General features: G+C 50.5%; 2 protein-coding genes across 4 annotated transcripts; both read right to left on the bottom strand.

The window, feature by feature from the left end:
- Nucleotides 1–409: 409 nt before the first annotated feature.
- On the bottom strand, nucleotides 410–26,037 carry ATP6V1B1 (ATPase H+ transporting V1 subunit B1). The gene is made up of 14 exons (XM_004006053.6): nucleotides 25,853–26,037; nucleotides 18,970–19,025; nucleotides 7,498–7,596; nucleotides 7,200–7,293; nucleotides 6,555–6,632; nucleotides 5,868–6,007; nucleotides 5,213–5,314; nucleotides 4,647–4,744; nucleotides 3,492–3,615; nucleotides 3,182–3,332; nucleotides 2,857–2,939; nucleotides 1,585–1,689; nucleotides 1,258–1,387; nucleotides 410–885 (listed from the first exon to the last, which is right to left on the bottom strand). Exons 1-14 carry the CDS (start codon nucleotides 25,968–25,970, stop codon nucleotides 722–724), a joined length of 1,542 nt encoding a protein of 513 aa, XP_004006102.2. The 5' UTR covers nucleotides 25,971–26,037; the 3' UTR covers nucleotides 410–721.
- Nucleotides 26,038–27,981: 1,944 nt separating this feature from the next.
- Nucleotides 27,982–54,954, bottom strand: VAX2 (ventral anterior homeobox 2). Of its 3 annotated transcripts, XM_004006054.6 has the most exons (3): nucleotides 54,671–54,954; nucleotides 34,947–35,134; nucleotides 27,982–28,637 (listed from the first exon to the last, which is right to left on the bottom strand). In XM_004006054.6, the coding sequence occupies exons 1-3, from the start codon at nucleotides 54,906–54,908 to the stop codon at nucleotides 28,203–28,205; spliced, it is 861 nt and encodes a 286-aa protein (XP_004006103.4). In that variant the 5' UTR covers nucleotides 54,909–54,954; the 3' UTR covers nucleotides 27,982–28,202. The 3 variants fall into 3 exon arrangements, 1 of the variants encoding a protein (XP_004006103.4); XR_009600171.1 differs by lacking the exons at nucleotides 34,947–35,134; nucleotides 54,671–54,954 and adding an exon at nucleotides 30,939–31,019 and having other exon boundaries at nucleotides 28,523–28,637; XR_006059235.2 differs by lacking the exons at nucleotides 34,947–35,134; nucleotides 54,671–54,954 and adding an exon at nucleotides 30,858–31,019 and having other exon boundaries at nucleotides 28,526–28,637.
- Nucleotides 54,955–56,710: the final 1,756 nt, after the last annotated feature.

Genomic DNA, 56,710 nt, shown 5'->3' with positions numbered 1-56,710 from the left:
TTTAGGAAGAATTCATGACTTCACTGTAGATGGGACAGAGGCGGCAGGAAGGGAGGGCATTACAGAAGAGTGGGCAGTTTTCACAGGAGCATCAATATCCTGGTTTTTAGGATGCTCTTCACCCATTTCTCAACTGGGGGCACTTTTCTTCAGGCTATCTCCCCAGCAACTCCCCTAGAGCAAACCAAATTCCTTTCTGGCATGTCTTAAGCAGACATCTTTTGTGGCCTTAAGACTGTGCTTTCTATGGCCCATGACCTCATATTCCTAAGATACCTATCAAGATACTTTTTAAGGAAGATAAATATTTCCCTAAGAAGAATAATGTTGTTATTGGTTAAGACACTAATGTGTTCTTTCTTTTTAAGGTAGAGAGAATAGTTTAATGAACCTCACGAATCCATCACCCTCAGGTCCAACAATCATCAATGTTTTACCAATCTTGTTTTTACATGAGATAAATTCTTATGGGATGGGGGCTAATTTTAAAATACAGATGCTCCTATCAGAACAAGACAGAGAATACAGGCTTAACCACCTTCTGGTTCTCAATTCGGGGAATCCAGGGAGAGGACTGGAGCGTGGGAGCGGGCTCCTCTCTCCTCATAGCCCGTGGCGGGCTGAGGGAGGGCAGGGAGTTGGTTAAGCTGTGTGGACCACGAGGATGGGACGGACGAAGGCGGTCCCTGGACCCTGCCCCGCGGCCAGCTTGCGGGCGGGGCTACAGCGCGGTGTCGGCTTCGGGGTCCGGCGGCGCCCCCTCGCGGGAGTAGAATTCATCGATGATGTTCTGCGGAATGCGCTTCAGCATTTCCTTGGGAAAGATGCGCAGCAGCTTCCAGCCCAGGTCCAAAGACTCGAACACCGAGCGTTTCTCGTAGGGACCTAAGGACAGAGCAGGAGTGTCATGGGTGTGTGTGTGTGTGTGTGTGTGTGTGTGTGTGTGTGTGTGTGTGTGTGTGTGTGTCTCTGTGTGTGTGTGTGTGTGTGTGTGTGTGTGTGTGTGTGTCTGTGTGTGTGTGTCTGTGTGTGTGTGTCTGTGTGTGTCTGTGTGTGTGTGTGTGTGTGTCTGTGTCTGTGTGTGTCTGTGTGTGTGCGTGTGTCTGTCTGTGTGTCTGTGTGTGTGTCTGTGTCTGTGTGTGTGTGTCTGTGTCTGTGTGTGTCTGTGTGTGTGTCTGTGTGTGTGTCTGTGTGTGTGTGTCTGTGTGTGTGTGTGTGAGTAAGCCGGTTGCTGCCTGAGTGCCCCCAGCGCCTCACCCTGGTTGATGAAGTTCTTCTCAAACTTCTGCAGGAATTCCAGGTAGAGCAGATCCTCGGAAGTGAGCGCCTCCTCCCCCACCACTGCCTTCATGGCCTGCACGTCCTTGCCGATGGCGTAGCAGGCATACTGGTGAGGGGGGCGAGGGGATCAGCAGTCACGGCAGGCTTCCCGCAGGAGTCCCGTGTTCCCCCATCTGATTGTGCGTCCGGGAACCCCAAAAGGGGAGGGATCGTTTGCCAGAAGAAAAGCTCGCGATCCAGCTAAGGCTCCAGCCTCCGGCCTCTGAAACCAGCTCCCCACCAGCCCGTGGGCTCACTCCTTACCAGCTGGTTGGAGACATCTCCATGGTCCTTTCTGGTCATGCCCTCCCCAATGGCGGACTTCATCAGCCGCGACAGGGAAGGGAGGACATTGATGGGGGGGTAGATCTGCAGGGAGCCGAAATGGAGTGGCAGAAGCAGGGCCCGAACTTTCCCCTCCTTCCCACCTCAACTTGTCTTCCCTCCCTCTGTGGTTCTCCTGAGACTGGTCCTTATTCATCCCACGGAAAGATGGACTGGTCACACCCCTCCCCCTTTATCTCCCACAAATCCTGGGGCTTGGGTATCAGTTCAGTTCAGTTCAGTCACTCAGTCCTGTCCGACTCTTTGTGACCCCATGAATCACAGCACGCCAGGCCTCCCTGTCCATCACCAACTCCTGGAGTTCACTCAGATTCACGTCCATCGAGTCGGTGATGCCATCCAGCCATCTCATCCTCTGTCATCCCCTTCTCCTCCTGCCCCCAATCCCTCCCAGCATCAGAGTTTTTTCCAGTGAGTATACACATGTCTAAATGTGTGTGCCTAGAATGGAGGGGGAAGTTCATGAAAGTCTAGCTATTTCAAAACTTTTGATTATTATTGAGATGAAAATGAGCTGAAACTTAATAGTTCTTAGCTGCAAGGAAAGAAGCTGCCAAACAAAGAGGAAACAGTTATGGGGGTGACCTTTAACCTCAGATGGGACAGGCATATTATCCACCACCTACTTTTGTCAGTTACCTATTGTTTTTGTTCAGTAAAGCAAACTACTGGAAAGAAAAGAGTATTGGCATTTATTTTGTATCTATGATCCGCTAGATGCTTTCTATATCTATATATACTTTTATACTGTATACTTTTTTGTTGTTTTGGGTTTTTTTTGGGGGGGGGCTATACTAGGTGACATGTAACCAAGTATTGAAACTGTGCCCCCTAGCAATGGAAGCATGGAGTCCTAACCACTGGACCACCAGGAAATTCCCACCAATTTATTTTGTTCTCCACAATGCAACTGTGTGATACATATTATCATTCCCATTTTACAGATGTGGAAACTGAGGATTAGAGACATGAAATGATTTTCTAAAGATCCCACAGCCAAGGAGGCGGGACCCACCCAGACTTGTCTTCTGTCTGGGACCAAACTGTCTTCGTGGGGATTAGCTCCTGTTTGGGGTTAGCCTTGCCCGGCCCCTCCTCATTCACTAGAGGTGAAGTGCAGTGGGACGCAGCACACTGGTTATTAGTCACTGTCTTTGGAGATGGTGGAGAGAGTTGGAGAGGGGACGGTACCTGTCTGTTATGAAGCTGTCTGTCTACGTAGATCTGTCCCTCTGTGATGAAGCCCGTCAGGTCTGGGATTGGGTGGGTGATATCTGCAAGGAGAAGCAGTGGAGAAGCATAGATGGTGCTCAGGTCTCCACCCACCCAGGGCCATGTAGGTTCTGTTCCCTCACAGGAGTGGGTGACAGGTGGAGGCAAGGAAGGGACAGTGCCTACCCTGCTGGAGGAGTGGAGCTCCTGTGCATCCATGGAAAGAAGCATGGGTCCTGTCAGTGTCTGGGTGGGACGGGAGGGCAGGGGACTGCAAGGGGCAGTGGGCAGGGAGGTGGCTCACCGTCATTGGGCATGGTGAGGATGGGGATCTGAGTGATGGATCCACCCCGGCCCTCCACGCGGCCCGCCCGCTCGTAGATGGTAGCCAAGTCAGTGTACATGTACCCGGGGAAGCCTCGGCGCCCGGGCACCTCCTCTCTGGCAGCTGAGACCTGCAATACCCGTGGGCCTTGGGGTAAGAGGATGATACAAGGAAGGGGCATGGGGGGTTCAGTGACCATGAGGAATGGGGTGGGGGTAGGCCTGTGTGGGCCAGCTCTGGGCTCATGACTAGGGGGGCTGAGCCCGACCCCCCTTACCAGCCAACTCACCTCCCGCAAGGCCTCCGCATAGGAGCTCATGTCCGTCAGTATGACCAGCACGTGCTTCTCACACTGGTAGGCAAGGAACTCTGCTGTAGTCAGTGCCAGGCGCGGGGTGATAATCCGCTCGATCCTGCAGGTACGGCCAATGGTTAGAGCACCTGTGGGCCAGGCCTGTGTCCATTTAGCCCCCGTGCTGCGTGGAGAGTGAACTTGGAAGCTGGTACAGTGCACAGCGGCAGAGGACTGGGGAAGATGAGCCCTAGACCCTAGCTCCCAGGTCCAGGCCACGGTTCCTGGGAGACTGGGCCCTCAACCACATCCTGCTGTTCAAGGTGGGAACAGGGACAGAGGCTGGGACAGGCAGGCAGGGAGCTGGGTGCGAGGGCCAGGCGGGGCCCGGAGGGCAGATGGCGTGTCAGAGCTCAGCAGCTGGCGCTCTGCATATCCGCTCTGCATATCCCTCCCCGAGGGCACCTGGGCTTGGGTCAGCCAGAAGGCTCCCACTCTCTGTGTCCTCGGGGTTCCTTCCTTCCTGTTCCCGTCTCCGTTCCTGAGCACACGTGCGGGCCATACACTTGCCTGCCTTGCAGCACCTTCCCCGGTGAGCGCTCCGGGGCCCTTCCTCCCGCTCCAGACACCCAGACCCCGGGCCCTGTGCCCGTGGCACTTTTCTTTAGGGTACCATCTGGGCCTCCTGCACTCTGCTCCCTAGTTTCTGGAGTACCTTCAGCTCCCAGGACAGTTTTTGGTTATTGGTTAGGTTATTAGTATTAGGTTATTATTAGTATTAGGGTTTTTTTTTTCATCACCCAACCTACAGATTTAAATTCACATTTTCTCAACTTTTAAATGGCAGTTTTTCTAAGCAAATGTTTTAGGGAAATACCTCTTTAGTGGTGACCTTGTGGAAGCAAGTCTAAGATGAGGAGCCCTGACTTGGGGCAGTGGCTGTAGGGAGGGTGGATGGGCTGCAGGCGGCCAGCAGGCAGTGGTCTGGCTCTCGCTATCTCCTCCTGCACTGTCCCCACCTCTTCCCCAGCCTCACTTTCCCCATCTGCACAATGAGGGGTTGCTCTCCCAGCTCTGGCGAAGCCTGAGACCTGGGCTCCGGGTCTTGGAAGGGGGCAGGGCCTGCTGCCTACAGGTAGTATGGGTGCTCACGTGGGGTCATTGGCCAGGTTCAGGAAGAGGCAGACGTTGCCCATGGTGCCGTTCTGCTCGAAGTCAGACTTGAAGAACCTGGCTGTCTCCATGTTCACCTGGAAACACAGCAGGGAAGGCTGGAGGCAGGGCCAGGCCCCTCCCATCTCTTCCAGTAAAGCCTATTACTATAGGAAAGTATAGCTACTACCAGCTATCAGTCAGTAGGGTCTCATCAGAACCCCAGAGAGAGGTTCAGACGTCAGGCTGAGCTGCTCGGTGTCACCCTGCTCCTCACCTGACCCGCTAAACCTCTTGTTCCTCTGAGGGCCCCTGGGTTCCCCATCCCAAAACCATCTTTTCTCCCCTAATTTCCTCCTTTCCCAGCTCCCCCAGAATCCTCTTGGGGCTGCTGTGGGGGACACACTGCCCAGCCCTCATTCGCGCTCTTGCCTCTATCAACAGACAGGCCAAGTTCTCAGCGAGAAGGATAATGCCTCCCCCCTTAGACTGGGTATGCCCGGGGCCAAGGGGCCAAGGGCCCACCTGCCGCCTACAGAATTTGCCATCTGTCCACCCTCTCTTACCCCCATGGCTGCGAAGACGATGGCAAAGTTGTCATCATGATAGTCCAGCACGGCCTTGGACTTCTTCACCAGCCCAGCCTGGCGGCAGATCTGGGCGGCAATCTGGGGACAGAAGGAAGGACATCAGAAATGGAGCCTGAGCCGGCGCCTCCGGGTGCCACTGAGAAGTGTGGACAGGGCGATGCTTAGTCCATCCTCCTGCTGAGGCCTTAGGTGGGAGGGACCCAAGGTCACACATGGAAGGGCTACCCTGGGTCCTGCAGCCACTCCCAGGGGAGGGGCTGCCCCAGCCCAGGGTGCATCTCACGAAGAGCAGGGTGGAAAAACAGTTCCAAAGAACAACTACCTACCTCAACTTTGGGGCAACTAGGTCCTTCAGAACCCCCTGTCCCCCCACCTCATGCTGGGATGTCTCTGGGGCTGGTGGTGTATGCGGTTACCAGATCCAGGATGAGCATGTGTGTAGGCAGAAGGCAGGGACACTTAGACCTGTGCAGCCCTGAGGCCTGGAGCTGCCCCAAGACAGCTGCCGATGGCCCTAGCTCTGCTGGCCCCGCCTGCTCGGCACAGGAGGCGCCCTTGCTGGCCCACGAGCTCTGGCCTCTGCTCCTTCCCTTCCCCTTGGTGGTGCCTGCAGGCCCCACGCAGCCCTCACCTCATTGTGGGGGAGCCCAGCTGCTGAGAAGATGGGGATCTTCTGACCACGGGCAATGCTGTTCATGACGTCGATGGGCGAGATGCCTGTTTCGATCATCTCCTCGGGGTAGATGCGGTCGTGGGGGTTGATGGGCTGGCCTGGGAGACGGCAGTCACAGGCCCTGCAGGAGGGTTCAGGCCCTTCCCCGTGTACCGCCCCCAGCCCTGTCCCAGTAGCACTGCAGGACATGATTTTCTTCGATGATGGAGACGTGCTCTAACTGCGCTGCTCAGGATGCAGGCCTGGCCACCTGTAGCTACTGAGCACGTGCAGTGGGGTTGTGACATGAAATTTTATTTCATTTGAATTAGTTTGTATTTAAATAAAAACCACAGCCCATTGCTCTGTTGGATGGTACCAGCTAGGCACGTTAGAAGTGGCAGAGGGTCTTGGGCACGTGGGAATTTGCACAATGATGATGGCATTTTATAGGAATGGGACGTGAAGTGCCGCTGGCCCCGGACAGGGAGGCCTCTGCCGCTGTTGTGTCTCACCTGATCCGCCTGTTGGTCTGACCAGTCCTGGGGGTGAACCCTGGGCAATATCTGAGGCAGAACTTCCAAGTGTGAGGTGACACAGGCTGTGACTGGGGTGGGAAAGGTGGTTGGAAGCTGGGTCCTGAGAGCGGTCCACAGCCTCACTTACCGTTGATATCCAGGAAGTCCTCTGCCATCACCACTGGCCCCTTGTCAATGGGTTTGCCTGAGCCGTTGAAAACCCGACCTGGGGGTGGGTGAGGGGGCTTGGAGAATGCTCAGGACCAGCCCTGGGTCTCACACTGCTGCTCACCCTCCACACCACCACCAGCTCCCACCTGTCCCTCCTGTCCCAAATGCCCCATGTCCCCCTGCCCTCAGCCCTCTGTGACCCCCAGGGAGCTGGCTACGTGACTGTCTCCTTGGGGGCCTTCCCTCCTCTCCTGGAAACCTTTACAGGCCAGACCTTGGCCGGGACAATGGCTCTAATTAAGGGCGTGTTAGAGCTGGAGAGAGGAGAGAGCCAGGGATGGCAGATCCTGGGAGAGGACTGGGGGATGCACAGTTCACTCCAGCCTGATCCCAAACGTCCTCGTCCTCTAGTTTACTGAAGTTGCCTTCTTCATGTACTGAACACTCAGGCCCTGAGTGCTGGCTGGGGGTCAAAGAGAAGGCGCAACCTCTGACCTCACAGGGCTCCCAGGGGAGGCAGACAGGTAGGGAGGCAATGACAGCGCGGTCTGTTAAGCACTTGGTCAGGGACGCTGGACTAGACAGACAGAGGGGCGCTCCACCCCCCAACCCTACCCCTCACCCAGCATGTCCTCTGACACTGGGGTCCGTAGGATGTCCCCTGTGAATTCGCAGGTGGTCTTCTGGGCATCAATCCCAGAGGTCCCTTCAAACACCTACAGGATAAGAGGTTAGTTACTTTAATAGGGGGTTTGCTGGGGAGAATGGGGCCTCCCACTCTAGGCTCCCTTTGTGTCCAGCTCTGGGCAAGGTGCTTTCAGGGAAAACAGGCCATTTTCTGCTTTTGGAGTTTATGAGAGTGTGGACACTGTGGGTTTATTCATTTATTCAACCAGAAACATCTTAGTGACACCACTTACCTGCACAATTGCCTTGGTCCCAGACACCTCGAGCACTTGCCCACTCCGCTGAGTCCCGTTGGGGAGGGTGAAGTTGACAATCTCAGCATACTGGGCAAACTGGTAGGAGGGGAGAGCAGCCCAGAGTGACAGTGAGGCCAGACAGTGAGACAGAGACAGTGAGACACTCCTCCCTGTCTCCCCCCAAGCGTTCCCCAGTCTCAAGCACCTTTCTCCCATCTTGTGCCCAGACACTCTTGGAAATGAACTTGAGAGACTGGTTAAGTGGAAAGTTTGAATTCTGTTTGCAAGGCAGTATACTTGGGTGGGTAGGATCACTGACTTTAGAGTTGGAAGACCAGGGTTAGAATTGAAACTCTGAAACTTAGAAGCTGTGTGACCTTCTGGAAGTTACATGATGTCTCTGAGCCTTACTTTCCTCATCTTTAAAGTGGGAATAATACTAACCCCTCTTTCATAGGGCTGCTGTGAGAAGGAATATATACTATATAGTAAGTCATTATCTGGCACTGGGACCTTGTAACAGCTCAATAGTTATTATGGCTGTTTAGGTCTCCTGACCATTGTTTCTGCCCCTGTGGACTAATTATGAACGCACTGGCAAGGTGCTCTCCTTGGCTCCCACGTGTCCCCATCTACCAGTGGCAATCTTTCCCTAGTCTCGGGGCTGGGATCAACTCATGTGTAGTCCTCACAGTCTTCAGGAATAAAAAGAATCAGGCAATCACCTCTCTTTTGGTTAAGATCAAGTGAGGTATTCATTCTTAGTGTTAGAATCAGGCCCATATCTGGAATATATAAAGAAATCTTACAACTCAACAATCAAAAGACAAATACTGGACTTCCCTGGTGGTCCAGTGGTTAAGAAGCTGCCTGCCTGTGCAGGGGACACAGGTTTGATCCTTGGCCCGGGAGGATCTACAAGCCATGGGGCAACGAACCCCGTGAGCCCCAACTACTGAAGCCCGCACACTGCAGCCCATGTTCCGCAACAAGAAGCTAGAGTACCGCAACCAGAGATGAGCCCCTGTTCACCACAAGCAGAGAGAGCCTGTGTGCAGCAGTGAAGACCCGGGGCAGCCAAAAGCTCATTTGTTAATTTAAAAAAGGTGAATATGCCATTTTAAACTGGCAAAGGATCTAAGTAAACATTTATCCAAAGAAGATATACATATGCCCAACTAATCAGTCATTGAGCTTGCCTGGTAGCTCAGCTGGTAAAGAATCTGCCTGCAATGCAGGAGACCTGGGTTCAATCCCTGGGGTGGGAAGATCCCCGGGAGGAGGGCATGGCAACCCACTCTAGTATTCCTGCCTAGATACTCCCCATGGACAGGGAAGCCTGGCTGGCTACAGTCCCTGGGGTCACAAAGAGTTGGACACGACTGAGCGACTAAGTAAACAGCACAAACTAGTCATTAAAGAAATGGAAACACACAATGAGATAGCACTTCACACTCATGACTCTGACAAAGACAGACAAGAGCACGTGTTAAGGCTGGGGAGGACCTGGAACGCTCAGACACTGATGGCGTGAAGGTAAAACTGTGCGGCCAATTTAGAAAATAGTCTGGCAGTTTCTGAAAAGGTTAAACATAGAGTTACAATATATCCCAACAATTCCATCCCCAGGTGTATACCCAAGAGAAATGGGAACACATATCCACACAAAAACTTGCATGGGAAGGTGCATCCAGCGTTATTTATAATAGGCAAAAAGTGAAAACAACCCCAAAGTCCACAAACTGATAACTGGATAAACAAAGGTGGGTATCCATGCAGTGGAATACAAGTCAGCTTTAAAAAGGGATGAAGTACTGATACAGGCTACAACACGGATGGACCTTGGAAACATCACGCGAAGTGAAAGAAGCCAGACACAGCAAGCCACAGGGGACGTGGCTCCATTGACACGAAATGGTCAGACTGGTCGAATCCACACAGCAAAAAGATCAGTGATCGCTGGGGACTGCGGAGAAAGGATTGGGGCGGCAACCAACAGGTGCAGGGCTTCTCTCCGAGGCGATGAGAATGTTCTGGAATCAAGCAGTGCTGACGGTTGCACAAGTCTGTGTACATACTAAAACCCACTAAACTCTACACTTGAAAAGAGCAGTGTTTATAGTATATAAGTTATAACTCAACTTAAAAAACGATCAGTCTTTCCCTCCAGGATCACAGATAGGCAGGTGGAGGGCCACCCGGGGGGAATCCCCAAGCTCTGCTGTCTGCATGTGCTTCAGGAGCCGAGTTCTACAGCAGGCTACGAGCTGAGCCGCAGAAGCTGGGCTGAGGGGCAGCCCCTCCCCTCTAACCCTGGTCCTCAGCTCTGGTCAGCACCAGGAGAGCTAAGTCCTCCGCCTGCGCCTTCTGCCAGGGGAGGTACTGAAGAGAGTATATAGCGTCGCCCGGCATCCCTCAGCTTCCTGCCCACCCATCTTGCTTCCTTGATTCACTTCAGGGAATGTCATAATCGTAATCCAATAAAAATAAACGATGAAAAGACAGTGCGGCTCCATGCAGTGTTTCTAATATTCTGGGAAATTAAAGCACTCCTTTAAATTACTCCTTGGACATTAGAGGAAATCAAAAGTAAAATGACAAGAGAAACAAAAAATAATAAAAAGGACAGCACTTCATGCCACAGCTGACAGCAAGCTGTACAATGTTTTCTGACCATGAGCAAAGTAAGGTAGAAGCCGATAACAAAAAGACAGTGAGGAAAATCTTCCTATGTTTGGAAATTTTGAAACATTCTAAACATCAGGTTAGAAAACATTTAGCACTAAACAAAAATGAAAAACTTTTTCGACACATATGTGACACATTTAATGCTTATATTAGAAAAGAGAAAAGGCAGAGGTAGTTTTGAATGTATGCAACGTGAAAAGTCAGAAAAAAGTAACAGCATTAACATTCCAAAGAAAGTTGAAGAAATAATAAAAGTGCAGAGATCATTGAAAAAGAAACAGATACATAATAGAGAAGAGCATCAAAGCCAAGCTGGTTCTTTGAAAACATAATAAAATAGACACATCTCTGGCAACACTAAGAAAAAAGACATGAATAAATGTTGCAATATAAAAAAGTCAAAATTAGCTGTACTAATACTATTAAGAAATAATTTTAAACTTAGGAATAACTTCATGCAGCATTTCAGATCTTAAATTAAATGAATAAATTTTCTGAAGAATACAAATTAAATCCAATGAGAAACAAAATAGAAAGCCAGGAGACACCTATAATCTTCAAGATATCAGATAAATAACTTAAAATATTTCCATGAAGAAAACATGAGTCCCAGATAATTAGTGAGTTCTAACAATCAAGAAACAAATAATTTGAAACTTACTTAAGCTCTTCCAAAGACTGAAAGAAAAACTCAAGTCTTAATTCATTTTATGAGTCAAGGATAATCGATACAAAATAAGATAATGGGAAAATTATAGGTAATCTCAATCAAGAACATATATGCAAAAATACTAAGCAGATATTAGCAAATGAAATCCAGCAATGTACCAAAAAAGACCAAGTTACAAACAAACCAAGGAATCAAAGAAAAAATAAAAAAAAAAACAAAAAATGAAGATAAGTGCACACTCACACAAATAAAAATTAAAAAGACTAAGCTAGGATTATTCCAGGAATTCAAAGTTAGTCTAATATTAGAAAATCTACTAATATGTTTACCTTATTAATGAATTAGAAGATTAAAAAACACATTATTTCAACAAGTTTTAGAAAAAGTTAAAACTACCCACAATTGAAAACAAAAACAAACAAAAAGAACAAAACTATTCTTTGAAAACAGAATAAAAGGGGAATTCCTTAACCTTAAAAAGTAGCCTTAGAAAACTTATAGAAAATAATATAATGTATAAAACATTCTCTTTAAAAATAGAAGCAAACAACACTGCCTGCTATCATCATTCCATTCAGCTTTATTGGAACAACTAACAAAATTAATAAGATGGAGGGAAGATAGAGATTAGAAGAAAACAAAACTGTAAAACGAAAAACTCCCAAACCCCAAATCTAACAGATAGTATCCCCGAAGAAACTATAGACTAATTTCTCTTATAAATACAGATGCAGAAATTATAAATAAACGATTGGCAGTCAAATCAAATAGTATATTAAATAAATAAACAACTATGACCAAGTAGGGTTTATTCCAGCCACGCCAGCTTAGATCAACCAGCCTTTGGGAATCAGTCAACATTTCACAACATTGTTCACAATAATAGGGAGTTTGTGAACCTAAAAGAAAAATCACATGGGATTATCTAAATAGAAGCCAAAAGGCTTTCGATATAATCCAGCAGTCGTTTTCTAATGTAGTTCTATGTAAAATAGGAATGGAAGGTAACTCCTTGCATACTAGACTATTTACCAAAGCCAGCATCAATATCTTTGTAAATGGTAAAATGCTAAACCCATTTCATTTCCAATAAAATCAGTAATGCACAGAGAGAGATGCTTATATCACCACTGTTACATAATATTGCTTTGGAAATTTTAGTTTATATAGTAAGACAAAAAAAAATTTGAAAAGTATACTAAACATAAATAATGATCTGTTTTGTCTTTTTAGAATTTTCATTTTTTTAAAAAATTATTTTTTAACTGAAGAATAATTGCTTTACAGATTTTTACTGTTTTCTGCCAAATATCAACATGAATAAGCCATAGATTGTTTTTTGAAAGGTTCAGAAATGTTGAAGAAAGGCTGTGGAAACATTCCAGATTATAGAAGGCTAAACAGACATGATGATTAAATGTGATAGCTGGCCCTAGCCTGAACCCTATTCCAGAGGGAGAAAAATGCTATAAAAGACTTAGCGGGATAGCTTACAAACTGGAATATGGATTGTAGATTAGATAAAAGTATCAGTGTCAATTTTGTGTTGATAACTACTGTGGTTATGTAAGAGTATATCCTTATTCTTCAGAAGTACACACTAGAGTTTTGGACATAAATTATCCTCTAAAGCTCTAAAGAAAATAAAAACAAAAATACATACACACACACATACACTCAGAGCAAATGCTAGAACAAATAGGTATATGTACATTCCTTGTATTATTTTTATTTTTGTAACTTTTTATAAATTTGAAATTGTTTTAATAAAAAGAAAAATTAAAGTATGCCAATGGAAAAAGAGACATGATTCCCTTTATTTGCAGGTGATATTGTATATTTAAAAAACCTCCAGAGGAGCTAGTTAAAAATGAAAACAAATAAAAACAACCCCACCCAGAACTAATAAGAAAACTTGGCTGTATATAAGATAAATATATAACTATCAATCTCAGATTATTTTCCATTATATGTTATTATAAGATTTGAATATAGATCTCTATTATACAGTAAATCTTTGTTGCATAGCTATTTTAAGTAGCTTGTACCTGTTAATCCCATCCTCATAATTTATTTCATAATCTGAAAAATAAAATAAAATGGAGTCACTCTTGGTTTGTGTTCTCTTCATTAAGTTTTATAGCCATGACTTTTCTTCTGTGTATGTTTGCTATACCTCAATTAAACTTAAAACAAAACAAAACTGAATCACTTTGCTGTACATCTGAAACTAACACAGTATTGTAAATCAACTATACTTCAATTTAAAAAGAGTGTGTTTCTCCCCAAAAGAATCACAGAATGTTAAAAGGGATCATTCAACAAAATGTATGCAAAAAGCAAAAAAAAAATCATTCTCTCTCTTTTCTATTCCAGCAATAAACATAAGAGGAAATGGAGAAAAATATTTCATTCACAATAGGGTCAAAACCCATGAAATATCTGGAAATAAATTTAACAAGAAAAGTACAAGAAAATAATAAAATCTTACTAAAGGACAGAAAACAAGCTCTGAACAAATGGGGAGCAACAGTGTTTTCCAAAACAGTATGACTTACTATCATAAAAATTCAAACCTTTTCAAATGTATAGAAATTCAATGCTTCCCCAATGGATTGTTTGTCCTAGAAGTAAAAAATGATCTTAAAATCATTTAAATGTTTGACAATATCCAAAAGCAGTTATGGAAAAGATTGGGAGTGGAGGACTTGCCTTGTCAGATATTAAAACATGCTCTGAAGCTACTGTTGTCAAGTGGTCAGTGTTGGTGTGAGGAAAACAGAGATGTGGGAAGCCTACAGTTCAGAAACAGAGCCCAGAGTTTAGGAGATTACTGGAGAACAAATGTGGCATATGCGTTCACAGGAGAAAAGAATCTATTGTACGAATGGCTCTAAGATAACTGGGTATCTACTCCCATCATAAACTCAAAACAGACTCCAGGCATATAAAATTTTAAATATAAAACTAAAACAAAACACCAGAACTTTTCTTCTTTCCCTTCTTACAGAATAATCTAGCTGAAAACTGGATAAGAGAGACGTCTTTAAGGAAGATAAGAAATCCAGAAGCCACAAACAAAAAATAGAAATCTTTGATAACATAAACATTTGAAATTTCTGGATGACAAAGATACCATCAGCAAAGGTGAACAATGAACAAAGCGAAATGTACAACTCAATGCATTGGAAGAGTTCACGGAGAAGGAAGGGAGATGCCAACAGAGAAAGACGCTCAACTCCCCCTAGTCATCAGGGAAGTGCAGCTAGAAGCAAGACAGAACTGGTCTTAGCTATTAGGCAGAGTTACAGGTGAACACGTTCAGGGATGAAAAGACGCTAGAAGTGGGTCCTCTCATGTATCATTGCCTTGCTGGACAAGCAATTTTGCTCCAAGTTGTCAATATCTATATAAAAAGAAATATACACTTTGAACCAGCAGTTCTATTTTGAAAGAATGTATCCTGCAGCAATAAAGGCGTCCGTATAAAAGGGATATATTGCTGTACCATTTGTAACACCAAAACCTGGAAACAGGCGGAATGCCCATCAGAAAGGAAGTACATCACAGTATGGTCATACCACAGGAAATCCAAACCACAGTCACTATCAAAAAGGATAACTAAAACCTACCACATGGAGGAAATACTCCACACATTTTAAGAGACTAACAAACACCAACATTCATATTTAGCATGCTTGTATTTGCCCACATATAGGATCTTTACTTGGTTATCAAGAGGTTGGGAATACAGAGGTCAGGAGCAAATAGTTAACTTTGTGTTTTTAATTTCACTAGTTACAAAAACTAGTTACTAGTTTTGTGTGTGCATGTAATTAAAATGTAAAAAAAGGTTGGGGGGACTTCCCTTCATTGCAGGGGGTGGGGGTTCCATCTCTAGCCGGGGAACTAAGATGTGGGAGGTGCCCCGTGAGGCCAAAAAAAGAAAAAGAAATGGAGACATATTCAAGTACAGTGATGTGGCTGTCACCATCATTACCATCGTTATATCCCCTGCTGTGCACAAGCCAGTGACCGTAAGGGCCAGGGAAGAGGGGTGGACGGCTCCGTTCCCCAAAGGGGTGTGAGCAAGACTGGGTCCTCTTTCCCAGGGCACCCCTCTGGGGTGGAGCCTGAGACCGGAGGCTTCCCAGCTCTGACAGTAGCTCTGGCTCGGGCCCCTCCTTGTCCTGTGAAGAGGATGCCAGGAAGGCGATCTTGCTCTCCCCTCAAGCACCCTCAGATCCCGCGGAGTGGGGACCCTGAGAGAGGGAGCTCGCTCCGAGGGGAGTGCTCTGAGGTCCGCTGGAGGGACCGGCTTTGGCTTCGCGACCACAAGAGGGAGCCCGAGAGCAAGGACTAGCGGGGTGGGGGCCGGGAAACCGGCCAAGCGCGCGTCCCGGCTCCTTCCCCTCTCCTGCTCTCGGTGGGCCTGCGTGGCCACTGGCCTCGTTGTCTGTGGCGCAGATGGGAGGCTGCTGACCTCAGGAGGAAGATACTGGACAGAGCCCCGGCCTGAGTGGGCCCCAAGGCAACCACGCAGTGGGCCCAAGAGAAGACAGGCAGCTGGGTGACAAAACCGATCTTTGCGCGTGTGGGTCGGGGCGCGGGGGGGGGGCGGGGGCGTGGGGGTGAGGGAGAGGGGAGAGGAGCTGGCGCGCGGAGTGGCCCTGAAAGATGAAACAGCAGAGACAATGAACTTTAAGCAGCAGGAAGGTTACAGCCAGACAGAAGGAAGAGCTGTCAGAAGCATGGGGAAGGCATGGAGAGTACTGTCCAGAATCCTTTAGGAAGAGAATGCCAGTTACTTATTTGCGGGGAGGGGTGGGCTTAGCCACTTAGAGCAGGGTGTGCAGCGAGAGAATTCCAGTGTGCAGCAATGAGCTTGGATTTCTACCCTGTTTCCCAGCCACAGGCCTGAAGTTGGTTACTAAGAGGACTGCAGGGAGTGTGGACAGTTCAGTGCAACCCTCCTCCTTCGCTGCAGATTCAACCCCGACCCCAGCCAGCCAGGGGGCCGGCACAGGGGCCTAGAAAGTTCCTAGCAAGCCTGGCAGGCTGTGTACAGGGTGTGCTGCCTCCCGGACCTCTGCCCCTGACAACACCCAGTGCAGTCTGGGGACTCCTCCTTGGAGACTGTTGTCTGAGCTGATACACACAAGCTTTTCCCCTGAAGTTTGGGAGCTGCCACAGACATCTGGCACCAAGTCTGGTAGATAAGGTGAGTCTCAAATAAGGGCCAGTTGGAAACACAGAATATAGGCACCAAAGATCCTCCAGAGCAGCGGTTCTCAGTGTGGTCTGGCCCTCCAGGCAGCAGTAGCTACTGGGAACTTCTCAGGAATGCACATTCTTGGGTCTCAACCCAGGCTGCTGACTCAGAAACCACTGCTCTAGTGAAATCTCTCTAAAGTATTCCAGGCAGGTGGACGTGAGATATCCAGACTCCTGTTTAATGCTTGCAGAACCTGTGCACTTGTGTACGAGTGTATGTGTGTGAGTGTATGAGTGTGCTTTTGTGAGATCAGGTCTTGGAGTGTGGCTATTCAAGAATCTAGAAGAGTCCATTTTATACTTGATAGAGATGTAGCATTTTCTGGGTCACAGACCCTAGAAAATCAGATTAAACTGTGGAAACTATGCCCCTCCCCTTCAGTGCAGAGGCATATGACTATTTCCTTAAAAGGTTTGTGTGCATTCTCCAAGCCCTTAGCACCTGGCCAATAACTTTGTATTTATTTTTTGCCAAATGGAATCTTAGTTCCCTGACCAAGGATCGAACCTGGATCGCTGCAGTGAAAGCACTGTATCCTAACCACTGGACCACCAGGGAATTCCTAAGAAAATTCTTCCCACCAGCTATTTTTCCTTTTGAGGAAGATAGAAGCAGAAAGCATTGTTGCCTGTGTGATTCAATTTGGGCAGAAGGTGGCGCTATAGAGACAGAATTATGGCATTTTTGCCCAAGCAACTCTAGAACAAGGGATGTGAGACAGTGGAGAGAGAGGCATAAAGGTGCCTTCTCCATCTCCTGCACTTCTGAGGCTATCAACTGCTGGTTCCTTTCCTTCCCTCTGCAAGCCCAGGGTTCTCTGAGTCTCTCCATCACCCAGTTACTATGTTCTGCGAGAGTTACGGATGCATCCAGGAATCTCAGGATCATAGCCTGGGATCTATCTCCAGTTTCATAGTCCAGCCCCAGTTTACAGCTGACAATGGGTGTCTGCATGGACACTGACTCTCCTTACCACGCAGCGTCTTGTAGAGACTGACAGGTAGGGAGTGTGATGGAGCTGGGCAAGGGAGCAGGAGATTCACTGACTATTTAATCAGGCATATCAGCATATCCTAGCTCTTCTTGAGGAGGAATAATAACAATACATTTATCTGACTTGATCCCCACAACAGCTCTATTGTCAGTTAATAGATGAGGAAACGGGTTCACAATCCTAGACAGATGGTTCTCAAACTTCAGGGAACATCAGATCACCTGGATAGCAATGAAAAAAAGCTTCTGGGCCCCCTCCTCAGAGTTTCTGTCAGTCTGGGGTAGGGCCCTAGAATCCGTATTTCTAACAAGGTCCCAGGTGGTGCTTATGCTGCTGATCTAGAATTGACAGGTAGTTAATAGAAAGGGCGGGGGGGATGATCTGGGATTAAAATTCATGAAGTCTGAGTCACACTGTTTGACCCCATCACACTTCTTTCCAGGACATCCCCAACACTAATGGGCCCAACTGTGATGTCCATATGAGCTTGGAATCTGTTTTCCAGAAATGAGTGGGTCTGATCTTTTTAAGGGCCAGATTTTGACAGGCCCATAATCAGTCATGCTCTTAAATTCATTCATTGATTCACTCACCCTTCCTTTGAACAAACTGAACAAGCATGATGGGCTGAGTGTTCAGTAAAAGTGCAGTGTGCAGCTCTGGGAGCCCGGGATTCAAAAACGCCATCCAAGTCCAATTGTGGGGGTTAGGGAGATTTGGTCACCACATATGGCCAGCGGGTGACCAAATGCCTCGATGGATGCTGCTGGCAAGACAGCACACAAAGTCAACAGCAGGGACAAGCTCACTGTCCAGAAGGCTAAGAGAGGCTTCCAGGAGAAGGTGAGTCAGAAGAAGCGGGGAGGAAAAGGTTGTTGAGAAGGCAGAGTATGTGCAAAGGCCTGGAGACATCAATGGGAGCTCCACACAGAGACAGTGTGGGTTTCTAAGTGGGGAAGGGAGAGTGATGAGACGTGGAGAGGTGTGCAGGACCCTACCAGATGGAGGGTCTGTATGGTGAAGGCATGGGGGGCCCTAGTGAATTAGGAGTAGGGGAGGGAAGGGGTTGGGACTGCATGGTAGAGGATGGGAGGGCACTAGGCTGGGGACCCAGAGGCCACGGCTGTGAGAAGGGAGCAGTGGGTGGGAGAATGCTGAGAGACTGGGGTCCAGGAAGGGAGGAATCAAGGATGGCGCCCAGATCCAGTTAGGGTGTGGGTGACATGGGGTGGGAGACAGGGGTGGAATTCACAGTAGGGGAAGCAGAGTGACCTGGGAGCTTTGCAGGGCTCTTTGTGTCTCGAGAATCCCCAGCCTCGAACTCAGAATACTTCCAGTGTCTGCCATGGTCCTGCAGTTCCCAGGGACACCAAGTCACCCACACCCCCCGTCATGAGGCATGCTTCACTTTCCACTTCAGCTGCTGGCTCCCAGGCTGAGGTATTCCGAAGACCTTTGAAAACCTCCAGGTCTGGAGAAAAGTTAGCTGCTATCCCTCTGCCAGCCACTTCCTCCTCTTCCCTTTAAAAAAAATCCCTGAGCGATTGGTGGGAGATTCCTGCCCTGGGAGAAGTTAGATACAGCCATTCTCCTGGTGAAGAAAGAGGTGTGATAGCCCAGTAGGCCCTGCTGATGGCTGGTAGGAGCAGGTCTCTTAAAGGCCAGGGTGGGGCCCACAGAAAAAGTGGAGGAGGAAACCCTGGGTAACTGAGGGTGGGGGGATTAGGAAGAGTGGCATGGGCACCTGGGAGACCCCTAAGGGCAGGGCAATTTAGAAGAAATCAGTGCAGGGGCAGTGAGCACTAAGATTTAATTGTCCCTGGGAAGAGATGGAAATCTTACCTTGACCTGGTCCAGCACCACCAGGGGCCCATTGACGCTGCACACAGTCCTGTAGGCTGGGGGGAGGGTGGAGGCGGGTGAGCGTCTCATACTGACAGACAGACAGACTCACACACACACACACAGAATCATCCTCTGCCTTCCCTCCCTCTAAGCACCACCCCCACCGCTCTCGGGACCCCGGCCATCAGGATCATTAGCTGTGACAGGGCCAGCCACCATTGCTGTAAGGGTCATGCCCCTGTCCGCAGGGCCCCCGCTGTCTCGGACACCTGCAGGAGGCTGGGGGAGGGCCAGGGCCAGGGCAGAGGCCTCCCCTCCCCTCCCCTCCGCAGCCAGCCAGAGGTCTTTCTTATCCCTGAGGCTGCTCCGGCCTCAGCCCCCACTCACCCACTCCCTCCTCTCTGACCCACAGCATTTCCGAAAGCTGGAAATTCGATAAGAGCTGCCCTCTCTATCCCCCGCCCCACCCCTGGCAGGACCACACTCCTCTCCATCACCCACACTGACTGGGCACTCTGTGTGTGAGTGGGGTGGGGTGTCCAGGCATCAGGGAGAAAGGCCAGCAGGGCCCTGCTCCTCCATGAAGCTGGGTTCATCGGGTGCCTGTGGGGGAGGGGAGAGAGCCGAACCACAGGGGAGGACGAAGCAGACCATCCCCATGCTGGTGGCTGGAAAGACCCGAAATGGGAGAGTGAGCTTGGCTCACAGGGAAAGATTGGGCAGGACATCATGAAATATTTTCTGGCTCCAGTTCTGGGGACCCCAACAGGGGAAGCATGGACTGGCAGGCAGGAAGCTTGCTTGGTTCTGTGAGGGGCTAGCTGAGGGCCCCTGAGCCCCATCCCTTCCCCAGGCTCCTTTCAAAGTGCCAATGAGACAACTAGGCGGAAGGAGCCTGGCAGGGCGGGATGGTTGGGGGTGCCTTCGAGGTCGCTAGGTCACTTCCAGGCTGGAAGGGCCTCCGGTGGGAGAGGAGTCCAGCCCTTTTCTCAACAGGCCAGGAGGATGGGGCCCAGAGGAGTGGGAAGCCTGCCCAGGGTCACAGACTTTTGTGGCAGAGCAGGGCCTGGGCCCCCCACCCACCTCATGCTTCCCATCAGACCACATGGCTCCCAGCCACCTGCTCTCATGGTTCCAGGAAGCTGGCTGCCCAGCTGCTCCGCCAGGTGAAGCTAAATGCCCCAGCCTATGCCCTCCCTGGTCTAAGGCTCAGTGGTCAACCCCTTATTTTTGTGAGATCTAAGTTCCTTTCCCAGGGACTTGGGCTAGGAAGACCAAGTGTGCCAGGGGATCTTTGCACAGATGTTTGCCTGGTTCTCCTGAGCAATTAGGAAAACTCAAGAAAGAGAAGTTCTTCTTGGACTTGGGCCCTGAGCCAGGGCCCTCCCTCACCTTCCTGCCCTCAAACCACCACCCACCTGAACCATCCTCTTCTCCTTTTCCCATCTTCCATCTTAGCCAGGCCCACCCCAGTGGCACCGGGAACCAGGCTCTAGAGAGGGCTGCGCCCTGGAATCCTCAGCCAGCGCTCCCTCTCTCTGTGGCCTTCCCATCAAGCAAGCTCTGGTATCTTCCCTCTTAAAACCATGTCCTCCACCCCAATCCTCGTCCAGCAGTGATGATCACAGCCCAGCCTCACACAAGCCTGGCTCCATTGCCCTCTCTTCCTGCTGTCAGGGAGGATGAATGGGGTGTGGCTTCGTGGAGGCACCCCACACCTCACACTCCAGCATGGCTCTGCCCTGGGAAGGGACGACAGCTTGGATGTGTTCGCCTCCGCAGCTCCCTGGAGGCCCTGCCCTAATCGCCCCCCTCGGACCTCCTCCGACCTCCTCCAGCTGCTCCTCAGCCTATTTTCGTACCTTTGGATGCTGAGACCTCAAGATGGTTACCTGGCTCCGACCTCTCACATCTGCCCTCCAAGCTCTGCATCCCTCCCTCTCTCCTTCAAGCCTGACATTAGAGGCCTTCTCAGTACCAGGCTATGCAAATAAAGGAGGCAAATAAAACCTGGAGCCTACAATTTAAAAGGGGCCAGAGTGGCTCAGATGGTAAAGAATCCCCCTGCAATACAGAAAACCTGGGTTCAATCCCTGAGTTGGGGATCTTCCCCAAGTGGGTATGGCAACCCACTCCAGTGTTCTTGCCTGGCGAATCCCATGGACAGAGGAGCCTGATGGGCTAGAGTCCATCGAGTTGCAAAGAGTCCGACATGACTCAGAACTAAGCACAACACAAAGAGGAAATAATTGCCAACTGCTACAAATGGAAAGAGCAGGGTGGGTGGGAATGGGCTAGAGGAGGCAGCTTGCAGGAAGAGCCATTTGAGCTGAGGCTCCAAGGTCAAACGGGGTCATCCAGGCAGCCCCCAGAGAGCTGTGGCATCACCCTCCCCACCAAGAAAATCACCCAACAGCCACAAATGCCCTTCCTGGCCAGGTGGCATTTTGCCCACATCCTCTGAATTACCAGGACTGTGTGGAGTGGAGAGGTCTGGGGAGCCCAGCGAAGAGAAGGTGGGGGACTGTGAGGACAGGGGACGGAGCATGGGGCAGGGAGACCTTGCAATTCCAGGGAAGTGCTGGCATCTTACTGGCCTGTGGAGAAAATACCAAGGCCAGCCTGAAGAAAGATGAAGCAGGGGAGTGTGCGGGGAGGTGGGGGTGCAGGAGAGGAAGAGTGCCCCCCAGCAGGTCCAGAGATCCCCAGGGAGTCATTTCTAACTCTCTTTCAATTTCCTTCCTTTGTTCACAGCTGGCTCCCCCCAGTTTCACATCTTGGTGATACCCAACATCTCTACCTGCGGAGGGGAGGAGTGGTGATGGTCACAAAGAAGGGAGTGATCTGGATGTGGGTCTGGGGGAGCCAGGCAACGTGCTTTGCCTGCGGTGGGGCTGGGAGCTCCATCCAATTTTCAGTTCCACACAGTATGTCTCGACGTTCCAGCTCATCACAGCCCCATCCACAAGCTCCCTTCCCAAGCTTCTGGCAGGCCTGGAGCTGGGCTCTCATTGCTGACTGAATACAGCACTGGGGGGCGTCCCTAGTAGCTCAGCTAGTAAAGAATTTGCTTGCAATGCAGGAGACCCCAGTTCAATCCCTGGGTGGGGAAGATCCCCTGGAGAAGGGATAGGCTACACACTCCAGTATTCTTGGGCTTCCCAGGTGGCTCAGCCAGTAAAGAATCTGCCTGCAATGTGGGAGACCTGGTTTCGATTCCTGGGTTGGGAAGATCCCCTGCAGAAGGGAACAGCTACCTACTCCGGCATTCTGGCCTGGAGAATTCCATGTGGGTCACAGAGTCAGACAGGACTGAGTGACTTTCATATGGCATAGCAGATAATCCAGTTATATGGCCATTTCCATCCAGCCTCTGGTGATTGGCTGCCTTCAAGGCCTTGCCCTTGACTGACCAGATCCTTTCCCTCTGAAGCCCCACAGCTGGCACCCAGGAGAGAGTCCTGCTTTCCAATTTGTCTCTTACTTGAGGCAGATCGTGTCTCTCCCCTCAAACTAGGGGTGTCTCCTCTGTCGGACTAGATAGTGTCTTTTCTTAGAGCCTTTCTGGTTTGGACACAGCCAAGGTGGTGGCTGTGCAACAAAGGTGTCCTTGATTGGAAGCCAGGCCTTTTGTCTGCACCCACGCCCAACTCTGACTGTGTGCATTGCATGGAGTGGCAAACTGAGGCCCAGGAAGTCGACTGATTTCTCCTAGGGCCCACCACAAATCAAGACAGTGTCTGGTGATGCTCAGGCCTTAGAGCCCCTACCCCAGCCCCGGGGCATGCCCCTGACCCCGGAGGTGCTGCTGGAGGCAGGGGTTGAACCAGAAGACCCCTGAGGGGCACAGGCCTCCAGAGACTTTGCAGACACTCCCTCCAGCTGCTCTGTCTACCCCCTCTCCATTGTCCCAGCTGACACTTCGGGTTGTTCTCTGGGCTGCAGGCCCCTGCCTGCCCCCACCTCCCCACCGCCTTCCCCGTCAAAGGCTCAGCGGGGCTCCGCTAATTAGGGCCGGCCCGCCACACCTGCAGCGTCCTGGGAGCGGACTCAGGCGGGCGCCCATGCGTGAGGCCAAGGTGGGGGCAAGCCTGGGGCAGCAGGTCCTGCACCTCCTCCCTGATCCCCGCTGGAGGGATTAGGGGAGGGCGGGCAGGGGTTGGGAGGGTTTTTAGAATCAGCCCAAGACCCTGAGCGGTGGAACTCTCTCCATGTCACCTCCCCGGCCCTTCGGTTGAGGAAACCAAGGCGGCCAGCGGTTTGGCACTCAAGTCCCTAGGCAATCTGACCTGGCTCCAGCCCTCCTGCCAGCTGGTTCGTCCTAACCTTTGCCCTGGCTGTGCGCCCCGACCTGTCTCCCTGCCATCTTCTGCCCCACACAGTCAGCTAAAGCCCCAGGTCACCTGGGGTGCAGAACAGCTCTAGCTCTGAGGAAGGCAAAGGGGTCCCAGGGTGGATACTGCCGGGTCCCTCCCCATCCTGATTCCACCCCACTCTTCTTTCTGACCCAGTCCCCTCCCTCAGCCACTGCAGAGAAATCACTTTTGATGCCTCAGGCCTCTTTAGTCCACCTCCTCCTCCAGGAAGTCTTCCCCTGGACTCATCATCCCCACTCATGGCCAAGTGAGCTGGGTGGCAGGGAACCAGCTGCCCCATCCCCTGTCCCCTGGCCCTCTGGTCCCCCAACTCTCCTCCTGGGCTCTTTGTGTCTCCACAGGAAGTTCTCTTGCCTGGACGTGCTTAGAGTCCCTAGGTAGGGGGCGGAGGGCAGAGAGAGACACAGGAGTCCAAACCCCCAGGGAGAAACAAACCCTCCAGGCTTCCGAGGAGGAGGGGGCAGTTGGAGGAAAGTGCAGAAGCACGCTGAGGAATCCAGCCTCCCTCGGGTGGGCTGCCGGCCGGCCCGGGCCCCTGGGTGGGTGCTGGGAGGACACTGGCGTGCGGCAGAGGCGCAGGAGTGGCCTTTGTCATCGCAATAACATCTTTAACACAGGCGGGGAGCGAGGGGCTCACCCTGCGCTGACCCGTGACTCTGGGTCGGCTGTTGGGTGTGAACACAGTCGCCTGGGTAGGGGCCCCATGGCGTGGACTAGGGGGATGCTGCTGCCCGGGCTTCCAGCCCCGGGTCAAACCTGGGTGTTGCCCGTTGTGCCAGGGCTTGTCGACTATAAATAAGCCGGCTGGGAGGGGACTGGCGGGAGGGGATCCTGGGGTAAGGTTGCACCCTGGGAGGGCACATTCCAGGAAGGAGGAAAGGGAGCCAGACCTCAGACCCAGCGCTACTCAGCACCCAGGCAGCTCTCCCATTCTCACAGGGGGAGGGGGAGGCCATCACATGGCCTGGACAAAGGTCAACCAACTCTGCTCAGGTCTCCAGGTCTGGGCTCGGACCCAAGGGGGGCCTCGTCACTGCACATTTCTGGGCCTTGGTGACCCCAGCTTTGCCCTAGGGGAGAGTCTGGACCTTCATCTTCCTCGGCCCTCATAGCACCTCCGTGATAAATCTGACCCCACTCAGCTTCTCCTTGGCTGGGGTTTTCCACGCCCCTCAGTGCCCCCACCCGGAGCTGCTCCCCGAGCCCTGGGCCTGGTCATTCCGTTCCGCTCTCCATTCTCCATGGTGTGGGCGTGCTGCACCCCAAACCTCAGCTGCCCTGGTGGGGCTGGCTGGCTACAGACGGAGGGGTGGCTGTGTTAGGCCAGAATCCCCCCATACACACCCTCTTGGGAGCCTCTGGCTCTGCTTAGCTGGTGCCGGCCAGGCCGGTTTACTCCAGTGAGCTGGGTGTCTGGGAATCCAGTAATTTGCCATACCAGACCAGGGAATGTGACCTTGGACAAGGAAAGATGATGGGCGGGGGTGGTACGGGCTTCGGCCCTGGGGCCTTACCAGGTTTTTGGCCCCAGACATCTGGACTTGGCCCATGTCTGCAGGACAGGCTCTGGAGCCACCCCCAACCCCCCTTAGAAGCTTACAAGGGTCTATCCAGCACCTACAGCCCCCACACCTGACACCTGGGTGTGGATCCCCCTCCCCACCGGGAGGGGATCCTGGGGTAAGGTTGCATCCTGGGAGGGCACATTCCAGGAAGGAGGAAAGGGAGCCAGACCTCAGACCCAGCGCTATTCAGCACCCAGGCAGCTCTCCCATTCTCACAGGGGGAGGGGGAGGCCATCAGAGGGCCTGGACAAAGGTCAACCAACTCTGCTCAGGTCTCCAGGTCTGGGCTCCGCTCTCCACGGTGTGGGCCCTTCTCCCAGCCGCTCACACACAGGCATGTGACATCATCCGAGCACAGTCATCCACGTTCTCCCTGTGAGCCCACATGCTGGCACACACACCCCCTCACCCGGGTGTACAAGCATGCACACGCTGTCTCACACGTTTCCTTTCTGATGGTACACACTCTCAAGCTGTCACAATCATATTCACACACATATATCATCCAAGTGGAGATGGGAGCACACACACCCCCCAGGCACAGCCCTTCCCCAGAATGCACACACCACGAGAGAACACACAGGGGGTCACACGTTCCCCATCCTGAGAATGCACACACCTCCTCATGCTGAGTATTCTGGGATGCATATGAACACACCCCAAACACATTCACACAGGGGCACACACGCATGTTCTTGGGAGCAGTTGGGAGCTCTCTGTGGACTTGGGATCACAGGAAGGTTCCTGCAGCTACTCCGCTGCCGCTCCTCTGGGGTACCCTGGGCTGGGGACCTCCATCTCCCCGCCCCGCCCCCCCATCTTTGCCACCCCGCAGGACCGAAGGCCCAGGTCTGGGTCCTCCTCTGACCCTGAGGCTAAGGAGCAGGGCCTGAGGACGCAGCAGTCCACCCGACCACACGGGCTGGGGGTCATACTCACTGACGCGGGGGTGGGTGATGTAGTTTCGGGTGACCGCCTGCACGTGTTCTCGGGCAGCGCCCAAGCTCGCACCTCCACCAGGGAGACCCCTGGGCCTACTGTCTACTTCCGCGGCCATGGCGAGGTGGCGGGCTGGGAGCGGGTGCCTGAGCCTCCCACAGCTCGGCCGAGCTGGAGCTGGAGAGAGCCGGCCGGCCTCCCCGGGCAACCACCCCTCCTTCCACCCTCTTCTCCTCTCCCAGGGTTGACTGTAAACACGGAAACCTGGCCCTTTGGCTTGGAGCCTTCCAGATCTGGGAGGTGCCCTGGCCACCTGGGAGGGGGAGGCTGGGGGAGGGGCAGGGGCGGGCTACTCCCACCTCTGTCAGTCGGTGTCACGCTCCTGACCCAGCCCTGCAGCTGGTTTGAACTCAACCCCTTCCCCGGAACCTCAGGTGCTGCTACAGCCTAAGCCCCCCACATCTCCTCCTAGGCTCACCCCCCCCCCCCCCCCACCCCCCAAAGCCCATTTCCAGCAGCCTGCCATCTCCTCAGGTCTTCTGTCTTCCCCAAATGCCCTCTCCCTGCCCCATGCCCCCCTACCCTGACTACTCCTGGGTACCTCTTCCTCCTGCAGAATTCCATGATCACCTCTGTTTGAACATCTATAGATCATTCTTGGGCCAGCTTCAGGGCCACCTCCTACAGGAGGCCTTCCCTGGATCCTCCAGCACCGTGGATTCACCACACATCTGATCTCTTCCTATGTCATGCCGTTCTGGGGACTTGTCTCATTGCCACCTGGGGCTGTGAGGCCCTAGGAGCTCAGCCTGTGTTGCTCATCAGACTTGTGTCTTCATAAACCTTTCTGTCTCATAATACCGAGGGTTCCCTGAAGACCAGCTCACCTCTCCCTCTGATTACACTGTCTCACCTTATATTTCACCCCCAGGGTCCCAGGCAGCAGGTCTCCCCTGACTTTTTCAGCCCAAGGCAGAAAGTACAAATGAAGGGTCCCTCTTCATGCCTGCTGGCAAAAGAAATTGTCTCCTGGGGTGGGATGGGGGGGGCGGGAACGAGCACAGATCTGCTGCCTGGCACTAGGGGGTGGCTGCTCCGGTAACCCGCACGTCTCCTTCCAGACTCAGGATTTCCTGGCATCTCTAAACACCTTCCCAAACTACACTGCCCTGCCGTGGGGATGGGGAAGCAGAGCTAGAGCTGCCTGTCTCTCAGCATCCCTCTCTGGATGACTCCGGGCAGTCAACCTGAAACCAAATACACTTCCCAGAGAGACTGGAGCTGACTTTGCTTGCCTTTTCTTCCTCAGAGGCAAAATCTCACCCTGCATCCGAGGACTGGAGAACCCACTGCAGGATCCTGGTCCCTCTCACAATTCCTAGTCTTTCAAAGAACTCTCTTGGGTTGGGGTGGGGAGTGGGTGTGACTTTGACGGGCAGCACTGGGGTAGATCTCTGAGGTGGTCAACAGCGCTATATCATATTTGTGGTGGTAGTTTTACAAATCTTACACAGATGATAACGTGACATAGAACTACACACACACACATACAACCAATGTCAGTTTCCCAGTTTTGATACTAAACTGCAGTAATGGAAGATGCAACCATTGGGAGAAACTGGCTGTAGGGTACATAGATTTCTCTGGACTATCTCTGCAAATCCCTGTAAGCCTACAATTACTGCAAAATTTAAAAGGTTAAACAAAAGTGTCTTATTTAACCAAGAAAAAAATTTGAAGTGCTTCGAGTTGGGGTGTTTGTGATAGGCAAGTCCTCTAAAGCATGTGGGATCCTGCCTGGGTTTACCTGTGATGCCCTCTCTCTGGCTTTCTGGATCCTCGTCTCATCTTTCATTGGTCACCCTCTCCAAGGACTTGACATTCCACCTCTACAGTACACGTTTGAAAGAGAAGCTTGCAAAGGGCAACACTTACCAACAAAAGCATGGAGTTGAAAACACCTGGGTGGGAGCTTGAATTGGGAGCAGGAGTCATGTGGGTACCAGATTCCCCGGCTGTGAATATGGCCCCAGCTTCTGCCTCTCCCATCAGGGAGACCAGTAGCCTGATTACCTCCCCTGGAGGGGCAAGAGAGGGGATTGAGGCAGTGGCGTGCTGTGGGGACTCCATTTCCCTTCTTGTCATTGTTTTCCTTTTATTTCAGTGAGAGGCACACGCACACACACTGCACTCACACACACACAAGCTGCGGGACCAACGCTGTCCACTGGAGAGTCTCTGAGCTGGGGGTGGATGGGGCAGCGTGTGTGGCCGCCCCTTCTGTCTCTGGGCCCAGGAGGCAGGGCTGGTGCTGTGCTTGGGGACTCAGTGTCACGCAGGGGATGCAGACTTAAGCGCTGGCCTTCTTGCTACCGCTGCCGGGGCTGCCCACTCTCCGATCCAGCCGGCTATAGGGCTCGAAGGCCGAGGAGCCCAGTTCGTAGCCAGCAGGCAGGTCCAGGAGCGGGGTGGTGGAAAAGCAGAGCACCGGCGGAGGGGGCGGCAGTGGGGACGAGGCTGAGGTCAGCGGGTTGAGGTGTGGGGAAGAGTTCCTGGGGTCACCCAAGGAGGTGCCCCTGTGGCCGGCAGGCAGGCCCGGTGGGCCGGGGGTCAGCGCCAGGAGGCTGGGGGCCCTGGGCACGGACAGCAGCCGGCCGTGCTCCAGCAGCCGCAGGATATTGGAGGTGGCGAAGGCCTTGGACGCCGAGGAGGATGCCCGCTTCTCCAGGTCTCTGCTCTGGTCTTTCTTCTGCTTGGTGCGGCGGTTCTGGAACCAGACCTTCACCTTGGGGCAGAGCGAGGGGAGGGGGCAGGGAGTCGGGGGGAGCAGGGAGTGGGGGGGAGCAGGGGTGCAGTGAGAGAGGGAAGAAGAGCAGTCAGGGTGTCGTCAGGATCTTCCCGCCATCAGCCTGGCTAGGGGACCAAGAGACCCTGGCCCCCCACATCACCGTACCCCTCCACCCTGACCCTTGGATGGAGGGAGGGCACAGGTGAGGTTCGCCTCTTGGCCCACGCGCCTTTCACTCTTAGCCACCCCCATTTCCTCCTGTCTCACTTCCCCCTGACCCCAGCCCACCTCTGAAGGGAGCTCTCTAGCCCATCTGGCCATCCCCCTATTTGAACCTCCCGGAAGCCCCCTCCCACCCCATCACCTATAAGCACCTGTCAACATGACACTGAGTATAAGGGGACGTGTCAGGATGGTGAGGGGCACTTCCAATGGCCACATTCCCCAAGCTGGGGAGAGAGCGGTGCCAAACACCCCCATCCTAAATGGAGCCACCAAAGCGCAGAGACCTTTCTCAAGGCTCATGAGAGGAGGAGGACTTGCCCTCTGCCAGCACCAGGCGCCTGGCACATAGCACTCCAACCCCCTCCTCCTCTGCAGAAGGAAAGGAAGGCAAGGCTGGGGGGCAGGCGAGCTCAGTGGTCAGTTCTGCGGGCCCCTCACGGTGATGGGATTTTCTCCCCTCTCTGGGGAAGGACAGGGTGCTCCCCCAAGGAGGCAGGTTGGGAGTCCTGAGGGGGAGGGACCGACAGTTGCTCCCCAGTTGGCAAGGCTGTCAGCTGCTGCAGCACCCAGATCCATGTCCCCAGGAGCAGAGAGGCTCCCTTGCTCCTGGCTGGGAGGTTCCGGAAGGCTGGCAGCTGGCTGGGCAGTGTGCCAGCAAAGGACCGTGGAATGGAGGGCTGGGAAAGAGAAGCGTGGAGAGACCCGCTGGTGTCCTCCAGCCTGGGACTTGAAGGAGAGGTGGGGGAGAGGAGCAGGGCCGAGAGAGGATTAGGGCAGAGCTGAGCCTGCTTGGGAGAAGCCTACCAGGCCCCCTGTGGGAGCAACTGACCCTCCAGCCAAGGCCTCTGGCCCTGAGGCTCCTCAGGCCCGAAGGTGCCACCCTCCCTGCCCTCCTGGCCCTGGTGGGGGAGGGGTAGCACACTCCCCACTCCTTTCTAGAGGGCTCTTCCCCTGCACGTCCCTCCAGCAGTGGGTCATGCCTGCTCTGAGTGGAGGAGAGGGGAGAAGAAAAGATCTGAAATACATATGAGTTGGGTGTTTTCAGCAGGATTGGACTGCTTTTCGGTAAATGAGAGTGAGCAGGGGGCTAGGGGATCTACCTGAGGCTGATTCCTGCATTCACTCACTCGCTCATGCATTCAGCAGACGTGGACTGAGCGTCCAATCCCTGGGTTGGAAAGAGTCCCTGGAGGAGGGCATGGCAACCCACTCCAGTATTCTCGCCCGGAGAATCCCACGGACACAGAAGCCTGGTGGGCTACGGTCCCTGGGGTTGCAAAGAGTCGGACATGACTGAAGCTACCTACTGCGCACAGCACATGTGCCCGGCTCTGTTCTAGGCTGCAGGATCCTTGCTATGTAAGGTGGACAGGGTGGAGGGGGAGAGAGATGATAAACAACAAATACAAGCAAACAGGTGTGGCTGTCGGTGGCAGTAAGTGCTTTGAGCAGCATCTCTCAAATGGTTTGTGGTGAGGAGTCACTTTTTAATGTTTCCAATCTGCTGTGGACCAATACTTTCGTAAAATACAATTAAAGTGAGTTATTAGAAAAACTGCTCTGTATATTTCTAAACACGTACTCTCCATTTCTGTATTAACTTGGTATGCACAGACAACAGCTGTGGCTTGGCACTTCGGGCACTCCGATGGAGAGAAAGGGGGCACAGGAAGGAGAGGAGAGGCAGGGAGGCAGTGTCTTATCAGTGGGGTGGCAAACAGGGCCCCTCTAAAGAGGTGACATTCGAAGCTGATATCAGTGAAGGGCAGTCGGGAAGGACGACTCAGCCAAGTCTGGCTGAAGGATGTGACTGTTAGTCACACTGGAATTTGACTGCTCCAGGAAGAGGTCCTGCCAGATCCTTGGGGATGTGGTTCTTTGTGTCACTGTAATCCTTTCCCCTGCTGGGAAGTCATCTGGGTTCTCAGCTAGGCACCACCCCCAGGGACCCTTGAGTTCCAGTTCTCATCTTTAAGATAAGGACAAAAATACCTGGGTTGTGGCAGAGATCAAACACGAAATCCCTGGGGCCCACCGTCGTGTGAGGTGACTGCTCACCTTCCCGGTTCCTACCTCTGACCTGGAGGGGGAGGACAGACTCAGAGGCCATGGCTCCTTCCCTCTGGGCCTTGAAGATGCGGCAGGAGAGAGACTGACCGCTCCCCGCAAACACAGGGCAAGTAGGCATGAAGGGAGCAGCAGCAACGGGGCGCCACCCACCGCAGGGAGCTTTCACAGGGGCCTGTCCTATCCCGTCCTGGGTGTAACAGGGAGGGGAGGGCCTGCCCAGAACAGCACCTGGTACACAGCAGGCGGTCGGTAATACATTTGCCCAAAAGTATGGGTGAATATATCTTCCCACTGGTAAAGAGTCCACCTGCCAAGGCAAGAGGCCTAGGAGACAGCTTTGATGCCTGGTTGGGGAGATCCCCTGGAGGAGGAAGCGGCAACCTGCTCCAGTATTCTTGCCAGGAAAGTCCCATGGGCAGAGGAACCTGGCGGGCTATAGCCCATGGGGGCACAAACAGTTGGAAACGACTGACTGGCTGAGCACGCACGCACACGCATGCGTGAACATGCTGAGAATTCCACAGAATTCTAGCCATATAAACCTGGCAAGTTAATTAGTCTCTCTGAGTTCTGAAATGGGAATAATATTACTCATAAAGTGATCTTTTTTTTTTTTTTTTTTTTTTAGTGTTTTGACTGCGTCGTGTGGCCTATGGAACTTAGTTCCCTGAGCAGGGATCAAACCCACGCCCCCTACATGGGAAGCTTGGAGTCTTAACCATTGGACCACCAGGGAAGTCCTGAAAGCTAACTTTCTATCAAGATTAGATGAGTTAATGAACGTCCCTGCTTTACATTTTGAGCACGTTATTTAATTTCTGTGTGCCTCCGTTTCCTTCTCTTTAATATAAAAATAATAAAGAGCCACTCTTTTGTACTAAAGAAAAGTACACTTAACTTTTGTCCCTGGTTCTTTGTCCAGAGCTTTTTGAGGTTCATAACCAGCCCCCTCTGGGCGCACCTGAGTTTATGCTAATGAGGTGACTCAGGGTGGACCCCTCGTTTTAGAATGGGGGTTGGTCTCAGAAAGACCAGACCTGTAATTAGAGGGTTAGAACTTTCATTCCCTTCCCTCCAGGAAGCATACTGGGGCTGGAGACTGGGTTATAAAGACTCTTGAACAATGACGTTTCCTCCATGAACTCTCCCCTCTACACCTGGTTCTATGCATCTCTTCTATACGCCTATTTCTGAGTTATATCCTTTATAATGGGGTTTCCCTAATGGCTCAGTGGGTAAAGAATCCACCTAGCCAGTGCAGGAGATGCAAGAGACGTGGGTTCTTCCCATGGAGCAGGAAATGGCAATCCAATCTAGTACTCTTGCCTGGAAAATCCCAATGGACAGAAGAGCCTGTTGGGCTACAGTCCAAAGTGGTCACAAGGAGTCGGAGATGACCTAGCACAGCATATATGCATGCATCCTTTATAATAAATACATTTGTAGAAGTAAATAGAGTGTAAGGAGTTTTCCTGAGTTCTGTGAGTCATTCTAGCAAATTATCAAATCTAAGGAGAGGGTGTGGGAACCCGCTTTGTGTAGCTGGTCATAACCTATAGCATGGGTGTTACCTCCAGGAGTTAAGGTCAGAACTGAATTGAGCTGTATTGTTGGACACCCAGCTGGTACTGGAGAACTGGCTGCTGTTGGCGTGGGAACATACCACATAGTGTCAGAAGCGGTGTCAGAAGAAAAACCTCACACCTGTTCTACGAGCTTGTGGCGAGGGCTAAACGAGTTAGAACACATCTAGCTCTTAGAACAATGCCTGGCACACAGGGAACTCTCAGTGTTAGTAATACTGTATATCGTCTGCCAACTCCAGGACCAGGGGAAGAGGAAGGAGGCTGGTGAGAACAATCAGCTGGTTGAGGGTTCTTTGTGGGTCCATGGTGTGCCCAGTTGCATGCTGGGCTCCCCAAGGAGGCCTGAAGAGCAGACGTGCCCTTCAAATACATTCTTGTTTTGGGGAAATGCATACAGGTTGGTGCCCACCACACCATACCACACCACACACACACACCCCACACTTTACAGGTCAAGCCATGTGGAACAGGTCTTGCAGTGACGTCAAGAAGCCTCAGGGAAGGCTTCCTGGAAGAGAAGGGACTTGGCTTTGACCTTAAAGAACAGATAAAGGTGGCCTGTACTGGCGGGGCAGGGAAGGATGAGGACTGAGGAGGAGTTTTGCTCACTTGGGCATCTGAGGTGCCCTTGCGAAGAAAGTTTCAGAGGTGGGGAGTTGGGGGGTAGACTACGTGAGGCAAAGGGAAATTAGGCCAAGCAGGAGGAGGACCCTGTGCCTACACCTCAGACCCTGGTCTGAGGGCGTCTTCCTGACTCCCTCTACGAGCTCTGTCCCGCCTGGCCACTGCAGGCCTCCTGAATGAAGCCTGGCTGTCCAGCCCAGCTGAGCTCAGCTAGAGAGAGGGCCCAGCTGCCCCAGGCCATCTGCTGGGCTGTTTGGGACTCTACAAGGGCGGCTTGTGAGAGAGCAGCCCCTCCCAGCCGCGATCCAGACCTCACTGCCATCCAGACCTCACTGCCGGGTTGGGTAGGGGTGCCAAGGGCACCAGCAGGTAGTATGAGGAGAGCCTCCCCAATCCTCCCCAGACCCATCTGCTTCCTTCTCCTCTCCTTCCTCTCCTCTTCCCTTCATGCCTCCTGGTTTGGCCCTTTTTATACATTTATTGGTACCTCAAGCTCTTTACCTGTAGCTAGACTTAGAGTCTCTGAGTCTTTTTTTGACAAGCTCCAGCGTGGTTGCCCAGTATACAGGCAGCATAAAGGGACCAAATTGCTTGTCCAAATCCTAGTTCTGGAACTTATTCGTTGTATGACCTTGGGTATAATAACCTCTCCCGGGTGAAACAGGATATTACTGGTTGCTACAATCACAGGGTTGTAGGGGTTAGCAAACTAACATAACTGACTTGGAACAGTGCCGTGGCAGAGTGAGTATTGGGGAAGTATTATTATTATTCTACTACCACTCTTTTGTGGACTGCATTGCACGCCCTTACAGGATTTTAATTCCCAGGCCAGGGATTGAACCCAGGTCACAGCAATGAAAGTGTGGAGTCCTAACCACTGACCCCCAGGGAATTTCCCACTACTACTATCATTTAGATCTATTAGTTTGAATAATACCGCTCCAATACTTTGGCCACCTGATGCAAAGAGCCGACTCACTGGAAAAGACCCTGACGCTGGGGAAGATTGAGGGCAGGAGAAGGGGGTGACAGAAGATGAGATGGTTAAAGAGCATCACCGACTCAGTGGACATGAGTCTGAGCAAACTCTGGGAGACAGCGGAGGACAGGGAAACCGGGCATGCTGTAGTCCACCAGGTCACAGAGTCAGACACAACTTAGTGGCTGGACCACCACCACCACCACCAGTCTGAAATGCCTCCATTCACACAGAGTAGGTGCTCAGGTTACAAAAGTCTTTCCTTTGGGTCGGGCAGACCACTGCTAAGTGCTAAGCCCTACCTGGGTGAAGGGGGAGTTCAGACCTTTTCTCTCCAACAAGAGGTTCTAAGGCTCACTGGGATGAAGGGAGGATGGGAAAAGGCCCAGAATGTGGAAACGAGAGGTCCCCAACCCCCATTTGTAATGCCTCATCTCTCCTGAACCTCTGCTCCCAGCAAGCCAGCCCTGCCCCATGCCTTTCTGCAGGCTCCCTCCTGCACCAACAAACACCCCCTTAAGCCACTCCCTGCATCTTGAATGTCCCTCTCTCCTATCTCTCTGGCCTTTCCCCAAATTCCATCCAAAGGGCCTGATGGATCCAGAAGTGCCCCCCAACCCCACCCCCACTGGCAAATGCCAACTTTCTCTTGTCAGCACTGTGTTTATCTGCTCTGGTCTACCAGTAACTTTAAACCTTTCCCTCATAGATGTCTGAACTCCAAGCTGGGTTTCCAGGCAGCAGCCCATGGGCCTCACACCCCAGGGCGCTCCTGGACTGCCAGGGTGGCGGTGGAGCAGGCTGGCCCTGCCCGTTTACCTGGGTCTCCGAGAGGTTCAGCTGGCGGGCCAGCTCAGTGCGCTCACGGCCCACCACGTACTGGCAGCGCTGGAACTCCATCTCCAGGCGGTAGAGCTGCTCGGCCGTGAAGGATGTGCGGGTCCGTTTGGGCCGGTCCAGGTCCAGGCCCTTGGGCAGGACAATTTCTCGGATGGTTCCTTTGGCATCTGCGGAGGTCATGAAAGGAGGCAAATTAGCTCACTAGTTAAGGATGTAACCCCTCAATGAACATCTTAATTAGAGGCTGTGTGGGACTTTCCTGGTGGTCCAGTGGTTAAGAATCTGCCTGCCAATGCAGGGGGACACAGGTTCGATGCCTGGTTCACAAAGATCCCATATGCCTCAGAGCAGCTGAGCCTGTGGGCCACAGCTACTGAAGCCTGGGCACCCTAGAGCCTGCGCCCCACAACAGGAGAAGCCATCACAATGAGATCCTGAGCACCGCAACTGAAGAGTAGCCTCCTGCATGCAGCAACGAAGACCCAGTGCAGCCAAAACCACAATAAATTAAACAAAAAAAGAGGTAGCATGATCTGATGGGCAGCTCCTCAGTTCTGGGCCTAGCTGTGGGACCTCTGACAAGCTGCTTACCCTCTCTGGGGCCAGCCTCCTCAATCACCCAATGCAGTACATTGTGTCTAATAGGTATATGTATGTGAATGGGCCTGGGTACAAATGAAGAGTTTATCATGCAGCCTGGGCAGAAGGGACTCACTCTGTCCCACCCAGGGTTCTCTTCCTCGGCAGAATAAGAAACGAATGTAAAGAGAAAATACCAAGTCCTCAAGAGCAGAGGAAAGGATGGTTTAGAATTGGATATGATCAATCAGATAAGGCATACTGGAGGAGACGTCCAGAGCCAGGTCTTAAGCCGTGTGTGTGTGTGTGTGTGTGTGTGTGTGTGTGTCTGTGTGTGTGTCTGTGTGTGTGTGTGTGGTAATGCATGGGTGCTCTCTCTATCCACAGACTCTCCTGGGGTCCCTGAAGAGGCTCGCTGGTGTGGGGTGGAGCTGGGATCCCCAGGAGGAGCCTGAGGACCACTGCCACCACATCAAGCTGCTGGGGTGCCTTCCAGAAGGGGAATTTCTGCCACTCCCTGTGTGCTGAGTCCTGAATATCCGGGCCACCCTCCTGGCCCCTGGACCAACGTCATCCGTGCATGGCATCTCCAATATTTTGAAGCCTACTTAAGAGAGGTTGAAAAACCTGCAGCTAACATTTGCCAGATAGTTCCACTTAAAGAAACTCAGCTAAAGCAAAATTTCCTGGAGGTGGGAGGGCAGATTATAAATATATACATCAGCCTTAAGTACAGGGGCAAAGATGATCCATGTTTGAGTCACACACACTGATGGCTTCAAATATAGTTATTACAAAAGTTTATGTCAAAAATTAGAGTGTGGAAATATGCAACATCGTATTCCATGTGTGTGCTCATGTCCGACTCTTTGCGACCACATGGACCATAACCCACCAGGTTCCTCTGTCCATGGGATTCTCCAGGAAAGAACACTGGAGTTGGGTGTCATTTCCTACTCCAGGAGATCTTCCCAACCCAGGGATCAAACCTGCATCTCCTGTGTTTCCTGCCTTGGCAGGCAGATTTTTTTACCACTGTGCCACCTGGGATTTACCAAACCTTCCCCAACACATGCTGTTGATAATAATAAAGCTAAACTAACAGTAATTTGCCACTACGAAGGAAGATTAGTGTCAATGGGGAAATTACCAACTCAAGGCAGCCCTGACCAGGCACAGGTAACAAAGCAAGCCTCCAAGGTTGCAGGAACTTCACTTCTCTCCAGAGGGCGTACACAGTGAGAGTTTGCAATGTGGTCAGAAGCTTTAGCAGCCTTGGCTGCTCATAGTAATAGCTGACACCTCTGCAATGCATGCTCTGGGCCAGGCACCGTTTTAAGTGCTTAAACCTTCCCCATGTCTCAGTGAAGTTGGAATTGTGATTATCCCCATTTTAGAGATGGGAAAATGGAGGAACACATTATAAGTAGCTACCCAAGATCATACTGACAGTGTTTAAAAAACTCTAAAAACACCTTCATTTTACTTGATGAATACCCTCTTTTAGCAATTCTCAGTGATTCCTTAATAGGTTATAGTGAAGAGATAGGTTATAGACGTCATGGAAAGAAAATGGAATCTTCCGACAGGCTTATCATTGCCCTGGAAGATGTAGGAAAGGAATTGCATTTGGGAGGTGCTGTCTGTCAAGAGGCTCCTTGTGAGCCATAAGAGTACAGAACCTAGTTTTAGAATCCCTGTTCTAGAGGGTGAACCTGAGATCTCTCCCTCCAAGTCCTGTAGTATATTTTACGAGACTGGTTCTGCCTACCTCCTACTAGGGCCAGTTAATGTTCCCTCCTCCAGGAGGTACTTTATTTGGCTGCATTGGGTCTTAGCTGTGGTATGTGGGATCTTAGTTCCCTGACCAGGGACTGAACCCGAGTCTCCTTCACTGCAGGGTGAATTTTTATGCACTGGACCACACAGGGCAGTCTCACTCCAGGGTGCACTTCGGCTCTTCATAGGCTCCTGGTTCGGCTCACAGGTCACACCCCCGATCTCAGAGGTTCAAACACCTTCGTGTTCTCAGTCAACCATCAGGGAGAAGGGGAGCCTGGGGATGCAGTCATGGCCCAGAGGCTGTCCTCCCCCACCACTGGGCTGGCGTTTCCAGGGCGCTGGGCAGGACATGGATGGGAGCCTTGCTCTTGGCGGGTTGGTAGAATCAGGCTTTTTTGGACAACTCAAGCTTCCCCCCTCCAATACTTTCTACACTCAAAATGGTGGGTTGATGTTTGTGACCCCATTGTGACTGGGTCCCCTTTGCTCAGGTTCTACTGTTTCCAATTGTGAAATCAGGCTCAGAACTTTCCTCACAACACCCAATGAACCCATCTCCAAAGGCATGGATTTTATTAAAAGTATCTTGGGGGATGTGTAGAGGAGAAAGGGTGATGGATGTCATATATGGTGCTGGAAGCTTCACATCCTCCTCCGGGTGAGCCTCTTGGAGCCCACCTGAAGCCCTGAGCTTGCTCCTGACCACTGATGTCAAACCATACAGCCCTTCCCCTCCTTTCCTCCTTGTAAAGAAGCTAACAGGGGCATTCCTGCCTCAGGGAGCAGCCGAGGGCAGCCCTCCTCCACAGGGCCAGGACAGGCAGGAGCATGGAACAAGCATCTTAGACTTGTCCCCAGATATCCCCAAAGTGAAAGTCGCTCAATCGTGTCCGACTCTTTGCGACCCCTTGGACTATAGCCTGCCAGGCTCCTCTTTCCATGGAATTCTCCAGGCCACATACGGAGTGGGTAGCAGTTTCCTTCTCCAGGGAATCTTCCCAACCCAGGGATCAAACCCAGGTCTCCTGCACTGCGGACAGATTCTTTACCTTCTGAGCCACCAGGGAAGCCCAAAGGGCCATACAAATGAGCACATGAAGAGAGGTTCAACATCACTAGCAATCAGGAGAAAACAAATGAAAACCATGAGAAAAATGATTAGAGGAGCAAAAATGAAAAAGAGTGAGAGCGCCAAAGGCTGGTGAGGACGCCAGGAAACTAGATGCTGCGTTCATTGCTGCTGGGAACGTAACATGGTGCAGCCACTCTGGAAACTGACTTTTAGGAAAGTTCCTAACCTATATTGACCATGGAACCCCGGAATCTCATTCCTGGGCATTTAACTCAGAGAAATGAAATCTTAGGTTCACATCAAACCTACGGGGGGTATTCACAGCAGCTTTATTTGTAACAGCTCCCAAATGGGAACAATCCAGGTGTTCCTCAATGGGTGAATGGATAAACAAACCGTGGTACAACAATGACTATACAGACACAACAATCTGGATACATCTCCAATTAAATTACACTGAGTGAAAAAACCCAAGGCAGTCCTTCAGATTATGTACTGTATGATTCCGTTTATATTACATTATCAAAATGACAAAGTTGTAGAGGTGGCAAACAGATGTGTGCCGCCAGGGGTTAGGGAAGGGAGGCTGTGACTACAAAGGATCATGTTTCTTGGTGGCGTCAAACCAGTTCTGAATCTTGATTGCAGTGGTGGTTATATGGATCTGTAAGTATAATAAAATGTCACCGTACTATATATAAAGAAAAAAGTGTATGCAAAAAAATGGGTGAAATCTGAGGAAGGTCATTAGTCTAGTTAATTATATTGAATTAATGTCAATTTCTGGATGTTGGTCATGTATTATAAGATGTCACCATTGTGAGAAGCTAGGTTGTAGATACATGGAGCTTTTCTACTGTACTTGCAACTTCTTGTGATTCTCTTACAATTTCAAAATAAGACATTAACAACAACAACAAAACATGCCAAGAGGTTAGAATGATGTTTTGTCACAGAAACTGAGAAATCTGTTTGTGGAAAGAATACAATAGCAGCTGCTCAAGTGCCTCTGCGTTTCACTCATAGTTTGTAAGATGATTTAGAATGATACATAAATAAATCTTTGTCATTTCAAAAGTTATGCTGTTATTTTAGTGTTTACTAGAACAAATTTAAATCTATGATTTTACATATTTAGCATGAAGCTAAAAGTGGACATTTCGTTTGAAAATATACAATGTTCTTTCCACAAACAGATTTGTCAGTTTCTGTGACAAAAACATCATTCTAACCTCTTGGCATGCTTTGTTGTTGTTGTTTGCTAAAATATTAAGTAAATAAATGAAACATGGATATAATAGAAACGGTAATGGTGGGATTCAAATTACTGAATATTGGGAAAAATGAAATAAGGAGTATACAACTAGGGCCATGCATACAGAGTGACAGAGTTTATGATAAAGGGAACATTCTATATGTCTAGTCTCTCAATGCAGTTAAGTAGATTGAGGACCATAAATTATCCATTTGGAATAAAATTAGGTTAAACTCATGTCTCACACCATAAAGAACAATGTTTCTAATGGAATAAAAAGCAAATTGTAAGCTATAAAATGATGAAGGCATTACAAGAGAATATAAAAAGCTATTTTTATAATCCTAAGCTTGGGAAGAGTTTTCCAAGCAAGATGCAAACCTGGAGTGTAAAGGAAAAACAAAGGATGTTATTCAACTATATTAAATCTAAAAACTTTATATGACAAAAGCATCAAAACCAAGATAAAATACAAAATACGTAATTGAAAATCTTTTTTAAGATGGCCAAGAAATAATATCCAGATATATAAAATACAATTAAGAGTAATTATTTTAAAAAGGGCAATAGTCTAACAGAAAAAATGGTCAAGTAATTTTTGTGAGCTACTCACAGAAAAGATATCCAAATGGCCAATTAATATGTGAAAAGATGAACACAGCTTCACAGTAATCAGGATAATGCAAGTCTAAGCAACAATGGATACTTTTTTATCTCCCATAAGATCAGAGAGACATCAGTAGATGATTAATAAAGCAAAGACGCACTGTTGGTGACTACACTCCCATTAACTGCTGGTAGGACTATAAACTGTCACAGTCTTTTAAGGCTGCATTTGTCAAGTTTATAGAAGCACATAACTATTGCCCCAGCAATTTTATTTTAAGCATAGATTCATGTGCTCCAAGGTATACATAAGGATGTTTGCTGCAGCACTGTTCAAAATGTTGAAAATTTGAAAGCATCCTGAGTGTTCCCCTTAAGGGATACCGATGAACAAGTTATGATACATTCATGTCATTCATATTTTACAAAATATCATGTAGCTAAAAGAATGAGACAGTATCCATATAAACTGACATTAAGTGAAAGAAAGTAAGTAGTACTATCCCATTTATGTAAATAAAACAACTGTGTATATTCAACCACTCAACATAAATGTAAAAAATGTTAGTTGCCCAGTTGGTCCGACTCTGCAACCTCATGGACTGTAGCCTGCCAGGCTCCTCTCTCCATGGGATTCTCCAGGCAAGAATACTGGAGTGGGTTGCCATTCCCTTCTCCAGAGGATCTTCCTGACCCAGGGATTGAACCCAGGTCTCTTGCATTGCAGATAGATTATTTACTGTCTGACTCACCAGAAAAGCTGTAATAAATGCCTGCTGCTGCTACTGCTGCTAAGTCGCTTCAGTCGTGTCCGACTCTGTACGACCCCATAGATGGCAGCCCACCAGGTTCTGCCGTCCCTGGGATTCTCCAGGCAAGAACACTGGAGTGGGTTGCCAGTTCCTTCTCCAATGCATGAAAGTGAAAAGTGAAAGTGAAGTCGCTCAGTTGTGTCCGACTCTTAGCGACCCCATGGACTGTAGCCCACCAGGCTCCTCAGTCCATGGCATTCTCCAGGCAAGAGTACTGGGGTAGGGTGCCATTGCCTTCTCCAATAAATGCTTACTATGTGCCAAATAGTATTCTTGTGTTTGAGGATATAGAAATGAGCAAATTTGACAAGGTCCCTATTCCCGTAGACCTTGTACTGGGGAGAGAGACAGATAATAAATTAAAAAATGAATATGTACAGACTTCCCTGGCAGTCCAGTGGCTAAGAATCCTGCCTTCCTGTGCAGGGGATGTGGGTTGGATCCCTGGTCGGGGAACTAAGATCTCATGTGCCGTAGAGCAACTAAGCCTGAGTACTGCAACTACAGAAGCCCACACATCCCAAGGAAGACCCAGTGCAGATAAACAAAACAAAAACAAAATCAAACCAAAAAATCAAATACGTAATGTAATGATAAATACTGTGAGGAAAATAAAACGAGATGTTTCTGACCTTCTCCAAATAGCCAACATCCAATAGTCAGTGTTTCTGTGCTTGCTGTTTTAGCTAGGACCAGCAGAGGAGACTGCTCATCAAAGTCAAGCTAATGGATAAACCAAGGATGCTGCTCACTAGTGTTTCCAATTCCTTCCAAGCACACGGTAGGATTGCATTCATTTTCTGCCCTTTGAAATCAGATATGGCCACACGATTTGTTTTAGTCAAGAGGAAGGGATGCAGTCACTTTCAGGGAACATGTCAAAAGCCAGGTCTTGATTTCCCACCTCCCCTTCTCTCTACTGGGATGGTCACAGAGGCAGAAGCCAAGCTGGAGCTTCATCAGCCTGGGTTTCTGAGTACCAAGACAAGCCCCTGCCCACTTGTGATGGACTTATCAAGTGACTTAGAAATATATTTCTTTGTTAAACCTCTGAGATTTGAGGTTGTCCCTGCAGCAAAATCTAGTCCCTCCTACTGACAGAGCACTTTTCCCTGAATTGTTGCTTTTCTAGGTGGAGTTGTGTGTGTGTGTGTTGGGGGGGGGGGCACCAGGAAGGAGGGACAGCTTAATTCCAGAGCCTATAGGTGGGTAGGGTCTTGTTAGGGTGAAATGCATGAGTCTAAGTGGAATGAAGGCTGAGTTTTGCTGTCCTTCAGGTCTCCTCAAAGAGGGGTGAGCCTCAGGGGTACCAGGGAGAGTGAATTCCACCCAAAGATCCTTTGCCACAGGAGAGGTGGTGACTTCTGCCTGATTACAGATAGCTAATGCTCTTGACCTCCAGCACCAAAAAGGACCCTCTCCCACTACCTCTCCCAGTAAGCCCTCTCAAAGCCCTACCCAGTCTTCATCCAGGTAGCACCCAGGTAGTTCCTTTACATGATAAGCTGTTAACACACTGATTTTTAAATGTAACAATGTCCTTTCTGCCTTAATCTACAAATGAAATCTAATCACTATGAAAATTCCTTATAAAAAAACCTAATTCTCCAGTTTACTGGAAACATTGAAAATGGAACAGTTGAGAAAAAACGTGCAAGAATGAGGAGAGATTCTTGCATTACCGTCACTGCAAAATATATTACAAATCTACAGCAACTAAACTGGTGATGCTGGCACGCGAGTTATGAAGCAATTCCACGCCTATATGGGGAACTGTGATATTATCAAGATGAAATTTCAAATTAGTTGGAGGAAAGACAAGATTACTCAAGACCTGGCTTTTGGACAGTTAGTGCATCATCTGGAATAAGTCATTTATCTCACAGTGCATGCAAAAATATATACAAGATGGATTAAAACTTTAGAGGTAATAAATAAATCTCTGAAAGTGGAATAAAAACACTGATGAGTTTTAAAAAATAAATAACAGATTTGAGTACCTAGAGAAAGAAACTGCGGCAGGATGAGAGTTAAAAGAAAAGTGACAGGTTGGGAGACTATTAATAATACATGAAAAACAGCCTTAATGTCTAGTACACACACAGCCTTTATAGTCTAACGAATAAAGTCAAGCAGTCTAGTAGGAAACTGAACAAATTATATGAAAGCGTTACTAAGAAAAGAAGAAATACTAGTGGCTAATAAATATAAAAAAATACACTCAGAGGGACTTAGAGAAAATGAAAGTTAGAATAGAAAAGAGATAAATTTTTTTCAGATACTTCATCAGACTGGGAAAATTGTACTGGCAAAGGTGAGCGAAAATAGGTTTTCTCAAGCTCTATTGGTGAGAATACAGGTTAATAGAGGAAAAGTTTTTCTTGAAGGACAATTTCACAATGCCCAGCTAAATTTAAAAATGTATAGTTCTTTTGTTTCAGAAAATTTAAAGAGGTTTCTACCCCAGAGAAATATTGTATATTTCATCAAGAGCCACTGTTTGTAGCAGTTTGTAAGAAGGGGTGGGAGAGAAGAAAAGCTGAATGCTTTTCAATAGCAACACTGTTGATGAAGCCACAGTCCTGCCTTTGGCTGTTATGCAGACATGAACAAGAATGAGGTACATCTTCATATCCTGACCTGAACGCTACATGAAAACAAGCTCATGTGTACAAGCCCAGTTTTATAAAGAACAAAAGGTAACAGCAAGCTGCGTATGTGTGCACATGTGCTTATGCCCACACAGAATGCAATCTGGCAGGGTGCACACCTCTCTTTTCTGTTCACACTGTGGAGTGGAAGCTGGTCAGGAAGAAAGCGTTCCCCGTCTTACTTCATGTACTTCTTTATTATTTGGTTTTGCAAAGACTGTCACAGTCTGCAAACAGACTATTTTAGCAGTGTGCAAAAAATCCCCCTTTCATAATATATAGCTTACATATTTATGCTTTCAATTACTAAAGTAAGTCTAGGAGGTTGTATCTTGGGAGTGAAGTACCTTGGGTGGGGTAAATGAAGAGTTTTCAACTTTCACTTCATTTCAGCCTGAATTGGTTTTATAATTAAAAGAATATTTTATACTTCAGAAATAAAAAGACATGAGAGAGAAAAATAAAAGACAAATTACAAACTCAAAAATTGTAACATATACTGAATTTTTGTAACAAAAAATTTAAGAGTATTCTAAATATATGTAACATATACATTATATGTAATATATGTAATATAGTTACCTTTGGTTGGAGAAGAACTTTCTAGTTGAGAACTAAAACATAGAAGCCCCAAAAATTTGAGTCATAAAGAAAAAAAAAATCCCAATTCACAGCAAGGTTAAAAAAGAAAAAGAAGAAAAAAGAATGAAAAAGATCTGGGGATGTTTGCAACACATGTCACAGAAAACGGGATCATTTTATTTCTATATAAATATACTAAAATATGTGTATATTTGTATGTCTACATATGTTCATATATGTTATATATTTATGTAGTCTATAAATAGTTTACAACTATAAAAAAAACAGTGAGTAAGCCAATAGAGAAATGGCTAAGCATATGAATGAAAAATTCACAGAAGAGGAAATAAACATGAAAAATAAGTATATGAAAATACACAACCTGACTAGTAATGAAAAACACCAATTAAACAAGATCTTTTTTCACTTGAAAAGATTTTTCTCTAAAAGACTAAGTACATCCTGGGTTGGGAGGATGTGGGGGAGAAATGGTATATTTATACACAATCTCCAGGAGTATAAATTAGTACATTTTGGTGTTTACAAATATCAATCACAATTTTAAGTGTATATACTTGGATTTTAAAATTTCACTTCTAGGAACTTACCCTGTAATTATATGCATACCAGATATATGAAATGATGTTTATTATTCTAAAATTGTTATCATGAGAAATTTCAAACATACAAAATGAGAGAAAAGAGAGAAAAAAGAAAGTATAATGAATTGTGATATACCTATCCTCCAGCTTCAACAATTATAAACTCAGTAACAATCCTAGCTCTTTTATCTCTCTATAATTTTAAGCAAATCCCAGTCACCATATCATTTCATCCAGAAACATTTTTATAAATGTTTTTATAAATACTTTTATAAGTATCTTTAAAAAACAATCACAATAATACTGTCACAATTAGAAACATTAACAACCATTCCTGAATATAATAAAATGTCTCACTTGTTTTCATATTGTCTCATGAGACTTTTTTAATAAATCTGTTCAAATTAGGATACAAAGCATTGAAGCATTGTTTATAATTGTGAAAAGCAGAACCATCCTAAATATCCATCATCAAGGGACTGGTTAAATAAATGTTATTATATGTGCATAATATAGTATTATGCAACTGTTAAAATAATAAGGCAGTTCTAGATTGAAAGATATCTATTAAATGAAGAAAAGAAGTTTGCAAAAAAACCTCACTCTTGCAATCTATAACTTATTTATGTTTTTCAATGTCTAGGGAAAGTTTGGGAGATTGCATCCTGGGAGTAGAAGTGTATTATGTGGGGGGAAATGAAGAACTTGCAACTTTTACATGATATAGCAAAATGGCATGGATTGGTTTTGTAATTAGAAAGAGATTTTATACTTCAGAAAACAAAAGACATCAGAAAAAAATTAAAGGACAATTTTTAACCCCCCAAATTGCAACATATATTGAAAGCAATGAGCCACTGTCCACAATACAGCATTTCTACAAATCAATAAGGAAGGAATATTTGAAAATTAAAATGGTCACATGAAATGAATTAATAGATAGCAGAAGAAGCACAACTGGCCAATAAACATGAAAAGATGCTCAACTTCACTGATAGTCAAAAAAATAAAAATTAAAATGCCAGTGAGGAACTTCTTAGCAAAGATGTGTAAGATATATAATGTCTAATATGGGGAGAGGGCAAAGGTGGGGGTCTGAATTGCTAAACTTTTCTTCCCCTGAAAGAACAATTTAACATCTATCAAGATAAAAAGTGTGAACTGTGATAGCAAGACTTGGGGATACAAGCACTTTCAGGCATTGCTAAGGGGAGTAGGTACCATCTTATTGAGGACCCTTGAGCATTATCTCGGAGAAGGCAATGGCACCCCACTCCAGTACTCTTGCCTGGAAAATCCCATGGGCAGAGGAGCCTGGTAGGCTGCAGTCCATGGGGTCACTAAGAGTCAGACATGACTGAGCGTCTTCACTTTCACTGTTTACTTTCATGCATTGGAGAAGGAAATGGCAACCCACTCCAGTGTTCTTGCCTAGAGAATCCTAGGGACAGGGGAGCCTGGTGGGCTGCCGTCTATGGGGTCGCACAGAGTTGGACATGACTGAAGTGACTTAGCAGCAGCAGAGCATCACCTTTCAAATTATAAACACAGGTACTCTTTGACCCAGTAACCTACTTTCAGGAACTTCTCTGACAGATAAGACCCACACATGTGGAAATGACCAAGGGACAAGCATATTTAATGTAGCATTGTATATAATAACAGAAGATAAGAAAAAAGCTAAATGTCTACCATTAGGGCACAGGTGGTATAACATACTTTATGGTCTACCCAGTCTCTAGAAATGGAATACTATGTATCTGTAAAAAACTAACAGAAGTTCTTTATAGCCTAAGATACACTGGTAAGTGAAACTAGCAAGGTGCAGGAAAATATATATAGATACCACCATATGCATAACAAGCAAAAGGAAGAAAAAACAATGTACTGGCTGACAGAAGCATAGGAATGATTTGGAATAACATATTGGAAAGCAGTAAATAATGGCTGCCTTTAAGCCTGGTGGGAATTGGAGGATGGGGAAGAAGGATGGGAAGGAGATTTCTCATGTGTACTTAAAACAACTTTTTGATGTTTGAATCAAATGAATTACTATTTTAAAATTAAAGGAAACACATTTAAAATGTGCAGAGTGTAACTTTTTTCCACATGAGTTTTCAATCAAGCTTTTAATGAAAAGATCATAAAATAACAATATCTCATCACTGTACATTAAGACTGCAGGCTCTGAATGGAGAGATCAGTGACCAGCTTTGACACTTGAGGGCTGTGCACCTGCAGCTCTGACCTGAAGCAGCAGTTCCACTGCTAGGAGTCTATCTTTAGGAAACACTCAAGGGCTCAAAGACCTGGGCATTGCGAGTTCACTTCTCAAGCTCTCAAACTTTCCCCAGTAATTGAAAAAAAAATTAACATGTAAGTTATATATTACAAAAGCAAGATTTTCTGCAAATTGCTATTTTTCATTTGATAAAACTTAGTCAATAAATATCTTTCCATCTAGAAGTGCTTTCATTATTTTTAACAACTGCATTATGCAGCTATAAAATGCAGCTATAATAAAATTTTATTTAACCAGTCCCTTGTTGGATATTTAGATTGGTTTTACTTTTTCACAATTACAAAGCTTCAATGTACCAGAGGAAAACAACAGGTACATCCTTCTAGAGGAGCACTGTGCAGAAAGGGAACAGTGTGAAATGGCTGGGTGGAAAGGATGGGGGGGGGCGGGGCTGAAAAAAATTTTTTTAATGGTAAGTTGCAAGACAGCTTATGTAATGTGTATATAAGAGGGGAGAAATCTACTGATGCACACCTGAAATTAGGAATGGTGGCTATTTCTGGGAGCTTTCAACCACCTTTTTTTCTTTAAATCTTGAGACCTATTGCTTTTTTTTTTTTCTTAATGTTTTTTTCCATGTGGACCATTTTAAAAGTCTGTTGAATCTGTTAAAATGATATTTCTGTAAACATTTTGGTTTGTTTTTTCACAGGCCACCAGGCATGTGCGATCTTAGCTACCCTACCAGGGATGGAACCCGTATCCCCCCCTGCATTAACCACTGGACCGCCAGGAAAGTCCCCGTACTGCTTTTTGCATTTAAATGCTCTACCTGTTTTGTTCCCATCTATTTTGTGAGCGTGGTCTTACTTCTTCGCTGGGTGTCTTCCACCCGTTGAGCCCTGGCTGCCAGCAGCTCTGCGGTGGGCGGTGGGACAAACAAAACACAACAAACCTAACTTTAATCAGCCCGTTATTTCGAGTTCCAACCAAGGAATGGAGGCCTGTGGAGTGGGCGGGGAGAGGGCGCAGATTTACCTAACTATTAATATTTCCCTGGTTGGCTCTGCAGCGGAACCTCCCCCAAGCAGCTGCGGAGAACCGGGAGACTCACTACCGCCCTCCGGGCCCCGCTCTTGCCCGGCCTCCTCGTCCAGACGCTGCCTGCCTCCAGACTGCCTCCGCGGCTCTGGGGATCCAAAGAACGAGTAAAAAGAACCACATTTGAGCGTTTTCAGGTTTTATATTTCAGTGGCCCTCAAAGTTGACGATTGCACAAAATTCCAAAAATAGGGCGCCGTCAACTTTCTATTTTAACAATTATTCTGTGCTCTGGCATCATCACCGTTTCATGTAAGGAACGCCTTTGTAACGTCAAAAAATAAGGAGGTCACTGCAGGCCAGACGTTCTTCCCGGGGAGGGCGTTGCGGCCTCCTACCTAGTGAAACACGAGATTGGTTTTGCTTCCTCTAATTCGTTCGGCAGATATTTACGGAGTGCCTACTGTGTGCACACGGAATGCGTCTGGAGAGATCGCTAGGGTTTGGCGGGTGCGGTGTCTACCTCCTACGTGGTCCCTGCGCGGCGTCTAGGGGACCCGGCCCCAGTACCCTCCTTCCTTGACTTATTCGCCTACATCGCTCCCTCGCCACCCAGGCCCTGCCGCCAGCACGGCGGGCCAGGAACCTCGCATGTCCCGGCTTTCCAAATGGTCTCAGCGCCAGCAGCCCCACCGCGTTGGTCTGGCACGTAGTAGCTCAGTCGCTCAATCGTGTCCGACTCTGCGGCCCTGTGGACTGTGGCCCACCAGGTTCTTCTGTCCATGGGGTTTTCCAGGATACTGGAGTGGGCTGCCATTTCCTACTCCACTGGCACATAGTAGGTACCCGTTAATGTTTGTGGAATCAATCAACTAGCAAGCGAAGGGCAAGATCATGGGAAAACGTGGGTGAGTTGGGTCAGGGGATCGTACTGGGGTTGGGGGTGGCAGTAGCGTCTCACAGGCGCGCCCCCTTCCCGCCCCATCCTTGACCCGCCGCGCTCGCAGCCCTGGCTTTTCCAGGTTCGCCCACTCTTCAGCTTTGTAGGCCAGATTGCGTCCTGGCGCCGCCTCCCCTTTTTGCCGTGTCCACTTCCACGTTGGCACCCCTAGCCGAGACCCTCCAACCTCCCTCCTGGATGCGGATGGAGCGGGGCAAAACAGGCGCACAGACCACCCGGGTCCCGGGGATCCCCGGGTCGGCCCACTCGCCCCGGCGCCCTGTGTCAGAGGTTTCCACACCGGGTACGCAACTCCCGGTGCTGTACCGCTGAGAACTCGCTACCCACCTTCCGAGGAGGGCCAGGCCGATCTTTAGTTTATGCTAAGCAAACAGGAAATAAAGACAAAATGCTTATGCTTCCTATACCGTCCCCCACCTCGCCGCCCATTTAAAATACAAATCAAAGAGCGAACTGAGAGGGAGCTTGGGTTCGGCCCCAGACGTGAGTCGGGCTAACTGAGGAAATGGCGTCGAGCCAACGCGAGCCTTAGAAGCCCTGTCTCGCTACAGGGGGTGCGCAGTTTCTGCGGAGACTCAGCGTGTTTCGTGGAGCCGAACAAAAGTCCAGGGACGCACGCTGCAGCAGTCCGCTCCCCCACCCTCCAGTTCCCAGTACCCACCCACTGTCCCAGCCTCCCGGTCTGAGTCTGCGTCACCCGGGGGCCACCTAGAAGCTCTGACCTTTCAGGTGCGCGCGCGTGCGTGTCTGCTGCGCGCGGGATGCTGGCAGCGGGTCCACAGGCACCCGAGTTCAAGAGACTACCCAGGGCGGCAGCACTAGCTGAGAACCCGAGGAGCGCGGAAGGCCCTTCACAGCTCCCAGAAAATGAAAGTGTGCATGCCAGGCACACCAACAGGTGTATAGGTCTGTAGGTCTGCTTCTGGGTGTGTGTGTGTCTAGGGGGTGGGGTGGGAGCATGGGTATCAAGTAAAAAATAAAGACCCAAAATGATAGGGGCCACATAGACCCGCCTTGAGAATGTGGGTCCTTCCGCCAAAAACAAAGCAAAAGGAAAAACATAACAAACATAAAATGGAAACAATCCTAGGAAAATAAAAAAGAAACCTAATACTCCCCACAAGCTCCCAAACTAAAACTAAAACCAAAACCCCCAAAGCACAATTTCCTGCCTGAATCATTTAAAGCTTTCAACCGCTGCCTGGGAGGAATGGTCCCGGTTATCTCTCAACAGACTTATGTTGAGGCTCCAGTCCCAAGGTCTGGTGCCCGGAGGGCCCAGACACAGGGACTTGCAATCCAGCGGCTCCTTCCAATAAACACTCTGGGTCAGCGACTCCATGGCCAAGACATCCCATCTGGGGAGGGGGGTGGGGTGGCATGTGTGCCCTTGTGGAGCTGCCATGCCTTGGGTGGGAGGTGAGGATGCTAGGTCCAGGTCGAGTCATCCTGAGTCGAGGGACTGCTGTAAATCCAACTGGAAAACAGGTGATTCCGGTCAATGATGAGCCCAGACCTGGCTGCAGAAGGGGTTTGTCTGTTCCCTGGGTTGCTACTAGCTCAAGCCCCCAAAAGGCTTGGCCCCTTGCCCAGCATCTTCAAACATATCCGCAGCGTCCAAGGCTCTGCCTGGTGTATGCCATTGTGCTATTTCCACCAATACATTTTTGCAGCGATGGTCCAGTACTGCCCTCAATTCTCAGGGGGCTAGATGCCGCTAAATTCAATCACCCCTTGCACCAAACTCACAACCACAGAGGGAATTGTTCAGCCACAGCCAGAGGCCCTGGGCAGATCCATCAGGATCCCAGGCGAAAACATTTCTGCTAGTGGGTGTTGGTGCTGCAGGGGTGAGGGGGGTAGTCATTCATTCAGTCCAAGGATTCCCGCAGTTTTCCTGTCTGCCTGTTACCAGAGGAGGGGTGCTGAGTCAGGCCCAGGTTGTCACAGGTCTCAAGGTGCAGGAGTGTACTGGGGGCGCCTCTGAACTCTGCCTGACTCAGGTCTAGGTGGCAGTGCAGAGTTGAGGACACCCGACTGGGGTTTTGAGACTGGTAGGTCAGAGGGACGCTTTGGGACCAGCACTAGGCATTGTTCATAACATCTGCTGGGTGGGTGAGGCTGGTGGACGGCCATTCCGGGATCTGTCCAGAAGCGTTGCTGAATTGACTCTGGGTCCATGTGAGAACCACCTAAGTGCATCTGCGTGTGCAGATCTGAGCATGGATTGTGAGGTTTGGGAGTTTGGGGTGAGACTTGTCCTCGCTGTTTTGATTGCAGGGATCCCTGCTCCACCGAAAAGGCAGTACCATTCAGGCTGCAGCGAACTTGGAGCTGCAACTCTCTTTCCACCTGCTTCCTGCCCATGGCTTGTCTTTTCCAAATGTTAATATAAAACAAAAGGGTCTCCCACCCCTTTCCCTCCCCAGTCAATGGGCTGTGCATGCAGAGGTGTGGGGCCCCTGTGGATGCCTAGCTGTGTCCTCAGTGGAGTGTTTGGGGTGCCTGTTGTGTGCACACCCCTGCTATCTCAGTGCCTTGCTTGTGCCGTGTGTGGCATGAAGCGGCCTCCATTTTGAGGCAGGGGATGTAGCGGGTCGGCCTCCCTGGCTCCCTGACCCACATTTTGCAGAGGCAGGGAAACTTCGGTGATTGGTTGTGCGAGGGTTCCTCGAAGGGGATTGGGGAAGGCCGTACTGTGTGGTCTGCAAGGTGGAAGTGGGCCTCCTTTCATCAGCCAGTCCTCGTCCCCTTGGCTGCTCACCTCTGAGTGCTTTACACAGCCTCTGGGGCCAGGGGTTGTGGTGGGGGAGGCCTCTGAGGAACGAGGCCCACGGCCTGAAGCAGTTTTAGTCTCCTTGGAGCTCCCACCCCTCTCATTCCACAGAATATTTATGGAGATCCCGCTGCTTGTTTGCAGTTTTATAGACAACATCTCTGACCCTGAGCACGGGCACTCAAGGAAAGAGCTATGCTTTCTTCTTCGTACAGATGAGGAAACTGGGTCACAGAGAGGCAAAGAAACTAGTTCAACTTCAAAGGGCTGTAAGACTTGTATTCCAAATCAGCTTCACGTAATTCCAGCACCAGGCCTTTCTCTTACTCCTCTGCATCTCGGGTCTCCCTCAGCAGGTCTGCTACCTTGGGGTGGAGCCCTCAAAGGAGCACGGGCAGAGTGGGAAGGAGGCAGAAAAAAAGGACTCAGAGAGAGTGGGGCTCTTTCCCAGAATCTTCACCCCGCCAGCAACTTAACAATAGACATGCTAACTGCCTACGCTCCCCCATTTTATGGTTTCCTCCACAGGTACTTCAGGAGGATAGATCCTTGGAGGTCAAGGGCAAAATGTACTGTCTGTCTAGAGCACACTGGAGGGACGTTCGGTGAGGGACCAGGGTGCCACGGAGTGACGCAGGTGACTCTGGCTAGGAGGGATTAGCGGTAAATGACGTCCCTGGTATCTGAGGCCTGTAATAACCTCCTTGTCGTTAAATGGAAAAGGACAGAGAGATTTATGTGGGCCCTGCATTTACCTTTTATCGCTTTTAAGAGAATAAGTGCCTCCTCTGTACTCTCTTTCCATTCTGTTGTCTGCGTGTAAGGGCGCTGCGGTATTGCCTATGCGAATTTGGGAAACTGCACCTAACAGTGCCCACTAGCTGCCCAGCATCCAGCAGGGGGTCCAGGGACTGCTCCTGGGTGGGTGGGCTCCTGGAGGGCATCATTTTTGATCCTACCTTCTATGACTCAACACCTGGGAGTTATGTGTCATTGCACGCAGACACAAAATCTATTCCATCTGCATGGAGTTAGAGCAGGAGGGATGGGAGGTGGGCACAGAACCACAACTGTTTAGGCGGAACGAAATGAAAAACCCACAGATGAGGTGTGAGGCGGTGAGTGTCCTTAATCTGGGAATGTGGGTTTAGGAGGCTGATTTCTCTGTTTCTGGAAGCCTTGCAGATTTCCTTAACGGAACTCCAAACTGGCTGCTAACACCTTGTACACAGGACACCCCACAGTCTATAGGATGGATCTAATTTAATCTCAAGTGCCCAAGAGAGCCACACACCTGTTGGAATCCCTGCTGGTTGGGGACCACCTCCCCATGCTCTGTCCTTTGACCCCCAGAGCCTGGCCCTGAGCGGCACTGAGTGACTATACCTGGCCTGGAGCTTCCTGTGTTTCCTGAAGACCAGGGACCCCGAGTCTGTGTCCAGGATGGCCACCAGGCAACTTCACACTGGGCTGCCTCCATGCTGTACCTTTAGCCCCCATTCCCAGAGTCACCCAGATTCAGCAGCTGTGGGGAAGCTGTGAGCGACCAGGCCAAGGTGTTTCCCTCTGTGTGTGGGTAGCCCAGATCAAACTCGGGGGTCCTAGTGCTGGTTTCCCTTCCCTAGGCAGTGGCCGAGGAAATCAGCTCCGGCTGATTTTTTTCTAGGCCTTCAGGCTCGCAAGAGAAGCGATCAAAAAGAAAGGGCGAGAAAAAGGCAGCGGGATTAACCGAGGGCAGCCGTTACCCTCGAGTGGCCTCTTTCCTCCTCTGGGTCTCCCAGTCCGGGACTCTGGGATGGTGGGGGAAACAGACCTCGGGCTTCGCCGCGGCCTAGGGACAGGCTTAAGGCAAGACCTCGGAATCCCCTTTCTTCTCCTATCTCGCTGCGCCAGGGCCGGATCCGGCGAAAGGCGAGCTGGGCGTGAGGCTGGCTTTGGGGGCCGGGGAAGCCGCAGCCTCGCAGCGTGGAAGCCAGGCAGAGCCGGGCACTCGGATTCTTGCAGGAAGGGAAGGCAGGGAAGGCGAGCTCGGCGGAGGGAAATGGCCGGGAAATTAGAGAGGAGGGCGAAGGGCGAGGGAGAATCGGAGAGACGCGAGAAGCCAGGCCGTGAGAAGGCCGCGCCGAGAGCTGGCTGGGCCCCGGCGCCGCGAGGAAGTGGGAACGGCGAGAGCGAAGCCCCGGCGGGCGAGCGCGGCGCACGCCGCCCTCTGCGTTCCGGCGCCGTCTCCCGGGAGCAGGCTGCTCCCGCGCGCCTGCGAGGCCGGGACCGGGAAGCGGGGCTGGGCAGGGGGCGGGGAGGCGCCCGGCAGCTGAGCGGAGCCGGGCCTTCTCCCGCGGTTCCGGGCGCTGGTCCCTCCTCGCCCTGACCCCGCGGAGCGCTCGTGACGCTTTTCTCCGCACCCGCCGAGAGGGTCGCGGGGCGGGGACTCGGCTCTCCGCATCCCGCACTCGCATCTCGGCCCCCGCCACGGTAACCCGCCCGGGTGAGACTGGAGAGCTAAGCATCTCAAGGCAGTGAAACGGGGATCTCTTCCGTACCGCCCGCCGCTTTGTCCCTTGCACTCAGCTCAATGTCCAGCACACAATAGACCCTCCAAATAATGTTTGCTGAATGAATGACTGGACGACGATCGTCTGAATGGATATAGGACTTGGGAGGTGGAGGCTGCAGGGAGGTCGGAGGCCCCGGTGAGGGAAGGGAGGGGAGTCCAGGGGGCCAGGGCTTCGAGCCGTCCCTTACCTCGCACCAGGATGCGGCGGCAGTGGTCTGCTTCGCCGAGCCCCGGCTGCCCGTCGCTGTCGGCGCCGCTCTCCCTGGAGCCCGCAGGGCTGGAGTCGGAGGTGCCGGCAATCTCCCTGGGGCTGCGGCCGGCCGCATCAGCGCTCGAGTCTTCTGCTCCGCCGCCCTCCCCGCCGCGCCCGCTCTGCGACTCCCGGCGTGCCGGGCCGCGGTCGCGCTCGGCGCCCCCATCGCCCATGCCGGCCGCCACCGCCGCCTCCGCCACCGCCTGGCCAGCCTGGGCCGGCCAAGCCCGCGCCTCCCCGCCCCTCGCGCCCCCCGCGCCCCCCGCCCGACTCCTCCCTCTCTGGCCCCGCCCCCGCCCGGCCGCCCCACCCCTCCCTGCTGATTGGGCCCGAGTCGGGGTTCTCTGTCTCAGCCGCGCCAGGGAGTTGCGTTGAGGATGGGGGGGTTGTCGGCCCTCCTCTTCCACCCGTAGTCTAGCCGCACGCCGAGCCCGGCAGAGGGAGGCCGAGGAAGCCCTGGGGTACCGAGGAACTCCCTGCATCCCTCCTAAAGTTTATCAACTCCCTCCCCCAGCTGCCAGTCTGCTCTCCTCCCCACTCCCTTCGTCCCCTGGGAAGCGCAGTCTTCGCACTCCGGCTTTTTCAGCGGAATCAATAACCAAAGTGCTCCAGGAAGGCGACCCCAGCGAGACCGAGCAGAAAACAGGAGGTTGGCCTTGCTCGAGTACTTGGCGGGGTAGGGGGCTGGGGCTGGGGGCTCAGGCCTGGGATTCAGTGGCCCCCCACCCCCCAGATTCATACCTCCACCCACACTCAGGAACATAGCCCCTCCCGGCGCTCCTGGCGGAGCAAGGCCAAGAGCGTGGTAAAAGAACCCGAGACAGCGAGGCAAGGGGACAAGGGGACGGTCTGCACTCGCCGGGGAGAAAAGACTGATTGTAGACCCATAGCCGGGTTCCGGAGCCGGGAGGGTCGAGTGAGGCCGAGACTGTGGTAGGCTGCAAAGGCCCGGGGCCCCTGCGGCTCAGAGGCCTTCAGAAGCGGGATCGCACCCCTAGACTGGGACAGAAGGTGAAAAATCTCCCTAGCTCTCCATTCCCCGACTCTCGGCCCCGCGGAGGTCTACCCTCCTCAGTCCCGAGTCCTGGCCCGCCTCGCCAGGCGGGGGAGAGGGGAAAAGCGGAGGTGACCGCGGCTGGAAGGCGGGCTGGGCTTCAGGCGGAGCAGTGGGGTCCCTGGACCTTCCGAGCCCCAAGCGCTTTGTGAGATTCCCAGGGTTCTCCTGAGTCCATCTTCTCTTTTGACAGCGCCACGAGAGGCCAGGCCGGATTTCCCTTCCTTTGACTCAGAAAGGGGCTTGGAAGAAAGATTGAGAGACCTCAGCGAAGATGTGTATGCAAAAGTGTGTGTGCGCGGGGGAGGGCCACGATCCCTTCCCCTAAAACGCTAGAACAGCAGCCGGCTTCCCCTTTGGGCCCCGCGTGCAGCTGTGAGCGAGGGTGCGTCGGTGTGTCCAGGGGTCCGAGCAAGAGCGTCTGGGGGCAGCGCCCGCGGATGTGCCGGGTGCCGGTGGCCGTGGGGCGGCCGAGTGCGTTGCTCGCGCAGCCCGCAGGAGTCCCGGAGCCGGAGGAGCGGGTGAGTGAGCGTGTGAGTCAGTGCCTTAGAGGATGTCAAGTGTGCATGTGAGCGGTTGAGTGTGTGTCTGTGTCCAGTCTCGAAAGTCCCCAACGGAAAGCGAAGTGGGCGGGGCGCACCAGTTATTTAATTGGGTGATTAATGGCGCTTCCCGGCAGGGTTTGGGACAGGAAAAAAGGAGGGTAAAGGGGGCGGGCAGGAGAAAAGGCCTGCTGGTCCTTACTAACGGAAAGGAGGGACGGATGGAAGGAAGGAAGGAAGGAAATTCTGCTACAAGGTAATTTGGGTTGGGGAGGGGAGCGGCGGCTGGAGCCCAGGGTGTAGGGCAGGGTGTGCAGAGCGAGAGCAGCACGCACCCGCTGCCAGGCCGAGAATTTGTGGTGCCCTGACTCTCAGAGAG

This window comes from Ovis aries, chromosome 3 (genome assembly GCF_016772045.2).
Source record: "Ovis aries strain OAR_USU_Benz2616 breed Rambouillet chromosome 3, ARS-UI_Ramb_v3.0, whole genome shotgun sequence".
NCBI classification, from domain to species: Eukaryota; Metazoa; Chordata; class Mammalia; order Artiodactyla; family Bovidae; genus Ovis; species Ovis aries.
Note: the sequence above shows the minus strand (reverse complement) of the source record. Positions and strands in the feature narration are given on the sequence as shown.

What these genes read in the sequence shown, in the direction of transcription:
- ATP6V1B1 (XM_004006053.6), bottom strand. Translation starts at nt 25,970, where the DNA reads ATGGCCGCGGAAGTAGACAGTAGGCCCAGGGGTCTCCCTGGTGGAGGT. An exon ending in AGTGTCAGAGGACATGCTGG is followed by an intron (nt 6,633 to 7,199) that starts GTGAGGGGTAGG and finishes ACCCACCCCCAG; the next exon opens with GTCGGGTTTTCAACGGCTCA. An exon ending in GACAGCTTCATAACAGACAG is followed by an intron (nt 1,690 to 2,856) that starts GTACCGTCCCCT and finishes GGCTCCCTGCAG; the next exon opens with ATCTACCCCCCCATCAATGT.
- VAX2 (XM_004006054.6), bottom strand. Translation starts at nt 54,908, where the DNA reads ATGGGCGATGGGGGCGCCGAGCGCGACCGCGGCCCGGCACGCCGGGAG. An exon ending in CCGCCGCATCCTGGTGCGAG is followed by an intron (nt 35,135 to 54,670) that starts GTAAGGGACGGC and finishes TGACCTCCGCAG; the next exon opens with ATGCCAAAGGAACCATCCGA. An exon ending in TGAACCTCTCGGAGACCCAG is followed by an intron (nt 28,638 to 34,946) that starts GTAAACGGGCAG and finishes CTCTGCCCCAAG; the next exon opens with GTGAAGGTCTGGTTCCAGAA.